Here is a 58,774-nt window from a genome sequence, read left to right on the forward strand (position 1 = left end):
AAACAGTATGGAGGTTCCTCAAAAAACTAAAAATAGAACTACCCTATGACCCAGCAATTGCATTACTAGGCATTTATCCAAGAGATACAGATGTGCTGTTTTGAAGGACACATGCACCCCCATGTTTACAGCAGCACTATCAACAATAGCCAAAGTATGGGGGCGCCTGGCTGGCTCGGTTGGTTAAACGTCTGACTTCGGCTCAGGTCATGATCTCACGGTCCGTGAGTTCCAGCCCCACGTTGTGCTCTGTGCTGAGAGCTCAGAGCCTGGAGCCTGTTTCAGATTCTGTGTCTCCCTCTCTCTCTGCCCCTCCCCTGTTCATGCTCTGTCTCTCTCTGTCTCAAAAATAAATAAACATTTACAAAAAAAACAATAGCCAAAGTATGGAAAGAGCCCAAATGTCCATGGATGGATGAATGGATAAAGAAGATGTGGTATATATATATATATACAATGGAGTATTACTCAGCAATCAAAAAGAATGAAATCTTGCCATTTGCAACTACGTGGATGGAACTGGAGGGTATTATGCTAAGTGCAATTAGTCAGAGAAAGACAAAAATCATATGACTTCACTCATATGAGGACTTTAAGAGACAAAACGGATGAACATAAGGGAAGGGAAACAAAAATAATATAAAAACAGGGAGGGGGACAAAACCAAAGAGACTCATAAATATGGAGAACAAACTGAGGGTTTCTGGAGGGGTTGTGGGAGGGGGAATGGGCTAAGTGGGTAAGGGGCATTAATGAATATACTCCTGAAACCATTGCTTCACTATATACTAACTAATTTGGATGTAGATTTTAAAAAATAAAAAATAAAGTTAAAAAAAAAGAACCCTGGGTATATTAAGAATGGAGGGAATCTACCAAAAATAATTACAACAAACATCATACTCAATCGTGAAGCACTTAATGTTTGCCCCCCAGATTAGGAATAAGGTAAGGATGTTCCCGCTCACCGCTTCTGTTCAACTCTCTACTAGAGGTTCTAGCCAGGGCAAGCAGATGAGCAGGAGAAATAGAAGGCATCCATATTGATAAGGAAGAGATAAAATAGTCTGAATTCTCAGAAGACTATGATCATCTTCCGAGAAAATCTGAAGAAATCTACACAAAAGGTACTAGAACTGGTAAGTTTCAGGATCTAAGGCAAGTACAAAATCACCTGTATTTTCCTACACTAGCTCTGAATGATTGGATATCGAACTTGTTTTTAATGTTTATTTTTATTTTTAATTTTTTGACAGAAAGAGAGACAGAGTGTGAGCAGGGGAGGGACAGAGAGAGAGGGAGACACAGAATCTGAAGCAGGCTCCAGACTCTGAGCTGTCAGCACAGAGCCTGACGCGGGGCTTGAACTCACGAAATATGAGATCATGACCTGGGCTGCAGTCGGACCCTTAACCAACTGAGCCACCCAGGCGCCTCTGGATATTGAAATTTTAAAAAACTACCAGCTATGTTAACAAAAATATGGCTTTGGGATGAATCTAGAAAAAGATGTATAATATCTGTAAAACATTTCTTTTTTTTTTTTAATTTTTTTTAACGTTTATTTATTTTTGAGACAGAGAGAGATAGAGCATGAACGGGGGAGGGTCAGAGAGAGAGGGAGACACAGAATCTGAAACAGGCTCCAGGCTCTGAGCTGTCAGCACAGAGCCCGATGCGGGGCTCGAACCCATGAACTGTGAGATGTGACCTGAGATGAAGTCGGACGCTTAGCCGACAGAGCCACCCAGGCGCCCCTGTAAAACATTTCTAAGAAAATCAAAGGAGACTTTAATTAAATGGAGTTGTAGGCCGTGTATTTATGACTTTATTAAAGTTTGGGTGTAATGAATGGTGCACGGATTTCAGAAACACACACATAGAATATTAGAATATTATAGAATATATATATTATTCTATATATATAGAGAGAATATATATTATGTATATATATATATATATATATATATACACAAAACCTTTCATCAGAAATCAGAATCCTGCTTGATGCTGGTTCCCCCATCTCCTCTTTTGCACCAGCAATGCCATCTTTTCCCCTCCAGACTCCTCCTTCTGCCCCTTCCTCCAATTTTGATTAATTTTTCGTGAGGTTTGTTTGGACAGTTTGTTTCACTATGCTTTCATACTCTACCCTAAAGATGTCATCTTCTCTGAATATCAAAGAGTTTTGCTAAATGCAAACGCTTCTGCCTAAAGGAGCTCACAGGGCCAGCTGTTAAAATATGAATTGTTTCTCTCCACTACAGGCAAAGAAGAATGATAAACAGTACAAGATTTGGAAACTTCTGTACACAGATTATAAGATCTCCTACGCTTTGAAGGGGTTGAATGTTTTTATTTCAAAGAAGTTGCACTGTTAATACACTTGGGAGGCTCATTTAAGTGGTAACTTAATGAGCTAAGGTGCTGATTAAGATAGATGTGTTTGTTGCTGCTTCGCTAATGGGTAGCAAACAGAAAATGGTATATTTATGTGTATGTGTGACATAAGTATGGGCTATATATGTATACACGTGTGTGTGTGTAATGTATTAAGTGCTTTGCCAAGTGATACACATCGAGTACCTCATACATCCTCACAATTAGGAGGTCTCTACTGTTATTTCCTCCATTTTACAGATAAGGAATTGAGGCTTAGAGAGGTGAGACACCTCCCCCAAAGTTGAATAGTGATAGAACCCATCTCCAGCAGCATCCTTGCTCTTAACCTGGTGATCTATCGCCACCGAAGGACACATACTAAAATGCTAGCAGTGGGTATATCTGCGGGTAGGACAACAGTTGATTAAAAGGTCCCTTTCCAGATTTGCTAAATTTCCTACAATGGGCATATATTACGTCTGTAATAGGAAGGCTGCTCCCCCAGCACCAATAAATGCTATAAAGAGACAACCATACCAGTTTCACAGCTGACTGAAAATGCAGTGCTGTTATGAAAAAAGTCAACATTAAACTAGAATAATATAATATTAATGCCTGCTGTTCTGTATAATGCTTTATAAAACACAAATTATGTTCACATGCATTATCTCATTTAATCCTTGCAATAACTCTGTGGGTTGTAGAGGGTAAATATAATGAAATATAATTATATGCTCCCCTCCTCCACCTCCCCCCCACCCCCCACTTTTGTTTATCAAACAAAGGTCAGAGAATAAATTGGCTCTTACTCTCAGACAGTCATGGAATGGCCTAACTGGGCTGGAAGCTCCCTGAGAACCAGGAGCATGTCTGAAATGTCCACATGGCTGTATCTCCAGCCCCTGGAGTATGACACACAGAGCATATCACACAGTAGGTGCTGAACAGATATTTGTTGATGAATGAATGAAATTCAGTGCCTTGCTCTTACATATGTCTTCTACCCATTGAACTCTGTCTCTGGTCAACTGAAGTGTAATCTTTCTATTGCAGTCTTTTTATTGCAGTCAGGCCTTTAGGGCTCCATCATTGTCATCACCACCCTTTAAAGTGGTTGCAAGCAAAAACCAAAGGGCTTCAGAGAACTGTTTTAAGTTGTATGTATGTGTGTGTGGAGGGGGTAAAATATGCATGACATAAAATTCACCATTCTGATCATTGTAAAGTGAACAATCCAGTGGCATTTAGTACATTCACACTGTTATGCAACCAACACCACTATCTAATTCCATGACAGTGCCACGCCCCGAAAAGAAAACCCATGCCCCATTAAGCAGTCACTCCCCATTCCCCCTTTCCTCCAGCCCCTGTCCCTGTGGAGTTGCCAGTTCTGGGTATTTCATATAAACAGACTCATATAGTATGTGACATTTTGTGGCTTCTTCCACTTACCATAATGTTGTCAGGTTTCGTCCATGTGATGGCATGTATCAGTGCTTCATTCCTTTTTATGGCTGAATAATAGTCCGTTGCATGTCTGTGTCATTTAAGCACTTTTTTAAAGAATTCTTTTTTTTTTTTTTGATGTTTATTTTTGAGAGACAGAACCCCATGAACCGTTCAAATCCATGAACCATGAGATCATGACCCGAGCTGAAGTCGGATGCTTAACCAATGACCCAGTCACTCTATTATTTCTTTATTTCTTTTTTAAGATTTATTTATTTGAGAGAGAGAAAGAGAGAAAGAGAGCACAGCAAGGGGGAGGGGCAGAGAGAGGGAGACACAGAATCCGAAGTAGGCTCCAGGCTCTGAGCTGTCAGTGCAGAGCCCAACATGGGGCTCAAATCCATGAACTCTGAGATCATGACCTGAGCCCTTAACCGACTGAGCCACCCAGGCACCCCTAAGCATTTTTTTAAAGGTAAAAAGTGGCTCTGGTAGAACAGAAGCCTGGGCTGGAGGAGAGGGAACTAAAGCGTCTAACTTGGACTTGGTTTACGAAGAATTTCTTTAGGAAGTTGCCAAGAAGGTATTCTCCAGGTTTGTGGAGTACAGAGTCCAAGGAAACCATTGAGGAGGGAGGTAAGAGATTCTGGGCTGAGATCAAGTGAGGATCTTCCTGAAGATCAGAGCAGTTAAAACAAGAAGGCACTATAGAGGGGAGCTGTGTGAGTTGGAATCTCTGACCTTCAGAATGAGAAGGGTCATCTCTTCATCCCAGATGAATATTTGTGGCACATTTACCGCCCAAAAGTACTGGACAAGGCTGGGTGATGTTTCAAAATCATTCTCGCACTGTAATTCTAGGACCATGAGAAGGAAAACTCAAAGAATAGAAAAGAAAATCATGGAGGGTTTATGAAGATACAAAACTGACCATTTAGGTAACTATATAAGCAGCCTAAAATTATGTAAATTTGCTATAAAGTTAGAAAGGGGCAGGTGACATTTTGACAGAAAAACAAATTAATGAATGGAATAAAGCAGCAATTGATGGCCTTGATTATAATTTATAGTGCAAAGAAAAAGGTCAGCTCATCTTCTGGATTTTATTTGGATTAGAGATAATTATGTTTAGGTAGAAAGAAATGAAACTCCTAATTGCAAGCTAATGTCAGTTCTTTAGAGACCATCTTGTGCCTCCCCACAAAAGAGAAAAGAAAGTACAGTTATTATTTCCTTAATTTCAAACTCAAGTTGAATATAAATTACCTGGAAGAGAAAATTACCTATGAAGATTAAAAATATTGTAAATTCTCAAATCATTAGACGTAGATGCTTTAAGAAAAACACCCACCAGTGCTTTCAAACCAGTTTTAAGTCCTAATCCCTGCATGCTTAAATAAACATTACACACACAGATGCAGTGTGTGAAGCAGGCTCAGCTTTAAGAGAGGAAAGATTACGTTTCTGTGTTTACCCAAGAGCCAGCTAAAACACATTCCATTTGGCCCTGACACACAGAAATTAGAGTTTTAGAAACTGGAAAGGGAGCTTTATGTCTTTAAACACAGAGACTGAAGGTGGTGTATATTTCACAGATATCATGAGAAGTTTCTCTCTTCCACCTTTTACTGAGCCATCAAAGAGGCGATTGTGTGAACAAAATAACACAGTAACATGTCACATTCCATATACATCGATTTATCAAGTCCAGGAAGAAACCTTCACACTTTCTGGACTAGTGATCAGCACTGGACCAGCATAAAAATCTGAGAAACACAGAGAGTTCAAGGGAAATATGCATGAAAAATAAGCATCAAAAAGTCATTTGGGGGGCATACTTTTAGTTACCTAGGCTCCAAAAAATTAGTCCAGGGGCCTCATCATGACTGTCAGGGCTCCGAGCCATCTTGGCTTTCATGGGCCCCTTCCTACATTAAAACACAAATTATATTGTATGGCTTTGTTGGTATAGAGATGAATATAATATAGGCCACATTTGTTAGTATGTATTTATTATTCTATGTCAGTTTTCTGTTCTCTGATTTTAAAAGAAATGAGAATTAACCATTTCACAGCTCTCTAGAAGTTTGGGGGGCCATATGTCTATGCCTGCTGCGCCCAGGGGGTCCATCAGCCCTGAGTCATCAGTCAACAGATAGTTAGCCCATCTGATGAGCAGAGTTCTGGAATGGGCCCTGGGGGGACAGGAGGAAGTATGAGATGTACCTTACCATGTAGCTGGATTGAGAAAACTGTCACTCACAGAGGGGGAAGAAAAGAAGCTAAGAATCCATAGGAGATGGTGAGAGGTACGGTGTCTGGAAAGGGCAGGGGAGAAGGTGGAGGGAGGAGTGTAGGGGTAGCAGATCAGGTAGGAGATTATTGTTGCATGCATATTGTTGTCCTAAGGGCCTGAGTGAGCTTGATGACAGTGAAAATGATAAGAAGGAAAGAGATAGAAGAGAAAGAACATCAAAAACAGGAAGGGCAGGAAGTCACCGATGATGCTGTGGTGTAAGATGGCATCTTATACCACAATTCTTAAAGGTTTTATGTCACATTAGTATGATTTCCTTGTATGCTGGCCTCCAATATTTCATTTAAAATGTTCTCTCTTTATTTCCTCTTCCCACAAAAGGACAGAGCCAGACTTAAAGGTATAATTATAACGTGGCTTCCATTGAGCTATGTGGCCATGTTTCCACCTTGTTCTCAGTAGCCAGCTGGTTCGAACCCCCAACCCCCAAATAATTTGCATTTGTTAAAAAAAAAAAAAGAAAGTGTAATTTAAAGGCAGATTGGTTCAAATTCATGTTCTGGGCCTTTTCAATTATAGCAACCTGGTAAGAATGTCCTTGCCACCCACCGCACTCTGGGCAGTTCCCTCGTAACAGACAGCGAATAAATGACCTAGTTGAGGGGAAATTGAAATCAGCATTTGAATACTATTTTAAATGTGGTTTCAAAACCAAGTGCTCCTTCCTCTGAAACTGGCATCAGTCACAGTGGTAGCTTGTAGCACTTTGGAATAACCTTCCAGATATTTTTAGCTTTTTCTCTGTGAAAATACCAATGTTCCAAAAAAGGGAGACAAGAGTGGAAAACCCAGACCCAGGAGATGCTCTGAAATACACCACAATATGATCAATTATCCAGGGACCAATTTCCCAGGCCTTGTGCTAGGAAGTTCATATGCAATGAAGATGGTGCCCATCATCAGAGAACTCACAGTCAGTGGAGGAGAAAAGCAAGCAAACCAGGTGGTGGCAATGTGATGTAATACGCATGACTGCAGAGGTCTGCCCCGGTGCAACAGGACAAGAGGAAGGTTGCCTCATAGCTGGAGGGACAAGAAAGTGACTCAGGAAGTCTTCTAGGAGAAGGTGATATTTAGGCAAAGATTGCTAGTTGCCTACCCAATACCCACTCCCTTCCTTCTTAAACTGATGCCAGTTTTTATTCAGTATGGCAATATGCTGTGCTGAGAGATGACATTTCTCAGTCTCCCTGATGATCATGTGACTAAATTCTGACCAGTGAGACGTAAATGGACATTTTGATAAGTTTATCAGGAAGACTCCTCAAAAGAGAGGACAGCTGGAACTTGCCCTTTTTGCTTTCCCTCTTTTTTTATTCCCATCTGGAATGCAGATGCATTAGCAGGAGCTCTAGCAGCCATCTTGTGCCTTTAGGTGAACTCAAGAATAGGATCCAAGGACTAAAGCTGGCAGAGCAGAAGAATATAAAGACTCTTGGGTCCCTAATGATCATGGTGCCCACCATAGAGTTCTGGACTACCCACTTCAGGATTATATAAAAAGTATAAACCCATATATCTTAGTTATTATCATTTTGAGTTTTCTTAATCCTAACCTATATTGTGCCCACTTAGCTCAGTTTTGAAGGATTCATAGGAGTCAGCAAGGTAGAGAGTTTTCTAGAGAGAGAAAAAACTTTGGCAGCACCAGAGGAGCATGAAGGCACATGGAACACAAAGGGACTTGTAGATAGTTCTGCTTGGCTGAAGTTCTAGGAGATGAAGTGAGGGAGTAGGGTAGCTAGTCTCTTTCAGGTTAGCTGCCTCTACTAATACAGATAGTCTTTTTGTCATAAATGTGCAGCCACACTAGAGGATTACCATTTACTTACTGGCTCCAGAACACAGGTGGGGACCTTGGTTTTAGTGAGGTAGACAGAACACCTGTGCAGTAATAGGAGGAGAAGAAGGGGACAGAGTAGATGCCAGTAAAGGTGTGTGCTCAGGACGTGCTGTCTGGGTGAGTGGATGGTATCTGTTTCTGCTGCGAGGAGGAGAGGGTAAGCCTGGAGGAGAAAGGATCTGAGGAAAGTAGAGGAACTGAAACAGTTGCTGCTCATTATGCCTTTGTGTCTTTGTTTACCTAACTTCCCCTAATTAAAATGATTTCATGGTTAAAACAAATTTTTTTTAATGATTTCCTGTTTCTTTCCACCTGATCTGGAACTTGTTTGATTCCCTCATCTCCAATCCCCACTGCAGAGACTCCCTGAATGCTGGGACAGGCTTCCCCTTCTCTGAACTCTTGCCTTGCAGCCATCATACACAACGTTGCTTGGTGTTGTGCTTAGCACTGTGCCTTGTGACACTTAATATGAGGTAGCTTTTAGCACTATTTCTATAATACATAGTATGCAGCTAATAATCATTCTTTTTTTTTTTTAATTTTAACATTTATCTATTTTTGAGGGACAGAGCACAAGCGGAGGAGGGGCAGAGAGAGAGACACACACACAAGATCTGAAACAGGCTCTAGGCTCTGAGCTGTCAGTACAGAGCATGACTCGGGGCTCAAATCCACCAACTGTGAGATCACGACCTGAGCCAAAGTCAGGCGCCCAGTAATCACTCTTGATTATGGTGGATCCAGTCCCCAGGATCCCTGACCCAAGGTATCCATCAACTGGAAACTTCTTTCTATAGCACCCCCCACCCCCTTGCTTTCTCAATGACCATATCACCTCTGGATCATGGAAGGAATCCTGCTGCTCATTCTGGTTCTGGGCTAAGAGTCCTAAGGTCTGAGGTGCAGAATGGAAGCTCCATTAGAGTAGGGAATGAGTCTGTCTTTAACTTCAGGGCTCATTTGTGTGAGGAACTTATAGGGGGCACTTAATGCGTATTGATTTGTTGAACCAACGGAAGGAGGGAAAGAAGGAAGGGAAGTGGGGAGGGAGGAAGAATGGGTCTGAGGCAGCAGGACTTCTCTTTGGCAGGAGTTTCTTTTCCCTTTATTTCCACTTGGGTCACTGAAATATACCTGTCCCCTCAAAAATTAGTACTTACACATTTTTCTTGAATCTTTACCTGTGCAACTTAACTCCTCATTTCTTTATTTTTGTTAATTTAGTTTTAACAGAACAGTAATAAAAAAAAACAAAGGAAGATCTTTGGGAAAAATAGAACTCTTAAAACCTTTCTGAAAAGAGTGCTGAACAGGCCAAGTGTGCGTTCAGCTCCTACCTGTGCTCCGGCAGGGACTAGCTACACAAAAGCAGGGTCTGTGTTCGTGCTCCACAAAGCACCTGATTCATGAGACAGCTTTGCAGGAATTTAATTAGTGAAGGAATGTGCAAAGCTTAAGCACTTCAGATGTCATTAAGCATTGGGGAGGGAAGAGGGAGGGGAGGAAAGCCCAACAGATGTTTGATTCAGCCTCGTTCCTGCGAAACAGATCGTTGCGCACGTCGTTTTTCTATTTGGGTAGCTCTTGGGTAAATCTTGTTAATGATATTTCATTCTTTCTGGAGTCTGGTTTAACATGTATCCAGTTTAAAGCGAATAAACATGCACCTTCTACCTCACGGAGGGAAAGAGACTGGTTTAAAAAAACAAAAACAAAAAAAAAAAACACCTGGATGTTTCAGGATTGCTTTTGTGAAGCCATTATTTGAACACGTCGTGGAGTGACTGCTGATCCGTGAGTTGAATGAACGTGAATCTTTAGTCTCAGAAAGTCAAGTTACGGTCAATCTGTGAAAGGAACTGCATGTTTTGGTTTCAGTGGTTGTACGTGTTTAACAGCACTTTACTCCTTTTAAATCGGATCACCATGCTGTGGGCAGGAGAGTGTTCTGTGAGGTTGTTAGCTATAAGCGGCCAGCCATCAGGGTGGCTCCATCCCGGGCTGGCCTCTGGGCCGAAGAACTGCCAGAGAGGACCTGTGCTGGACTCCAGTTTGCTGCAATGGACAGCATTTGCTGCTTTTCCACCAAAACCGGAACGCCCATTTTACACAAAGGAGCAGGCCACTAGATTTGATGGTGTCATAGAAACAAGAAACACGAGTCTCGAGGCCATCTGATTTATCTATCTACCAGCTCCTGTTTACAGCCTATTTGTCAGTGTCTATTTCAAGTTCTTTCTGCTGTTAACATCTCAGGATACTCAATTTTGGGTGGTAAAATTAGAAAAGGAAGGAAAAGATGCATACCAACTAGACTTGCTTTGAATTCCATGTGTAGGCTCCACTGACTTCTGAGAAATTCTAAAGAGCTAGTTCCTAAAACTTTTTTCCCCTAGAAATGTTAGCATAATGGTGTTCTGCAACTGATTGCTGCCATGCCGAAATTGCACTCTTTCAAAGCGTAATAGTAACCACTCATGAGATGAAAAAAGAAAATCAGCAGAGCAGACTTCTTGTCCTGGGCTCCTTGATTTCTGGACTTCTGTGCTCCAAACCCATAGACATTAACACTTAACTATCTGCCACTATTTTCGGGGTCACTTTATACTCTTTTCTAGTTTAACCATGTAGTATTTAGCAGTGTATTGTCATGTGGGGTAATTCATACCAAGAATAGAAAGGTTTTCTAATATTTAGATAGGACACAAAATGTTTGTTTTTAATGTTTCTTTATTTTTGAGAGAGAGACAGAGACAGCGTGTGAGTGGGAAAGGGGCAGAGAGAGAGGGAAAAATAGAATCCAAAGCAGGTTCCAGGCTCGCAGCTGTCAGCACAGAGCCTGACATGGGGCTCAGACCCACATGACCTGAGCCAAAGTCGGGTGCTTAACCAACTGAGCCACCCAGGCACCCCTGACACAAAATGTTTTTGACAGCTGGCTCTGTTTCTTCCATAGTCCTTCACTTCCAACTTTTTTTTTTTATTGTATTGATCATTTTTTAATTTACTCATTCAACCAACTATTCAACTATTTTGTTGAGGGCTGGGCTGAGGCTAGGTGCACAGGAGAAATCATAAAGAGATGTCAGGATCAGGGTCACCATGTACTGTCACTGGGTCACTGTCATGTTGGGTTTGCACTGATGGCAAAGCAGCCATTGGGGCTCTGCAGCAGTCTGAAACACCTCCAACTGAACGGAGGGAGCATTTTCCTAAGTCTCTCAAAGGCATTTCATGTGTTAGCAGCAAACCAGTCAGGATACATACAACTGTTACTAAGCATAGTTTTTAGGTGATTCTGTTTCATATTTCTACACAAAGAGTTTTTAGCCTTCTCATTTTTATTTTATGCTTGTTTAGTTCCATATCCCGGAAACAAGAGAATACAACTATTATAGAATTTGTAGACAGTTCTGTTAGGTGATTAAGATAGTGCATCAAGGGAAATTATATTTGTTTCACACTGTTCACACTGCATGAAGATGCAAGAGTAACACCTCTCTCCCCCACCTACAGTAAGGATCAGAAAAAGCCAATTGTTAACATTACATGTGCAGTTTGCAGAGTGTTTCAAAAAAAATAAAGCCAAAGCAGGTTTAAAACACATTATATTTAAAGTCAATAGAGGCAAGTTTAAAACTTTAAAAAGAATATAGACTTCTGGGATGCCTAGGTGGCTCAGTAGGTTAAGTGTCTGACTCTTGGTTTCAGCTCAGGCCATGATTTCACGGTTCATGGGTTTAATCCCTGCATCTGGCTCCACGCTGACAGCGTGGAGCCTGATTAGGATTCTTTCTCTCTCTCTCTCTCTCTCTCTCTCCTCTCTCTCTCTCCCTCTCTCTCCTGTGCTCTCTCTCTCTCAAAATAAATAAATAAACTTAAAAAAAAAAAGGATATGGACTTTCAAGAATAAAACTCTTGGCAAACTCTCTCAATAGATAGGTTTTTACACCAATATTTCCTAAAACGTTGAAGAAAATTTAAGACAAAGACACCTCCTGGAGAAAGTTTTAAGTATCAACAAATCAAGGGTTTTGCTTGTCTTTTTTTCCCCTTCAGTTTAAAAAAGATACTTAGCACCAATTTTTGTTTGCTTTTCCACAAATGTTTTCTAGGAGATACTGCAAAACCTCCAGCTCACCAACCACAGTATGTTTTAGGAATGGAACCTTATGGTTAGTAAGGGATTACTGTATTCAAATAGTAAATTCAGAGGGCCTCCCATACCATACTGGGTTTTAACTGTCATTTAGCGCTTCATCTAAATGATTTCAATTAATTGTTGGAATGTTATCTGGGAGGCAAATCCTGTGTCTGCAAGTATGCAAAGAAACATTTGGAATCACTCCACTGAAATAGGTTGGATCAGTTTGAACAACCTTAACCCAGCAGACTGGGAAAATTCCCACAGGTTCCCACAGGTCTGGTCCACCATTACTGCTTACCCCATGACCAAATGGCAAGCTGCCCTCTCAGGAGGACCAACACCAGATGGAGTCCTCACATCCCCTGCCTGTTGCCTCACTGATTTTTCTGTATAAAACTCTCACATCTCCTTAAGCTCTGTGGAATTCTGTTCTTTTTTTTAAGTTTATTTATTTTGAGAGGGGGAGGGTACGAGTCGGGAAGGGGCAGAGAGAGAGAGAGAAAGAGAGAGAGAGAGAGAGAGAGAGAATCCCAAACAGGCTCCACACTGTCAGTGTCTAATGTGGGGCTTGAACTCATGAACCATGAGATCATGACCCGAGCCAAAGTCAAATGCTTAACTGAATGACCCACCCAGGTGCCCCAGCTCTGTTGAATTCTTTAAAAAAATTGTTTTTTAATTTATTTTGAGACAGAGAGATCACACAAGAGGGGCAGAGAGAGAGAGAGGGACAGAGAGAATCACAAGCAGGTTCCACACTGTCAGATGTGGGGCTCGAACCCACAAACCATTAGATCATGACCTGAGCCTAAATCAAGAGTTGGATGCTTAACCAATAGAGCCACCCAAGAGACCCTTGAATTCCTAATTCATTGCTCACTGACTTTCACTATGACTTGGCAGAGAAACCAGAGTTCAAAACTCCTTGAAGAAAATCATGGTCTCCCTTTCATAATTATAAAAGGCCTTTGTGCTGAGGTGTATTGGGCATCCTTTGGGAGCTTCCATTCAACCTGTTATACTTTAATACTACTGCCTCTGAATAGAGGGTCTAGTTTCTTTTAAACCTATTATTCTCCCTAATGGAAGTTACAAAAGCACTTATCTTGTCCTCCTCTATCTTTTCTAGGTCTGACTCTAGAAATTTATGCACAGAAGCTATAACCACCCTTCCATGAGAGGAGCTGGGGCTTATCCCATTCTCCATTAGGACCGTCAGGGCTGCCCCACCACTGACCAGCATGAACTTTGACCTGGGCAAATGGCCCACTCCACTCAAGCCTCAGAGGACTGTGCACTTCAGCAAACCTTCCTCAGAGAAGGCCAGTCTCTAATTGAAGGGACTAGCTGGAGTGGTCAATGCCATCTGAGCAGAGTACCATGAGGTCATCTCCATTTTTCCACACTAGGGTGCTCTCCAAACTTCTACCCCGATCCAAGGTGTGGGGTCAACCAGATGCCTTAAAATGTTTTGTGTTTTTTGTCTCTGCAATTGTCCCAGTCTGTGGTCAAAAAGGTTCTGGGAGGGCTACCTGGCCAGCAGATCATAGCCACTGAACTGTAAGGTATTCTTTTCACAGGATCACATGAGACTGGGCCACCAGAATGGTACTGGCTTGCTGATTTGGGGTGACTCTCTCTGATGTTGGCCACAGAACAAAATTAGGGCTTTGAACTCTTGATGGTAGACTGCCCACTCTTTAAACCTGTTATTCTCTCTTGAACTACATTTGTGGGCCCCACTTGGCTCTCGCTTATCTATATATGCTGACCATGGTGCCATCTGGTATATAGCACCCACATAGGGGAGAGGTGGTTCTACTGTCTTTTATTCTCTGCAACCCCCTCTGCTGTGGGCACCCAGGACTGTCCCCCTACCTCTTCTGTGGGCTCTGTGTCACTGGTTGGAAAGGTCCCCAGGTGTGTCTGTTCTTTGGTCCAAGAGCTTTTGAAGCTGTTGCTCCATAGCCCAATAAGCCCTTCTGAGTGGTACACTCTTCTGCCTCCAATGTATGTGATGATGCCTTGATCTCGAGGGCAAGTCTTAGTGAGGGACCAATGTTCCTTAAAGGACTTGGACTGCTCTTCTCATTCAGCCATAGGCTTCTTGCCTCTTTTCCTCTTTGGTGATGGTATCCTGGGCTACATCAAAATCAAAAGAGATACATTCTAGAAATTCAGCAATCATAGCCTAAGAGGAATATCATACTATGCTTCCATTATAACATTCTAAAAGGAAAATTTTACCTGACCAGAAAATAAATCATTGCTCACATTTTTGCTGCATACTCTGGGTAAGACTTGCATGTTTGGTCATCATCAATGAAGCACAGAAACGACCTTTGAGAGAGCCAGTGAGGCAAGTATGGGGGCAGGCTATATGACATGACATCGTAAGTGACTCTGTGACTGACATTAAATAGTTGGTGGTAGGGAACTGCAGAGGCCAAAGATCTGTATCGTTTTGATACAAACTGGCTCTAAAGAGCTGTATCATTGTGGGTAATAGTGGTATTTCTACCTCTTACTTGTGGTGAAAGATACAAAAACTCACCAGGACCTGCACATTTGACAGTAAAGAACATAATGAGATGGTTCCTGGACTTGAGCAGGAAAAGATGGCGTGTGGATATTATGAAGACTCTTCAGATATACTGACTGGACTGTAAAGAAATACGTAAGTGCCTTTTCTTTATCCATTATTCAAAATCCTCTTCATTAAATTACTATACCCCATACAGGCCCATGGGTTTTGTGATATATTTTTGTAATCAAATTACTTATATAGACAAAGTTCCCAGAAAAAATATTTTTACCTGGGCCCCACATCATCTCAGGGCAGCCAGGCCTCTGCCTCCTGTGGTGGGGGCGGGGCCACAAGCTTGCTTCTAATCCCCTTTGTCGCTCAGTGTGCTGAGTCTTAGGACATCCTGCAGGGCCCCTGGAGATGAGAACTGAGCCCCGGCCCTGCAGAGGAGCGTGCTGCCCTGTGCTCTCTCGTATCGGTGGAGAGTGGCCTGCCACCGTACTCACAGGGTTGGCTGATGGTCACAACTCATTGTATGGACTTGATCTGGGCTGGGGGGCTTTGAATTATTTGACAACTCATTCCACAAAGACACTTAGTTCTTGCTATGGACCAGGAAATGCGATCAGCACAGGACTTAACAAAGATGAGTAAGGCTTGCTTCACGTCCTCTAGGAGCTCCCAGGATAGTGGGAGACAGATCAATGAGCAGATGGGGCAACAAACCAGAAAGAGCAGTCAATGGACGTGTGGGGAGTACAGATGGAGCGAGGAGGGCTGTGGGTCCTGCACAGAGTGACACCTGAGGAGGCTTCACAGAAGTCTCTTAAACAAGTCTGTTTGGACTAAACTTTGAAAGATGTGTGGGTGGGGGTTGGGGGACCTCCTGGCCAGAGGATGGGATAAGAGGAAGAAAATGGGCCATTAAGCCATCAGGCATAGGCAAGCAGCCAAACAGGGTGGAGGGAAGCTGTAAGTAGGTTCTGTGTGGCTGGCGTGCAGGGAGGGGCTCAGTAAGGACAAAACTGGAGAGGCACAAAAGGCCAAGATTGAGGGCACTTAATATACCACACAGAGGTATCTGGGCTTTACACCATGGACAGTGGAGAATGACTGATTGAACTGAGTTTCAGAGGCACAGATGGTATTTTGTTTTAGAACTCTGTCTGGAAGAGGTACAGATTATGGTTTGGGGAGAAACTGAGGGCAGTGGAGAATTAGGAGGATGCCGCGGTGTGCGGTTCAGGACAGACAGAGAGGCTAAACCTGCAGCTGCTGGGGAGGGCAGGCAGGCCAGTGGCTGGGAACCCCACACCCATTTGGATGACTTGTGTGGTGGCAAGTATTAGGACAGCACATGTTACAAATGATTCTGCTGCAAGAAAACCTGACTGACAGTGGGTTCTTTTTCTCCCCAACAAGTGCAGACCTGGAGGACAGTTGGCATTGGTGGAGAGGCTGAGCACTTTCAGGGCTGGCGTTTTTGCCCTGGGTATCGTGTAAGCATTCAAGCAGCAAGAAAGGGGAAGGGGTCGCATGGGCAGTGACTGCCCCAGTTTCTTCCCATCCCAGCTGCCAGCTGCCTTCCCCCCTTCGCCAAGAGATGCAAGGCAGCAGGAAGCAGCCTCTGTAATATGGGGTGGCACAGGGAAGAGGTAAAGCAGGTCACCCCTGTCCATGCCTCTTGCCCAGGTCAAACTCACCCCAGGCTTTGCTGATATCCTGTTGGCCCCGTGCTCCGATTTGCTCCCCATAGAAGCTGAAATAGGAGGATGGAGGGGCGTGATGAGAGGTCTCATCCCCAGTTCAAGCAACAGAAGCTATAAGCAAGGAAGCTGAGCTGGCTTCCTCGTGGGGCCTGCATGAGGAGACCAAAATGACAGTATATTAATAATATCCACAATTGATCAAGCAATTTTCATTGGCCATGTCAGGCACCACTGAGTGGCTTATCTTTTTCCTCAGCTAATCTCATATTTGATATAGATATTACCATCCCATGTTTAATAAAAAAAAATTGAGGCTCGGGGTGCTTCCCTTGCCCAAGGCAACACCCAAATCTAGGCAACCCACCTGAATTTCCATATGTGGTCAGCCCCTTGGCAACAAGGGTACAACCTTGACCAGGGGAGGATCAGGGCTCAAAATTTATCAGGAACTGTGGCTTCAAAGTTGGGGGAAATGCTACTGACCAGGCCAAGATCCTTCCTGATGAATAACTTTCCTTTTAGCTCACAGCCCAACATCTGTATGTAGGAAGCCCTCTGTGTAGTTTAAGGGCAGAATGTTTTTCCCTTTTCCTTTACCTGCATCATGTGACTGATTACCCAAACTGCGTCCTGACCATTGGCTCCTTGGCCAGACTTGCACTAAGAGCGGTCCAGCCCCTGGAACGAAGTCTTGAACAATTCTTCCTTGGCTCCCACATCCATTGTCAGCTACCAGAGAATTGTTCTTGTTTGTTTTTCTGTTAAAGTCATCGCATTAACATTCACTCCCAACACTACCTCCATAACATTTCAACATGCTTAAAACCAGTAGAAATGTTGTTGATAATAATTATAGGAAGGCTGGAATAATGAGTACTTCTTGAAAGAAAACTATAAAAGGGGAGGCAAGAGATTTTTGCTCTCATTTTGGTAGGTCCTGAGTACTTTGGCAGACTGTTTGGTGGGATTAAATATAGCAAAGGTGGAGTACCGTGGCTTTGGAAGGAAAAGAAGGTGAGTGAGGCAGGGTCTCTTCCCTGGCAAAGCTGAAGAGCTCATTTACACCAGCAGCTGTGTCTCCTGGGTTCTGACTGGAATCATCCCAGGCACCCAGGCATTGCTCAAATTGTACGCTGAATAATTGCCCTTAAAAAATAGCAGCTGAATGTCTTTTCAAAGGAGATTATGGAATCTGTTCTGGCGCTCTTTAAATAAAGGACATTTGCTTATCTCCAGAATTGTTTTATTGGCTCTTCTGGAGGTGGGCATGTGATTTAGTGACCTTGTAAATTCCTCTGCAGCCCCTGGATTCCATAGTTCTGTTTCCTCCATAGCGGGTGAAAAGCAGCTGTAGCAAACCTCTTTGCCTTCTTTCTACTTTTCTATGCTGTCATCCTCCTCAGCTTTAGAGTGTATTGGTTCCCATGGAAACGGCAATGTCCTTGCTGTGGACCGAACTTAATCACAGCCAAAAGGGTGAAATAAAGTACATTTTTATCTTGGATTGAAATTTGTATCATGATTCATGCAATGGAAGACAGAAAGAAGAAGAAGGAAAACAGAAGGAAAGAAGGATAAGGGGAGGGGGGAGGAAAGAAGGAGGAAGAAGGGAGACGGTGGGGGTTGAAAATGATTCTGTGTGCATCTGCCTGAAAAAAAACTGTTGGAGCGGAGGCTGGCTGTTGAAAGGTACTGTGTCGTTTACTACGTGCCAGGCTGGGACTGTCCCAGCTCTTGCAAAGGCTCTGTAGGACCAGAGCTGCAGCTGGCCCTGCAGGCTGCTAGCCTGATGTGATCTGAGAGACACCTGTCCCAGAGTCTCTCCCCAAATGGCTGCTGTACCTGGACTTCCACCATGAGAGGTTAAGCTCCTTAGGAACATTTTTCGGTCATGACACAGGTCCCACTAAATGAGGGAAAAATTTAAGCTAAAAACAACTCATGTTTTTAGATGATATTTTGCTAGATCCCTTTCAAGCCCTAGCTATTATAATAGTTGAGGCACTGACGCTTAGTAAACAATAAAAGTCACAAGTCTCCAGAGAGACGCCCAACCTGTTCTTGCAGGTCCTCCGTCCTGCTGACCTTGTCACCTACTTCCTGCCATCTGAGTACCGACCCTATACATCCACCTGGGAGCAGGCCCAGGTTTGTGGATTTTGAGAGCTTATAGGATTTTGCACCCTCTTTAAGAAAAAGGATGCATCATTACAAATAAAAAGTTAGGCACAAGGTCTTGAAAAGGGCCCATGCAAATGAAGAGCTTAATCTTCATTAGCTTCATGGTAATTCATCTCTGCATCTATTATCCAAATTAATCTTTAAAACAACACCATGAAGTACATAATTATCTCCTTTAACAGGTAAGAAAACTGAGGGTCTATGAGAGTCATCAAACTTTACTAAAAATTTACAAAAAATTTACTAAATTCATGGACACCATTGTGATTCCTTGGGATTGGTAATTGGAATAGATCATCTGGGGGTGTCTCCACTAGTTTTTTGTTTTGTTGCATGAGCATCAGTTGTAACATGTTGAATCAATCTCACTTTTCCAAAATGTGACTTTCATTTCCCCTCTAAATCCAAGCCAGCTGATGGAATTGGATTTCAGCTGTGGTTGGAGGACTAGAGATGGTATCGTGTATCCCACTTGCAAATAATCGATCGGCTTCCTGCAATGCATTGCGTGCTCTTGCCACAGAACAGACACGGAAACTGAGACTGTCAATTGGATGGCTAGTTAATATCCACAGGAAATGTGTGTCTGGTGTTCCGGGACTGGAAATCAGGGCCCACCTGCAAAGCAACTGGATAGAGCAGTTTCTGGACGCCTCCTGTTTGCAATGAGTTACAGGAATCCTCTCAGATTGACAATGGAACCAGCCTTCCTTTTCTTTCTTTTATTAGTATTAGCAGTATTGTCTAATCTTCCATTTAAATCCAATCAACTTAAAATAGGTACATGCACAAATATCCTCACTTGCAGGTGTGAGGTATAGCTCCCTTGGTACTGTCTTCAAAATGGCAGAAACTCAGGTCAGAAGAGCTGAATGCTCTCCCACCTCATCCTCCCCAGAAAACCATAGTGAGCACATCGGAGGAGGGTAATTTAGCAGCATGTCTTCCAGAAGACCAGCTGCCACCCAAGAGAGAGCACGGGTGGTGAGAGGCAGGGCAGGGAGCCATCCAGGACAAAGTCACAGAGAATAGGATGGGAAGAGGAGGTGCCCTCCCCCAACAAGGGAGCCTGGGTGTGAGAGAGAGTTGGGACCTCTGACCTGAATCTGGATTTACATATTGTGGGAAGTATTTGCATCTGAGGCACAAACCTTCAGTCCAAATCTTTCCCAAGGGCTTTTGTATACAAAGTGCCATTCTTGGACCCATAAGATAGCACAAGTTTATTTTGAAATTGCCTAGTGCCGGGTACTAAACTAGATATTTTTATATCCATGATTAAATTTAATTGACCATCTAATTTATTCTCACGACACCATGAAGAAGGAGCAGTGGTAAGTAACCCCTTTTTACAGATAAGAAAACTGAGGTCACCAAGCTAGTCAGTGGTGCAGTCAGAGTTCATATCTAGTTCTATTTGACTCTAGAATAGTGCTCCAGACCTTGATGGCATTTGTGGAGGGCTAACCATGTACCAATCCCCGTGTTTGCAATTTACAGTCTCTCTCTCTCTTTTTAATGTTTACTTATTTTTGAGAGAGAGAGTGTGTGTGTGTGATCAGGGGAGGGACAGAGAGACATGGAGACACAGAATCCGAAGCAGGCTCCAGGCTCTGAGCTGTCAGCACAGAGCCTGATTTGGGGCTCGAACCTATGAACCGTGAGATCATGACTTGAGCCAAAGTCAGATGCTCATCAGACTGAGGCACCCAGGTGCCCCGTTACACAGTCTCTTTTTTGATCTCCACACTGATCTGTAGGGTATTTTATTCCTGTCTTCAATTACTTATAATTTAGTCTAGAGACAGGAGTGAGGTAAGTGGGAAAGAGATATGTATTTTTAAAACTCTAATACAAATCAGTAAAATAATAAGTGCAAAAGAAAGATGAAGAGTTTAACCAAGTCCATGGTTCTGGATTGTATTTATAAGGATAGTTTGCATTTTCAACCCATTAAGTTGAAGAAACAGGGGATTCGTCATGGAAGCATCCATATGAACAAAGGCAGGGGCATATTTAGGAGACGGAATGTGTAGGGACTATGGTTTGACTGAAGCATAGGTTATGTGTAAAGGATATTTGGCTGGGGAGGTGGGTTGGTAATGACCACCAGGTTGAAAATCCTCAATCAGGCAGACAGAGGGAGAAAGATGATCAGGTTGGAGCTAAACTTTAAAAAAAGAAGTTGCCACAGCATTTGTAGACCGGACCAGTGCGGTAGTTTGAACAAGCGGTAGCAAAGGTCTGAACTTGAACTTGGGTGGGAATAGGGAGGAGGTAAGGGAGAGTCATGCAAAAGACATGTCTGAAACATTGGATATTGCATTCTTACCTATGGGGAAAAGACTCACACCAGAACCCTATTCACTCTGCCACGAGTCTTTAATTGTGCCAGGATCCCCATGGAGAGCCAGAAAGTGTCTCTGGGGGAGATTATTTCTTCAAAGACATTGACTCCCTGGAGCGCCTGAAGCCTGCACAATACCACAGGGTGGCCCATCTGCTGTATTCACTATACACTGTTTTTCCCGCATCTGTGAGCCTGGAAGCTCAAGGTAGGGAAGAGAATGGGAGAGCAAAGAGCTTAAGAAATGGTTAGTGGGGCTGGCAGAAATGTTGGCTGTCATAGGACACAAAATCTGTATTTTGTAAGCATGATTGTTTTACAGATTTCTATATTTTCTTTGTTGTTTTCCCTTCATTCTCCTTTTGTGTTTTCTGTGGTGGTGCTTTCTCAAATGAAGTTCCTACTGATAATACCGCCTGTTTCAGCTACACTGGAAGGAAATAAGAAAAAGGGATTCTTTTGCACTTGGATCTGTATGTTAAAGGTGCAAGAGCAGGAAGGCTCAGGACAGGCTATGGGGCAGTCGGCGCCCCTAACTCCCGTGCTGTTCCAGGGTCAACTATAGTTGGTTTACAAGTCTGCTTTCTGAACCAGACCACGGACTCCTTGAATATAAAACTGAGTCTTCTTCACATTGGTATCCCTGTGTCCAGTAGTCATTTGTGAGCGCTCAAGAAATGTTTGAAGAATGAATGAACCCTGAAAACTGTCCCATGTGATGCCGTGTCTGCACGGTCCCAGCTTTTCCCTGCTGCAGAGATGTGTTAATCATCTGCACAGGAGAAATAGCATTGGTGTAGAGGGACATTATACTCACCGGGAAACAAATAAAGATGAAAAATATATTGACTGGTTAAGTGTAGGCTTCATTCAGAATCTCTAGGTTACAAGCTCCGAGCCCATTGATATTTCATGTTTATTTGTACATGGCAAAATCTAGCTTTCTGTTTTGAGACAAAATGTTTCTCACAAAGCTTTATTAAAATGTTCAAATAGTCTCCCAGACATCAAATCGCTCTCACAACACAACTCTTTAGTGTAAACAATCAGAAATGCAAGGATTAAATTCCCCTTCAAGTGTATGAGGGCTTAAAAAGAAAGAGCAACCATGCTTGACCAAATAAGCTCTGAGCTTTATTGAACCTCTTTTTCGATGGAAGCTCAAGACTGTCAGTCAACCAGAGACACATCTGGGGCCCGCCATGCTGACTGCAAGGAACCAGAGAAAGGGATGCGCCAGGACCTTGCAAGCCAAATATTTTCTTCTCCTTTATAATAAGGAAAAAAGCTCGAGTAGATGCCATTAGCATACCAGCTGGGCAGAGGACTCATTTTTCTTTTTCAAACAACTAGAGCTAAAAGGCCAGACCTCCTGGTTATCAGTATATGATTCCCATTGACATGGGAAAGGGTGAGCAGTTATTTTGTGTGTTGTTGTTTTATTTTTAAATACACCATAGTCTGGGAGTCTAAAATGGGGCACAGCAGGGAAGAAACAGCTACACCTGCTTTCTCAGAAATGCAACAGTGCATACACACGAAGGGCATGAGTTGTCACCATTATGTTGTTGTCACTGTTTCCCTTAAAGTGCACAATTGAAAGCAAACAATCGGGAAATCAGAGGACAACTTTTCTTGAGAATCTCCCCTTCTGAGGGTCTAGACTGCTCTTGCCTGTGTGCACAATAGATTCACTAACAAAGAAATTTTTGAAAGCACAGCACATATGCTCATATGTACATTTGGAAAACCACATAGGGTTTTTCTACATTTTAGCTTACACTCAGAGGCTGAAGCTGTCATAAGGAAAGGGAAAAGGCTGCTTTCAAGCATGAATCATTTTTCACAGACTCCATTAAAATAAAATAAACTTCTTTGCTCGTTAGTGAAAGGCAGTGGGGGAGGGTGGGGACAGAAGTTCTGATTCTCCCTCCTGTGCTGAAGATAATGAAACATGGTTCCATTCTTGCCGTTTCCAAGAGGTGGAAGACAACACATCCATTCTAAAGATCGATCAAATGAAGCCTGAGGTAGCCCAGAGACTCGAGTCAACGGCAGAAATGTGGAGAGAATTTAGGTTTTCGGATTCCAAGGCCATACTCCGTCCCCTAGGTTTAGGGGTGCTTCTAGAAAATGTCATCAAACTGGAAGGTTCAATAGTTAGACTTACACATTTTAAGGAAGATTCTCCTCTCAGACATCTGAAATATACCACAGTATCAAGTCTCTAATTATAACTTGTCTTTCTCCCGACAAGTTTAACAATATATTTTAAATGGTTTGGGTGCCCCCTTTTAAATTTTGAAATATTTTTGACCCATCAAGAAATAATATAAAAACATCTGTGTATCTACCATCCAGCTTAAGAAATAAGCTTTTCAAAATATAGTTGCAGCTCCCTTTGATATCGAGACTCACACCAGTGACAATTCTCTGGAATTTGATATTTATCATTTGCATTTATTTAACAGACACAGATACTCTGACAGGCACTGTTCTAAGTACTTTACAAATATTAACTCATTGTTAATCCTTATAACAACCCAATGAGTTGGATACCACAATCATCCTTTCTTAACAAATGACAAAACTGTGATACAGAGGAGCTAAGTAACTTGTCTAAAGTCACACAGCTACCAAATTATGGAGCCAGGATACAAATCTGGGAGATGGGATCTAGAGTCTATGCTGTTATTAACAAACAAAACATACTACTACTATCCCCAAACAAAACATACTACTACGTCAGCAGCATCGTGATGCCATTATTATACAGTATGTATGCTTTTGAGGTTTTTCCTCTTGCTAGAAGATTCATCCACTTGGCTGCAGGTAATTCTAGCTCACCCATTTTCATTGCTGATTATCGCATTATGGTGTGAACACAGGGAATTATGCATTTTAATATCAATGAACATTTAAGTTTTCCAGAATGTTTTTCCATTACAAACACTGCTGTTATGAACATTTCTGGGCATGGTTTCTGTGCACACATGCTTTTTTGTTTTCCCCTTCTACAGGGTATGTGCCTAAGAGGAAAACTACTGGGTCAAAGGGTACATTAAACTTCAGGTATACCATGTACTGCCAGATTATTTTCCAAAGGGGTTGCACTAATTCACACCCTTTCACTAGATGAGTTTCCATTTTCCACATTATTGCCAAAACCAGGTATTTTCTGAAAACTATCTATTTGGGGATTAGGTATTTTAGACTTCTTACATTCTTGTCATCTTGTTTTAATTTGCATTTCCTTGATTACCGCTTAGGTAGTAGGGCCTTGTAAGCAGGCTCTTCTGAGCATTGCCTGTTCTTTTACTTATTTATTTATTTTTTCCAGTAATCTCTATGCCCAAACTCACGACCCTGAGATCAAGAGTCACATGCTCACTGACTGAGCCAGCCAGACCCTCCTGCCTGTTCATGGTTTTTGTTTTTTGTTTTTTTTTAATCACTTTCCTCTTCAGCTGTTTTATTCTTATTAATTCATAGGAGTTCTTTGTGTATTCTGCCTAATAACCAATGTCTATAATATTCATTAGAAAATTTTTTCTCAAAGTGTTTTTTAATGGACATAATGGATATGGGTGCCAAAGAGACTAAAATACCTAGAAAAAGAATTTTTAGGTCATATGGTAGGTTTATGTTTAACTTTATCAGAAACTTCCAGACAGGTTTCCAAATTGGTTGTAATATTTTAAACTCCTGCCAGAAAGGTAGAAGCATTCTAGATGTTTCACATTCTTGTCAACATTTAGCATGGTCAGTCTTTTTTAATATATATTTTTTTAATATTTAAAAAGAGAGAGAGAGAGAGAGGAAGAGAGAGAGAGGGACACAATCCAAAGCAGGCTTCAGGCTCTGAGCTGTCAGCACAAAGCCCAACATGGGGTCCAAACCCACGAACCACAAGATCATGACCTGAGCCAAAGTCAGACACTTAACCGACTGAGCCACCCAGCGCCCCTTATCATGGTCAGTCTTTTTTATGTCAGCCATTCTAGTGGGTGTGCAGTGATATCTCATTGTAGTTTCATTTGAATTGTCCTGGTCATTTATGGTGTTGAGCACTTTTCATTTGTTTCCTGGCCACTGTGCATCTACCTGGTGAAATGCCTGTTCAGATATTAGGTTATGTGTGTTTTTATTATTCACTCGTGGGAATTGTAGTTGTCTTTATATATTCTAGATACAAGTTCTTTGTAAGATATATGTATTGCAAAGATTTTATCCCAATGTGTAGCTTACCTACTTATTTTTTAACAACGTCTTTTGAAAGTTTCCATTACTCCATTTTATCAGTCTTTTTTTTTTTTTTAATTGTCAGGTATTTCCAGAAGTTCTAAATCTTTCCTTATTTCTAAGTGTGTATATATTCTCCTAGAAACTTTGAAGTTTTAGCTTTTATGTTAAAGGTGTTATGGTGCTTTAGCATCTTGGTCAAAAGTCAACAAGTCATATAAACATAAGTCTATTTCTGGTCTCTCTATTTGGCTCCATTAATCTATTTGTCTACCTTTGCAGGAATACCACACTGTCTTAATTTCTTCAACTTATATTAAGTCTTGTAATCAAATAGCTTAAGTCTTCCACTTTTGTTCTTCTTTGTTAAGATTGTTTGGGCTATTCTAGGTCTTTTGCATTTCCACATAAATTTTAGAGTTTTTTTGATTTCTACAAAAATCTTGCTGAAATGTTGACTGTTATCGAATTGAATCTACAGATCAATTTGGTAAAAAGTAACATTTAACAATATTGAGATTTCTGATGCATGAACATGGTATACTTCTCCATCTAGTTAGGTCTGCTTTCATTTATCTCAGTAATGGTTTGTAGTTTTCATTGCAGAAGTCTTAAATATATTTCATAAAATTTGTCCCTAGGTATTTTGTATTTTTAATGATATAGTAAATGGTGTTTTTAAAATGTCATTTTCGAGTTGTTTGTTGCTAGAATATAGAAATACAATTGAATTTTATATAGTGACTTGCATATAGTAGACAGCTTCTTATAACCCCCAGTGATGATCCCCTCTTCCGGTATTCATATGGTTGTATCATCCCCTCACTCTATGTGTGGGCTGGACCTAGTATCTATTTCTAACACATAGAACACAGCAAAAGAGATGGGATTTAGGTTACAAAAAGACTGACTTTTGTGTTGCTAATTCTAGCTTGCTTTAATTTGCTTTCTTGCTCTCATGGAAGTCAGCTGCTCTGCTGGGATATGTTCAATGGAGACGATTGTATGGTAAGGAACGAGGGAGGTCTCTAAACATTACCAGCAGAAAAATGGCAGCCTTCACAGTGCATAAGGAACTAAATCCTGCCAGCAACCATACAAGTGAGATTGCAAGTGTATCTCTTTCACGTAACTTGTGCCTCAACTTTTGACCCCAAGAAATCATGAAATACTAGATGTTTTTTGTTTTATGTTGCTAATTTTGAGGTAATGTTATGCAACAATAGATAATGAATATGCCACAAACTTCCTAAACTCACTTATTAGCTCTAATAATATTTTTTGCAGACTCTAAGATTTTCTACATACAAAATTAAGTTTAATTAAAAGTTTCATTATGTACTTTCCAATCCATATTCTTTTTTTTTTTTTTTTTTTTGGTCTGTTTTGTTTTATTGCATTGACTAGGAACTGAAGTACAATGTTGAATAGAAGTGATGATATTGACTATCCTTGCCTTGTTCCCCATTTTAGGAGAAATGTATTCAACTAAGTGTGATGTTGGCTGTAGGTTCTTTGTAGATGTCTTCCATCAATTGAGGAAGTTCTCTCTGATCCTAGTTTTCTAAGGGTTTCATCAAGAGCAGATAATGAATTGTTTCCAGTGTTTTCTCTGCATTTATTAATATGATCATATTATATTAATTTGATGATTTACATTAATTGATTTTAGAATATTAAACCAACCATGCATTCCTGGCAGAAACCTAATTTCATCATAAAGTATCATCCTCTTTACACATTGCAGGATTAAATTTGCTAATATTTAGCTAGGGATATTTGCATTAATATTCATGAAAGATATTGTTTCTTCTTTTAATGTCTTTTACTGGTTTTGTTATCAGGGTTATACTGACCTCATAAAGTGTTTTGGGAAGTGTTTTCTCCTCTCTATATCATAAAAACATAAATTAAAAAAACCAAACAGTAAAGCAATCTGGATCTAGTGTTCATTTGTTTTCAATTTATTAATTTAAGTTGAAGTTATTAATATGCTTTTCATTACAAATTAAGTCTAATGGGTACATATAGGGCTGCTCAAATTTTCTATTTCTTCTTGTATGCATTTTGGTGACTTTTTTTCTTTCAAGGAATTTTTACATTTTGTATAAGTTGTCAAATGTTTTGGACAAATTTTTTCATAATATCCTCTTGATGTCATTTTAATGTTATATGATCTATAATGTTGTTCTTTTATTCTCAATATTGGTAATTTTTGTTTGGGTTTTTTTTTCCCCAGTCGAGTTATGGGCTTATCAGTTTTATTAATCTTTCAAGGAACTAACTTTCTATTTAATTGATTTTTCTCAATTATCAGCTTTTTATTTTGTTTCTGCCTTTATCTTTAGTAATTCATTCCTCCTGATTATTTCGAGTTTAATTTGCTTTTGTTTTTTAGCTTAGCTTCCTAAGTTGGTACTTTGATCATTATTTTATTTATTTTTTTTTTTAATTTTTTTTCCAACGTTTTTTATTTATTTTTGGGACAGAGAGAGACAGAGCATGAACGGGGGAGGGGCAGAGAGAGAGGGAGACACAGAATCGGAAACAGGCTCCAGGCTCCGAGCCATCAGCCCAGAGCCTGACGCGGGGCTCGAACTCACAGACCGTGAGATCGTGACCTGGCTGAAGTCGGACGCTTAACCAACTGCGCCACCCAGGCGCCCCTGATCATTATTTTTAATAGTTTACCCTTTTCAAATAAAAGTATGAACTACAAATTTCCTTTAAGCATTGCTACAATGCAGACTTTTGTATGCTGAATTTTTATTATCATTCAGTTAAAAATATTTTTCTGATTCTTCTTCACATTTTTTTCTACCCCAATTTATCTCTTTTCTCCTCCTAATGTTGTCCGATATTATAAGCCTTTTTTTTTTTTTTTTCTTTTCTGGGCTTTAGTTTGTATAGATTCTACTGCCTGTCTTCAAATTCACTATTTCAGTAGTGTCTAATCTATTAATAATAATATTAAATCAATAAATGATTTTGGATATTATATTTTTCAGTTCTATAATTCCTATCAACTCCTTTTTTTATAAATTTTCTTTCTCTATTGAAATTCCCTATTTATTCCTTTAATGTGTGTATGTTGTCTTTTAAATCCTTGGACATATTTATAAAGTATTTTTCTATGACTTCCATCATCCCAATAATTTCTGGGTCTGTTTCTATTGCTTGATTTTCTTTCTGGTTAAGGATGCCATTTTCTTTTGCATATCTTCAGTACATTAGATATTAGACATTGTGAATGTTACACTGTTGAATGCAAGAATTTGCCTTGTTTTTAAGGGTGCTCGACTGGGGAGGGCAGGTATTTAGTTACTTATGAATCTGCTTCATATTTTTAAAGCTTATCTTTAAACTGTGTTAGAATGGGTCTGGTGTAGCTAGGGCCACTTGAGCTCCTTTGCAGGATCTCTACCAAATGCCCTGTGGGTTCAGTGAGGTCTCTCTGTTCTGGCTGGTTTGGATATCAAATGCCTCCCAATCTTTGTGAGCGCCACTAATTGTTCAGTTCATTAGTTGGTCCACTCGTATTGCTTTCTTCCCGGGTCATCTTTTTTTGCCTGGCTTGTGGAGTCTTGCTCTATGAACAGCTCAGTATTTGGTCAAAGACCCAGAGAAGCTCCTGTTTAGACTTCTTTTTCTGTTTAGCTCCCTCTTCTTTGTATACTGCTCTGTAAATTCTAGCTCACCTCAAAAGCCCTGAGTTCCAATGTCTATCTCCTGTATTCAGCAAGACTACTGTGCTGTTTGACCTTGCTCTCTATACCACAGTCTGCAAAGTGCCTCCAGGTAAATAGCCAAGTTGATCATGGGGTGATCATCTCATTTCGTTCTCTTCTCTCAGGGACTGTGGTCATATGTTATTTTAAAAAAATTTTTTTTAAACGTTTTTATTTATTTTTGAGACACAGAGAGACAGAGCATGAACGGGGGAGGGTCAGAGAGAGGGAGACACAGAATCTGAAACAGGCTCCAGGCTCTGAGCTGTCAGCACAGAGCCCGACGCGGGGCTCGAACTCACGGACCGTGAGATCATGACCTGAGCCGAAGTCGGACACTCAACCGACCGAGCCACCCAGGCGCCCCCATATGTTATTTTTATTCAACATCTGAAAACAGTTATTAATATATTTAACCTAGTTTTATAGTTGTTTGCAATAAAAAGAGCTAATTACTTCATCATGGCCCAAGAGTTTTTACTTTTTAATCATAAATATGTTTTAAATGTTATTGAATGGAGTTTTTTCACCTATCAAGGTTGTCTTGTGACTTTTCTTCAATTTGTTATGGTGGTGAGTTACTTTAATAACTTTTCTAATGATAAAATGTCCTCATATGCCTAGGATAAACTCAACTTGATAATGATGTTTTATTTTTTTAATACTTGCTTGATTTGTTTTGCCAATGTTTTGTTTAGGATGTTTATTCAAGAATGAGATCAGCCTCTATACTTTCATCCTCATACTGTCTTGGATTTTGGTAATCAAGATTATGCTATTCTTTAAAAGACTCCCGGGGGGGAGGGGGTGTTCATTTCCTTTTAGTGTTGTAATAATTTATTAGAAACTCAGTGACTTAACACAACACAAATTTTTTATCCTACAGTTCTGGAGACCACAAGTCTAAAATGAGTTTCACTGGGCCAACAGTAAGCTGTCAGTATGTCCATGCTCACTCCACAGGCTCGAGGAAAGAATCCGTTTTATTACCTTTTCTATCTTCTAGAGGCTACCTGCATTCCTTGACTCATGGTCTCCTTCCAGCCAGCAATCACATCACTCTGACCTCTGTTGTCAGTCACTTCTTCTTTCACTCTGGTTTTTCTACTTTTATTCACTTATAAGTACTTTAAATTATATTGGATTTACATTGGAACTACATAATCCAGGATAATCTCTCATAATCCTCAATTTAATCACACCTGCAAAGTTCCTTTGCCATGTGAGACAAATATTCGTAGGTTCCAGTAGTTAGGACATGGATATCTTTGGTGGCGGGCATTCTGTCTACCACAAAAACAGAACATTCCCCAGTTTTCTTTTCTTTGAAAAATCTTATGGAAAATTTGGATGATCTATTCCTTGAATATTTGATAACATTTATCTGTCAAATTATATGGGACATGTTTATGGATAACTTTTTAAAAGAAACATAGCCAAAATGTATGTGTGTGTGTATGTATGTTTCAAAATAACCATAAGAAAATTATTACTAAGAATACAATTATTACTTTTAAGTATTTCTAACCATAGGACATATCTTTCCATGGTATACATATATACCATCTTCCACCAAAATACAATGTTTTAAAATCTCTTTAAATAATTTTTTTCTATGTAATTAAACCACCAACTAAAGATATAGTTGGGTTCTTTTGTCTTTTTATATTTCAGAATTCTTATAATTTTGATTTAATTTTGCCTTGTAGGGGCACCTGGGTGGCTCAGTTGGTTAAGCATCTGACTTCAGTTCAGGTCATGACCTCGAGGTTCCTGAGTTCAAGCCCTGCATTGGGCTCTGTGCTGACAGCTCAGAGCCTGGAGCCTGCTTTGGATTCTGTGTCTCCTTCTCTCTCTCTGCCCCTCCCCCATTCACACTCTGTCTCTCTCTCTTTCAAACATAAAAAATAAAAACATTTAAAAAGTTAAAAAAATAATTTTGCCTTATAATATGTAAACATTTGTATTGTTCCAATATCAACCAATATAAAACAGGATTTATTCAGATAAGTCTAGCTTCCTGACCGGTCCCCTAACCTTATTTCCTTCTTCACCATGTAAGTAATCATTTTCATCAGTTTTTTTGGTTTATTATTCCAGGGTTCTATTTTTAATGTTAGCAGTTATGTATATGTATGCATGTATGTATATTAGTTCATAATTATAGAAGTATATGTGATTATATGTATTTTTTTTTTACATAAAAGATTGCATGGTAAACACAGTGCTCTAAATTTTACTTTTCTTACTTTTTTCTTACTAACACTATATTTTGGAGACCACTTCATCACTATAGGCAGAGAACTCCCTTAAGATTTTTTTTATAACCTCATCGGACTCATTGTGTGCATGTACCATGTTTTTTTCTTTTCAAATAATTCCGTATCTTTGGACATTTGAGTTATCATAGTTTTGTTTTGTTTTGTTTTTTAACAACTGACAATCAGTTTATTAAAAAACTTGATTTAAGCATCTTTGCTTTGATGGTGACTTCAGCCTCAACTCCTGGCTCAATACTGATGGAAGTAATCTGTTTAACAATATCAGAAAGACCGTGCAGATCAATGAGTCACTTGTGAATCCTTGTCTAAAAATGATTCCAGGTCTTAAAACCTTTATCACAAGGAGTTTTTCTTGTACTGATTCTTGGAGTCTTTAGGCATCCAAACTGGTCCTTTCACTTTGAGATTCTTTTCCTTTGCACCTCTGATCAAGTCAGCACATACCTTCTCTAAAGATTTTACACTGTGTCTTGTTAGAGTAATTCTAATTTGATGAATCGCCACCTCTGGTGCCATGGGTGTCTTTCCAGGGTCTTTAAAAGTCATGGCTGCAGTGCAAGGTCCTGGCTGACTTGTTCCTGGGGGAGAGTGAACAGCGGGGAGTCAGGAGCAGGAGCAGGTCTTCAAAGCTCTGTTGTAGCTGTGGCCCCCGTCCGTCCTCAAAGTGGTGAGTTACTTTAGTTTTTGTCTAATAGTTACTCAACAAAAAACTTTAGGCATATGTTATTTTATATTTTTCTAGTGTATTTTTGTTTCTTAATTTTTTTTTGAGGTTTATTTATTTTGACAGAGAGAGAGAGAGAGAGAGAGAATCCGAAGTAGGCCCCATGCTGTCAGATCTCACCAACTGCAAGATTATGACCTGAGCCAAAATCAAGAGTTGGATGCTTGACTGACTGAGCCACCCAGGCCCCCTGCTAGTGAATTTTTAGTATAGCTTCCTAGAAGTGGGACCACTGGTTCAAAGAGTTAGTACTTTCCTGTACATCCACAGAATCATCACAGAATATCTTGTCAAGTTTTTTGGATCATTGTCAGTATGATAGGTAAGAAATGGCTTTGCAGTATACTTGTTGAGCATCTTTCCCTAGGTTTTTTACAGTTCCTTTTTGTGTTTTATTTAAGATGGATAAAAGTATAGGGGTGCCTGGGTGGCTCAGTTGGTTGGGTGTCTGACTTCGGCTCAGGTCATGATCTCACGTTTTGTGAGTTTGAGCCCCACATAAGGCTCTGTGCTGACAGCCTGAAGCCTGCTTTGGATTCTGTGTCTCCCTGTCTCTCTGCTCCTCCCCTGTTCATGCTCTCTCTCTCTCTCTCTCTCAAAAAAAAAAAAAAAAAGATGGATAGAAGTATTATCTATACTTTTCTATAGGGCTAATGGCATTTTCCTTTAGTTTTTAGATATTAGATATCAACAACTTTTTGTGATATAGATTGCTAATATTTTTTTAATTTGTCTTTTCCCCTCAAAATATCAAGTCTCATTCTTCTACCTAACTTCTTTTAATTTTTTAGTTGGACTTACTTTCTTTTGCCACCTACCAGTAATCATCAAGGCAACACTTCCATTAACTTTTAGTTCCCCTACTTAAACAGAGGCTCTTGAAAATTACTGTTTTATTATAAAATAATGTATACCTAGAGTAAAAAATACAGAGAGACATTCTTCTGCAATTCTGTTATCCAAACATAAATATTAATACTTTAAAGTATGTGTTCCTATTTTCAAAATATAGTTTTACAATGGTAGATACATGTCATTATATATTTGTCAAGACCCATAGAATGTACCATAATGTACCGTAGAATGTACCAAGAGTAAACCATAATGTACATTATGGACTTTGGCTGATAATGATGTATCAGTGTAGGCTCATAGATTATAACAAATATACCACTGTGGTTCAAGATGTTGAGTGGAGGAGGCTTTGTGTATGTGAGGGCAGGGGGTATATGTGAACACTGTACTGTCAGCTCAGTTTTGCTGTGAAAATTGCTCTAAAAAATAGCATATTAAATTTCAAAAATATACGTATGTTGTTTTATGTAATATTCATATACTGTTATGGGCAATCTGCCATTTTCATTTAATAATGCTTTGTGTTGTATAGGATTCTATTTTATTGTTTTTTCCACTTAGTTTTTATCTTTTACATTGCAATTGAACGTCCTTATAACCAAGTCCATGATATTTCCTAGTAAAAGTTCATAGAAATGAAATAATTGCTCAAAAGAAATGCACATTTTAAATGCTTGTGATATTTATCATCATCTCTCATAAGGGCATAATAGATATTTGTTAACTGAATGAATGAAAACTGGTAGCTTTTTGTGAGGAGGGAGGAAGTGAAGAGTCAGGACAGCTGGCTTTCACTTATGAGGGCACCTGGTACTGAAGAGACAGTGGAAGAGTGAAATTGCAAACATTTTTCAAACCACACCCTACCATCCCATCTCCCAAAGACACCTGGCTTTTCTCCAAGGGGGAGAATCTCAAATGTTAGGCAGCTGTGGAAATGCTTGTGTTATACCCTTCCCCCACTGAGCCTCACTGCCTTATGGGACTTGTGATTCTGTGACAGAGAATATAATGAAGAAGCAAGGCAAGTATATTTGACTTTCTGAGGCAGGAGATTCAACTAGAGAATTTCAGATTTTCAAAATGAGGGTCAAATTAGAAGGGGCTTGGTTATCTCTGAGCCTGCATGGGGCAGAAGGAGCTGAGGTTTCGGGCAGAGCTATGTCTGGGCTCACTTCTTGGTTCTGCTACTAACTGTCTTTGTGGACGTGGCCACTGGACTCTTTCTGGGTCTCAGTGATGTCAGCTGTTCCAATCAGCTTGTGAGGACAGAGGGAGTATAGAAGTACCCCTTATCCACGGTTTCACTCTCTGCGGTTTCAGTTACCTTCAGTCAACTGTGGTCTGCAAATATTAAATGGAAAACTCCAGAAATAAACAATTCATATGTTTTAAATTTCATGCCATTCTAAGTAGCATGATGAAATCTCATACCATCCCACCAGGGATGTGAGTCGTACCTTTGTCCCACGTATCCACACCATACACACTACCTGCTCATTAGTCGCTTAGTGGTCATCTTGGTTATCAGACCACCCACCTGGGTATTGCAGTACTTGTGTTCAAATACCCCTTATTTTACTTAATAATAACCCCAAAGCACAAGAGTAGTAATGTTGGCAATTCATGGCCAAGGAGAAGCCATGAAGAGCTTTCTTTGAGTGAAAAGATGGCAGTTCTCAACTTTAGGAAGAAAAAGCAATCGTATGCTTAGGTAGCTAAGATCTACAGTAAGAATGAATTGTGTGTGCTAGTTTTATTGTTGTTGATCTCTTATTATGCCTAGTTTATAAATTAAACTTTACCATAGGTATGTACGTATAGGAAAAAACATACTACGTATAGGGTTTGGTGTTATCAGAGGTTTCAAGCATCCACTGGGGGTCCAGGAACATATCCCCCACAGATAGGTATGTGTGTCCAGGGCTTAGCACATCTGTTGCATAGTGAACGTTCACTAAATATGTGATCCCTCCTCCTTTCTGTAACCAGAGTGCCTGATGATATGGACGAGCTGAGGTGTGATGTTCTTTTTCACGGTATACCCCATTTGCAGTTCCCTACATATAAAAACCCTGGTTAGGAGCAACCTGTCCACAGAATGACAGTATCAGCCATCCTCTTTCATCTCTGCCACCAAACCCTCGATACTACTTTTGTGGGACTCTCTTCCCTGGCCTAATCCAAGCTCTCCCATTCGGGGCACCAAAGATGTGCTGCCCCTTCATGGATATCAGCTGCCATCACTGCTCTCTGCACCTCCTACCTGCCAGTATCGCCAGACTCCCACACCCCCTCTGCCCAGGAGAGTACCAACCCCACACCCTCTAAAAACTGAACCCAAATCCCTTTTCCTTTGTCCCTGGATCAGCTGGGCATTCAGATGGTATTCCCAGTTTGAGCTCCAAGAGTGTTCTCGAGATCATGTGTCTACAAGTAGTGGGGAAGTTGATCCCACTGGCCCCTGCCTTATTTTGTGACACGCAAGTTGACACAATAAGAAGCCGCTTTAACCATGAAATACGTGGTTCCTAGTTCCTGTTCTGCCACAGTCTAGCTGGGGCCCTTAAGCCTAGTCATTTCACCTCCCTATGCCCCAGTTTCTGTAGATGTAAAAAAGAAGAGGTCAGATTAATTAATAATTCCTCTAGTTGGGCATTCATCATTTCCCTATGCTATTCTTTTATATGATGGGGAGAAAATAGTGGCATATGTGTGATCACAGTCTCAACTCTTGGGCTTCTAGTGTTGTAGAAACACAAGTGCATCAAATCCCTTAGCCCTTGGGGTGACCCAGCAAAGCCTCAATTACTTGTCAATGACAGACCCGAGGTTTCTTTCACATAACACGATGTGGTGATGGGAATAACAAGCAACTCAGCTTTCACACATTGCCCAGGATCGTCTCATTTCATCCTCATGACAAGCCTGTGAGGCTGGTTTTGTTCCATGTAATACATAAGGAGAATGAGGCCTAGTGGGATTACATACCCCATAAGGTTACCTACTTAGTAAATGTGGTCTGACTTCAGAGCCCATGCTTTCTGCCTTGGTGTGTGCTACTCAGTGATTTCCAAGCTCTCTTTCATCTTTATGATCCTAAACAGACTTTTTGGGCACTAGCCTGGGAACCCTTTCTGGTGGTGTTTTGATGGGTGAGCATGTTTAGATGGCCTAACAATTGACTTTCACATAAAAGGTTTAAAAAAAAATACAATCCAACTAAAATATAACCTGTGGGTATGGGTGTAAAAAACCAACAAATCAAGCTTTGTTATGTTTAGCTACACTCACAGCTACCATTTCTGCTCTCCCGCCTGCTTACTTTCTCAGCTCTCAACCATATCATCTCCATCACTCAGCCACTCTTGACTCCTATAGCCATGGGGAAACACCCTCCCTGCATCCCCACCCACTCTGCACACACTGTCAGGCATCACAACTGAGCTGTTCTTCTTTAAAATTGCCTCCAAGGGGTGCCTGGGTGGCTCAGTTGGTGAAGCATCAGGCTCTAGATTTTGGCTCAGGTCATGATCTCACAGTGGTGAGATCGAGTCCCAAGTGGGGCTCCGTGCTGGGCGTGGAGCCTGATTAAGATTCTCTTTCTCCTTCTCCCCTCCCCCGCTCTCACTCTTACTTTCTCTCTCTCTCTCTGAAAAAAAAATTACCTCCAAAACCTGTCCTGTCTTCCCAGGCTTCACTGCTGCCCCTCACACCTCCCCCATGGCAGCAGCTTTCCAGGTCCTGTGCTGTCCTTCCAGCTGGCCAGGGAGTGTGATTAGGGCATATCAAATGGACAGCAAGAACCAGGTCAAGAGTAAGGGATAGGTTTCCTGAGACCTGAAGCCCTAGCAACCTCCAAGACTGTGCAGAGAGAGGTCAGTGCAAAAGTGATGCCAAATCCAGGGTGTCAGCAATGCAAGCAACTATCTCACCTTGAACAAAGACAAGGGGAACTTTCCAGAACTGCCTCAGAACAGAGGAAATGATGTTCTGACCATCCTGGAGAGAAGAAATGTGTTGGGAGGATTTGAGTAGCTCTCTGCCTCTGACATTGGTGCAAGCCAACCCCATCTCAGGAAAGATGCCCTTCTGGGCCCTTCTGGGCATGCTCATCCAACATAGATTTGGGGCAAGGAAAAAGGGCTGGGAACAATCAGAAAGGGGGATCTGAGGACTTTGCTATCCTTCAAATCTAGAATCCCAGAAGCCTTACTCCCTTTCAGTTTCTGCCTTGAGCCCTGCAAGATTGCTTATTGCATGTCTTTTAATCCCTGCCCCCTTCCGAGAATGACTTTGAGAGCCTCTCTCTATTCCTTGCTATCAAACATAAGGAGCCCTTCACCTCCCAGCACTCGAACCAGTATTACAGCTCTTTGGGGCTGTGGGGTTTGTGGAGAATGGATTCCCAAACAGCTGCAGGGCAACTACAGCCTCTTAGCAGACTGCCTAGCACATAGAAAATTTGTTGAACTAAATTACTGAAACAAGGCAGGCAGAAGGATTGCATTTAAAACACCCTGGAGCATATGTTCCCATGAGGTACTGGGACTGCAGGCTTCACGGAAACAGCAGCAGCCAACATCTCAACCTGGCAATCAGAAAAGAAGATGTTGAGGGGACCCAGAGGTCACAAAACAGAGATACATAGAAGTCCTATAGACTGAGGACTTGTGAGTCAGAATTAAGCCTTCTCAGGCACGCCCCCAAATCCTAGCGATTCAGAACTGACAAATTCAAGGCTCCCACGTGACCATTCCCCACCCACCGCTTGCCCCAAACGTTAATTGTGCACAAGTCTCTGTCACGGAGCCTGTAAACGGCCTTAGGATCCTTCTCAACACAGTACTTCAGGAAGCCATTAAAATCAAAAGGTCGGCAGTTGGGATAAAACTTATCTGCCACCCTTATGTATCATGTCTCTCTCTTCAAAGGGGAGGAAACTGAGCTAATGACGTTTACTGAATTCTCCATTCCCCTTGATTATTTAGTAAAAGAATTCAAAGTAGCACATAGCACTTTTTACTCCTTTCCCAGTGCTCTTCCTAGTAACTATCTCTGAACCTGGAAATGCCCATTTGCAATAATATTGTCTTGGAAACTTAAGAGATTTCCCAACACTTATGACTCACATGGTGTCTTATGAACGGCTACCTAGCCTTCACCTCAAAATAGTGGAAATGTAAGTCAGTGGTGACCATGGCAGGTTAGATGTGAACTTGGGCATAATTCTTTTTGTCTCCATTTCCCATGTTTTGCCTCTCTCATCATTTCTCTAGGGGAGTCTAGCAGCTGAACTCAAATGACCATATAAATGGCAAATGCCTATAAGAGGTAAATGCTGAAGCAAAACAGTCATGTTTGGGGGGCATTTTAGGATCGATTTCTGTTTTCTGAAGCTTTTTTGCTTTGTAGCAAGAGCATCTTTTGAGCGTATTTTGCTCTCTTTGATTGTTCACCTTCTCATAAGGGAAAAAAATCTTCATAAATCTTTTGTCTGTTTTGAATTCTATAGATTAAATTTTTACCATGCTAATATACTATAATGCTGAAAGAAGATAATTATGCGGTAAAATTAAGACATTCTGCAATTATATCTTGTAATATCATTAATTTCCAGATGCACACAAATTAGATCTACCTCAAGAAGAATGGTAATTTCCTTTGTTTCGCTCACAAAAGCAGGTAATAGCAATCTTTCTCCTGCAATTATTTTAGACAAATTTTCCAATTTGTTATCTTAGACCTCTCAGAGCAGTAATGATACATTATCTCAAGTTTCCAGTTTTACTTTTATCATTGTATCACTAATGATCTTTTAGATTGAAAATGTTGTTTTCTTTTTGAAAAAGCATTGACACTTATTGTCATATCTTTCCAGCCTCTTCATAATCTTAGGAGAGAAATCATTAATGGTAATGAATGAACGGGCTTATTGAAAAAATTATGCCATAGATAACATGTCCCCATCTATGCTAACACGAGATCTATTTCATGCAAGACATATAGAGAAAAAATTAATGGCACAGAACAAAAGAGCTTAAAGAAGCATCCCATGAGTAGCTTATAAAGTTATTCCAATCTTTATTAGAATTTTGTATTCACACCAAATCAACAAATATTATTAAGCACTAATTCTATGCAAAACACTGTACCAGGGAGTAAAAATGTCAATGGGCCCTCTAAGAGTGCATAGACTGGCTGGGGAGACGAGAATGAAAGAAATCAGTATGGAAGAATGAGTAGCAATAGAAAGCAAGAGGTCCAGTAGTAATACAAGACTATGACCAGGTGAATCTTAGAGAAAGGAATTCTGTGGGCTCAGAGGAAAGAAAGCACATGGGGTTTGGGGTTCCTAGAGCAGGAAAGAGATACATGGAACTAAATATAAGAGAAAAGACCCCATGGCCAAAGTAGAATTTGATCAAGTAAGCCTTCTCCATGAACTCATCTTTCATTGTCATCATCTTTCCACACCTCACCAAGACTCGCCTCATCTGGCCTTGCTTTATTTCTCATTTCTGTTTTCTCTTTGCAATATCACTAACTCTCATGGATTCAATAACGTTATGTCTTAAATCTCAGTCTCCAGCAAATCTGTGTCTCTCCACTTGGACTTTGAATCCCACTACGCTTCCTGCTTGCACTGATACCTTTCTTTCCACTCCAGTATGAACAAATCTTGTCTATCGAGCCAGTCCAGTTAAGTGCAACCTCCAGGAAGCTTTCTCTTGACCCTCTCAGTTGGAAATTATATGTCCCTTCAAGTCCTACAGCACTTTTTTTTTTACCTCTACCATGAACTACCCTTATTGTTTGCTAAAAAACTGAACTATGGTTATTTGCCATCATGATTTCCTCTTTAAGCGTATGTGTATCTATGTTTCCACCACCAAAAGAAGTAGACCCAGAAGCCTAATTTGTACTATATGATCTTACCCTCCTGGCCATAACTGATTCTGCCATAGGTGGATACCTGTCTCTGGTTGGGCAAAGTCAATTTTCTTTCCCAGCAGTTGCAACCTAGAGAAGCAAATGAGTTTCTACTGGTTCTTGAATTTAAAATACATTTGGAATCAAACAACACTTTCAATAGCATGTAAAGACAATGCACAGAATGGAAGAAGACAGTTGCATAAGGGTCTATTGTGCATAATATATAAAGAACTCTTACCACTCAACAACAGAAAGACAAACAATTCAATTGAAAACTGGGCAAAGGATTTGAATAGACTCTTTTCAAAGATATACCAATGGCCAACCAGTATGTGAAAAGATGCTTAACATAATTAGTCATGAGGAAAATGTAAATCAAAATCATAATGACATAGTACTCACACACACTAGGTTGGCCATAATAAAAAAAAAAAGGAAAAAAACAAGTGCTTGCAAGGATGTGGAGAAATTGGAGCCCCCACACATTGCTGGTGACAACGTAAAATGGTGCAGCTGCTGTGGAAAAAATGTTGGCAGTTTCTCAAAAAGCCAAACATAGAATTATAATATGAACCAGCAACCCCAGTCCTATGTACATCTTCAAAAGAATTGACAATGGGTGTCACACAAAAACTTGTACATGACTGTTCATAACAACATAATTAATAATAACCAAAAAGTGGAAAAAACCCAAGTGTCTATCAGTGGATGGATAAACAAAATGTGGTATATCCATACAATGAAATGTAATTCAGCCATAAAAAAGAATCAAATATTGACACATGCTACGACATGGATGAATGCTGACAACATAATGCTAAGTGAAAGAAGTCAGACACAAGAGACATTGCATGATTCCACTTATATAAAATATGCAGAAGAGATAAATCCAGAGAGACAGAAAGGAGATTGTGGTTGCAGGAGACTTGGAGATGAGGGGAATAGGGAGTGACTACTTAAGAGGTATGGGGTTTCTATTTGGGAGAATAACAGAGTTTTAGATCTTAACAATGATGATGGTTGCATAACATTGTGAATGTAATTAATGCCTCCAAAGTGTATGCTTTAACATGATTTAAATGATAAATTTCATGGTGTGTGTATTCCTAAAGTTATTCCAATCTTTACTCAAATGTATTCATACCAAATCAACAAATGCTATTCCATGCATATTCCATGTGTATTTTACCATAACAATAACAAAAGACATTTAGAACGGTTGGTTGACTTTGTCCATTATATTCATGGAGAATCAGAAAAATCCAACCCACAAAGAGTGAATGATGAAGCAACTGAGCAGAGAGAAATGTGAAGCCTGAGAACAGGAAAGAGAAGTTGCTCCTGTCCTTCCAGAGCTGGCCTCAGCCTTCAAGAGGCTCACATGGATTTGCAGCCTTGGACTTCTACAAGCATCTGAAATTCCCTCTTCACAATTCAGTAATTTGAGGGGGTTAGTGCCACAAAGAGCTAGTAGGACACACACCCTCCCTCCTCCCCAGCTCCTTAAGGGCATGGTCTGTAGGATAACTCATCTCCACTGTTTTGCCCACGGGGCTCACATAGCCTAATACCCATTGTTTAACTGGCACACAGTATGTGTGCATTAAAAAGAAAGAAGGAAAAATAGATTCAAAACCAACACAGGCCAAAAAAAAGTAAAAAAGCCCCAAAACTTTTTGACCTAAGTAAAAACAGACCTAATGGAAGAATTTCCTCCCATTTCTCATAATAATTTAAATCAGGTTGCTTAGTAACCATCTTCCTTAAAATGGTACATTTATAAAAAATAGTGTTTTTATAAGAAGCTGTGGATTTCCAAGCCAGATTTTATAACCTCATGCAGGCCCATATGTCTTTTTTCCAGGCCAAATTCCAACTGGCTTGCAGAGGGATATGCATGCTGAAAAGCAATGCTGAGAATGTGGAGGGTCAGGTCGATAGGGGAGGAAGAATTTCAGTGTAACAGTAATATCAAAGGGTGCCTTGAAATGAAAAAAGATCTTGATTTTTATGCTGTATATTTATTTTCTTGGAAAGAAAATCATTGGATAGTATTGGCCAGGAGTGTCATGCCCATGACTTTCTGGTGTTCCTATCAAGTCACATGAAGACATGTCTAAAGATGGCCGAAAGGAACTCTTAATCATTTGGATTTTATATGAAAACTCCCAAGCCCTGAACAAAAACATGACCTAGGAGATACAACCATCTTGTTATTTTTTTCATGTAATGCAATTTTGGTATTCATTCTCAATTGTGTATCATAATAAGAATTACCATTTAACATTATATTATTGCTACATTTGTATAGTTCTTACCAGTTTTCATTGATCATCTCCTAAAACAGGATATCTTGAATCAGAGAATGAAATAGGATGATGGTATTTGTTTAAAAAAAAAAAAAAACTTATCCTAACCAATTTTTTGGTATCCTCAGGGCAAAAAGTGTATCTCATTGCATCCTTTCTGGGTTATGGCTCCTTTCTGTGCTTGATTCGGAACAGAGGCAGACACTGGAAGAGAAAACACTCAATCTGAAAACATCCTAAATCAAGGAACTCAAAAAGTCAAGTAGGCAGTCCTCAATTGGAGTAATTAGCAGAATAGCCCATCTAATGTCGAAGTGCCAGCAGGTACCAGAACCACATCTTGATTATTACACTGTTTAAATGCACTCATAGCATAATAGTGTACTACAACTAAAGAGCCCCTGGCATTTTCTAGGTCTGCTTCCCCCCTAAGATTCCTGTTCAGTCATTTTCCCTGGGGTTAAGATGGCTGGACAGTATCTCTTTGGGAACAATATGAATTTCAATAAAATCATAAAAGGACACGTTTGAGGAGCTCAGCTGTGCTTGCATTTATTAGTTAAATAATTTAGAAAAACTTCTTTCTGCTTGACATCTCCTTAAATTGTATGACAGGATGAATTTGTCATAGAAACTGACAGGTAGCATTCTAAGTTGTCTGTCCCTGGTCCCAACATCCAGCTGAGGTGATGTGTGTGTGTATGTGTGTGTGTGTGTGTGTGTGTGTGTGTGTGTAGTGAACAATGGGGTTACCTACAAGATACAGTTATACCAGGAAGACTCAGCTCAGGGGCCACTTTAGCCAGAGGAGCTCACGATGGCCCCTCCCCAGTGCCACTGTACCTTGCTCTGGCCACCAGCAGTGGCAGCGGTGGACTCTAGAGATGGATAGGTAACTGATGGCCCAGTGACCCAGGAGCCACTTCTAGTAGTTATTGCAGCCTGGCCCAGAGCTCCCAGCCCAACTCTACAGACAAATCGTTTCAGAACAACCGCTACCTGTTCAGCATGGAATCAGGTACTGTCGGGGGTTCAGAACCTTGTAATTAATGGCTCCTACTCATACTGCTTACCAGTAGTAGTCACACCAGATATAAAAAGTTAGGCCTATCTCGCTGAATTCCTTTGTATGTACACTACGTTATTCCAGATGAAACACACTTTTTTCTCCCTCACTTGATAACAAACCACTTCTGAGATGAAAGGCACATACTTAGAATCCAGGAATGGCAATCCCAGCTCTATCTAGTTGTGTGGCCATGTGCATGTCGACTTCTCTGCGTCTGTACTTCCCTATTTGCAAAATGACACATGTATGCCACATGATCTCTAAGTTCCCTTCCAGCTCAAAATTCAGTATGAATGGAGTTTCAGTCACTAATATTTTAGTGGGATCGTAGAATGATAAAGAGGTACATTTTGTTTTTTAGGGTTTGAGTTCCTCAATTCATTAATTTATAGTACATTTTCAATTCGGTTGAAACTCAACTTCAGTTCCACTAAGAATTTAAACACTTGAATTTTTTATGTGTTATTCAATTTGTGATATTCAACAAATATTTATTCAGTGTCCACTGTGAGCTAGGTCATTGTGTGAGCTATGAGTTAGAGATAAATGAGGAGTGAGGCATGGCCCCTGCCCTCAGAAAGCTCACAGCCTAATATAGGAGAATTAAGCCAGCATTGTGTTGTGTGCCAATTAGTAGGTGCTTTGGGGGTGCAGAGGAAGGGCTTAAAGAGTTGGGCAGGCACACGATATCCAAGAGAACACCTGAGGGAGACAACCATGAGCAGGACATGAGAGAGACAGAGATGCGGAGTAGTTTGTGCAAAGGCCCAAGGGTGAAAGAGAGCATGACAGCTTGGGAACTGTAAGTAGGGGCTGGAGCCTAGGGACTGAGGACTGGAGATAAATAAGGCCGAGGAGGTTTGGAATTATCACTATTTAATAAAGCAAATTACAAATCAGAAAAAGACAATCAGAACCTCGATGATGTACTATTATACTCTCAACACATGGGCAACAATTTTAAAGGTGGACAATACCAGGTGTTGTAAAGTAGAGCAATTGAATCTCCTACATGTTGTATGTGGTGAGAATACACACTGGTACAACCACTTTGTAAACCAGTTTTGAGATCATCTATTACCAGCAATTCTAATCCACTCATCACAACATTGTTTGTAATACCCAGAAACAAAAGCAACCCAAATGTCCTTTAATGAGTGGAATAGATATGTTAGTTGTGGTAGGGTCATATAATGGAATACTATACAAGAACAAAGTAAACTATTTATAAAGATGTGCAATAATATGATTGCAGGGGGCACCTGAGTGGCTCAGTTGGTTGAGTGTCCTACTTCGGCTCAGGTCATGATCTTATGGTTCGTGAGTTCAAGCCTAACATCAGGCTGGTGGCTGGCAGTGCAGAGCCTGCTTTGGATCTTCTGTCCTCCTTTCTCTCTGCCCCTCTCCCACTCGGGGGTCTCTCTCTCTCTCTCTCAAAAATAAATAAACATTAAATGATAGTAATAAAAATATGATTTCAAATCACAAACTTAAGGCTGAAGGGGGAAAAAGACACAAAAATGTATATAGTATTATTCTGTTTATATAAAGTTGAAAAACAGGGGAAACTAAACTTTCCTCTTTAGGAACTCATAATATAAAGCTATTTTCTATTTTATATAAATCTAGTTTTAAAAGGAAAAATTAGGGGTGCCTGGGTAGCTCAGTCGGTTAAGCATCCAACTCTTGATTTTGGCTCAGGTCATGATCTCACAGTTTCATGAGTTTGAGTCCCACATCAGGCTCTGCACTGATACTGTGGAGCCTGCTTGGGATTCTCTCTCTCTCTCTCTCTCTCTCTCTCTCTCTCTCTTTCGCTCTGTCCCTCACCTGCTCGCGTGCTCTCTGTCTCTCTCAAGAATAAACAAACATAAAAAAATAATAAAAAAAAGAAAAGAAATTATCATAGGTCAAGGTAATGTTACCTCTGGGAGAAAGGGGTCTGTGATTTGGGAAGGGCTGACATGGAGTATTTTCTATAAAATTGTGTGTTAAACTGGATGTATATGTTATGTACTCTTCTCGTTGCCTATTACATTGCACAATGAAAATCTTAAACAAAAAAGGAAACACTAGAATCAAACATGACCCCCCCCCCAAGAAAATAGAGGCAGAGCAGGAGGGAAAGGAAAAAAGGAAAGAAGGTTAACATATACACTTAGTAGCCCTGATTATATTTGGGGCATGACAAGAGGGTCTTGGTGCAAAGATATTCGGGAGGAGTGTTTGTCTCCATCTTAAGAACAACCCATTGTCTCCTCCCTCAGCCTGAGTGTGAAGTGGGAGACCACAGCCAAGGACAGAGCAGGAAGAATGACAAATAGAGTCAATCCCTTTCCTACTACATGTGCTTTGTGGGTTTCTTCCACTTCTCCTGGAAAATCTGTTGCTGATCTCCTGTGTCCCTTCACCCTGCCTTGTAAGTGTAGACAGGGGAGACTGTTGCCGGGAGAACGTTCTCAGGCCTTTTTCTATTCAGTTCTCTGGCGTCTGAGGCCAACCAACCATGGGGCTCCAGGCCACTTACTCACATTTTCCCACTTTCTCTGCTGTACTGTTGAAAACCCTTTCATATTTTTCTCATTTGATGCTTCAAACAGTCTCCAGATGTGGGTAGAGCAGGTATTGTTATATTCATGGAAGAACAGCCTCTAAGCAAAATCCAAGGTCACACAGCTTAGACTAGGATTTGGGCCCCCCATTCTGAATCCACTTCAGTGTGCTATCTTACTGGCTCCACATGTCACCAGAATGTAGGGTCCAAGTCCCACACCCCAAGGTCAAGTGGCTCTGCCCATTTGTGGGAACTGCTAAAAGCCCAGAGATGCTATGGGGGGAAATTGCATTAACCCACATATTAAAGCACTAAATGACAAAAACTCTAATCCCCCCCAAACTTTTGAGTTCAGTCTAAATATGTCAGTAGAGCTTGCTTTCTCTGATGTGAACTTCACACGCTTTCTTCATTTCACAAAGCACTAAGGAAACAAAGGATTCTAAGGCTTGCCAAAGGTTTTAGCCCCTTCATTGTTTTATCTCAGAGAACGAGGGAGAAAGTGAGAGATTCTCCTGTGTTTCAAAGATCTAATTTTGGTGTGAAAGAGTAAATGGCTCAAAGCCAACACCTTTGAAGCATGTGGTAAAGAATGAAAAAGGAATGGACAAGTAGAAATCAATACTTCTTTGCTATTATCTATCAATGCAGGGAAACCAATCCCAAATGTGCATTTCTTTCACTATTTCAGTTGCTTGTAAATATCGTACACTAATATCAAGTTTGGGGACAAATTTTTCAGTTTTATAACATCATCTAGGAAAATTTTCAATATTTAAAATTTCTTTGTAGCTGTGCTTGACTTTTAAGAAACATACTGCACTAAAATTGTAACTGGCGAAATAGATGTGTTGGTAGATGCTCATTTGTGTTTCAAAATGATTCTTTGCTTTACAAAAAGATTCATTGATCACATACAATCTTTCTCATAGCTCTCACATTGCATTTTGAAATTGGATTCAGTGTTATCCTAAAAAAAATGTTATTACAGTCTCTTAGGAGCCATCTATTACATAAAGTGAGAACCATTTATATATTCATTTGATTACAAATTCAACAAAGTCCTTTTTAAAAATACTTCAGAAATTACTCCATCACTTTATTCTCCTTGAAGTCTAAAACCAGCTTGTGCTGTCACCAAAGAAAAAGAAATAAGAATGTGGTGAACCCAATAGTCAAGCAAATGTCTTAAGTCTTTTCAAGAGATAAAAATCAAACTAGAATTCTTAATTGCAATAAAAATCAGAACAGTGGCTATAATAATTGATTAAAATGATCATCTTTCTAATTTATAATAACTTCATCCATTTAAGTTCATAATTTATTCAAAATATCAGGCAGAATTAGGGGTAGCCCTCTTATAACTCTTATAGTCAATTTGAACAAAGATAGCAACATTACTGAAATTTTCAATTTGAGCAAATATTCCATCAAATTTTCCATATGAGCTACTTTGCTGGCCTCTTTAAAAAAATTTTTTTTAACATTTATTTATTATTTAGAGACAGAGAGACACAGAGTGTGAGCAGGGGAGGGGTAGAGAGAGGGGGAGACACAGAATCTGAAGTAGGCTCCAGGCTCTGAGCTGTCAGCACAGAGCCTGATGTGGGGCTCAAACTCACGAACTGTGAGCTGAAGTCGGTTGCCTAGCCAACTGAGCCACCCAGGTGCCCCTAATCTGGCCTCTTTAAAACCATCCTTCAGACACCAGTACCAAATCCATGGGCACCTTCTTCTGAACACCTCGTTTAGAAAACATGGAGCAGAAGGGACAGAAATGAAGAGCTTTGCCAATAGATTTCGCCACTGAGTGATGAATCGCCTTCTCTCTCTAAATTTTAGTTTCTCTGTCCATAAAATGGAGACAATAACCAGGCTCCCAAAGTTGTGAGGATTAAATACAATAATAAGCAGAAAGCTTTCAGCACACCACCTGGCACAAAGTGAATGACAGCTGTTGTTCTTTGAGCTGGGGGTTAGGGAACATGGGTTCTACCGGTAGCTTTGTTGCAGCTAGCTACATGGCCTTGGTAAGGTTGGCCCCCACCTTTTGCAGGCCTTAATTTCCTCATTGTGGCATGGAGCTGTTTTGGGATCACTAACTCAAATGCCTTCAGAGATCAGGCAATGAATATACATGCAGTAGACCAGGTGTAAGACAATTGAACGGGTTGGAAACTGTCTGAACTTTGGAGTTCTTCCCAGCCTAGTGGCATTTAAATTCTGAATTTGTTAAATACACCAACTTGCAACATCTGGGGGTCACTCTGTAATACCCTTTTCAGCTCTTGCGTTCTTTTCGTCTTCTTTTCCATGTTCTTCCTCTTCCCAAAACCTACTCCAGGTGGATTTACATAGTGAATCAACTAGTGGGTCAACCCAAGAGGTTGGTGATTTTTGAAAGTAACCCTGGTGTCTGCATTCCCTCCACAACTGTTCTCCTATTTTCTACCTCCAAAAACTCATTCATAACCTTCCCCACACATATACCGTTTCCTGAAACTATGACTTCGAGGGTAGAGTTCACATGAGCTATGTACACATACAACTCTCTGCTAAACCACCTCTCTGTGTGCTTGAAGAGGAAGACATGTTTTATACGTTTTGTTTGGGCTCCACACTCCATGGACATTTAAGCCATCATAATGAAAAAGAGTGCCACACACGTTTCCATTTAAAGGTATCCCATTTCAGGCTCCTAGATTTTTCTTGGTTCCCTAAGCAGACAGCATAATCATATGCTTCATAAGTCTATAACAAATAAGGCATGTTCCAAAGTGCTGAATTCTTTCCCCTCTTTTTGCTTCCCATTCAAGGCTTAATTGATGCAGAACAATGACTTAAAACTATCTTTTTTTTTTTCTTCATGGGTTATCCACAGAATGAGTACAAACAATATATAGTAGCAACATTCTGGGTGCAGAATATACCAAGAACATCCTATGCCTACAGAAAGGAGTAAGACACAAAGATGAAAGGAGCTACCTACTTCTTTGAGGCTTTGTTCCTTGAGAAAAATCCTTTTCCTATCCCTTTCATTACCTCAGAGATGGAAGCAAATGCTTTAAGAGGGGTCATATAATACTTTGAAAGGCCTTTTGCCACAGTGTGGTTATTAAACCCTTGGGAAACAATGGGCTTCTCTCAAAGTATATGGAACAGTTGTACCCCCTGAGAGTCATCTTGGATTGGAATGAAATAAACTGGTTACTCTAGAGAGCAAAATATGATTGATTAAGGCTTAGAACCAGTGGTGTTTGGGTCTCTCACCTCTGGCTCTTTCTGACCTATTCTGTAGTACAACAGAATTCAGGTTGAGTCTTTGAAAAGCTCTCTGGCTTCTAGCTATAATGTAACATATGGTAAAATGAGCTCAACACGGAGTTATGTTTTTCTTTTCTTAATCCTCCCAGTAAGACCAAATTCCAAGAATGGGATTGAAAAAAGGAGGCGGACAGCAGAGAAATACAAGCAGGCTGTGGACGTAAAAGCTACATTAAGGCTTTGAGACTGAAAAATCACAGAAAATGCGTATTCATGATGAAGAAACAGAAAACCCTGGATGGTCCCCTCCCTAGATATTTGTGTTCCTTTGCCCAGTCCTGGGAAGTTAGGGCAATCTAAATATTTGTTTAAATACATATAAGTAAACGCGGCTTATTGGTCCAGGGGGAGAATACTAATGTGGCTCTCCTAATACTATAGAGGAGAATATCTAAAACTTGAATCATCTTTTTTTTTTTTTTTAACTTACTCCTTAAGTCATTTTCTATTCTGCAAGATATTTCTACAAGTCACGCCAAGTCTGTAATAGGGAAAGGCCTTGAAATAATTCTTTCTCCCTTTTTCCCTGTGGTGCTGAAAGTTCCCAGTCAGCTCTACAGGCTACTTAGTTAGCAGGGTTCTCAACAGGCTCCGGCCACAACATCAAGGTTTTCCCTCTCTCACTGCATGAGAGGGAAGAGTAAACAATATACAATATATGGGGCTACCGGTAGTTTGGGTACAGAGGACAGTAGAGTGGAGGAAGCAGAAAATGAAAGATTTCGAGCCACGAAGGGGAGGAGCACCTGTCCAACCACATGGCTCCTGGTCACATGAAGCTGCATGGCTTCCTAAAGCCCCTGCATTATGCACATTTACTGAGAGCTTCAGCTTAAACATGGCTCTCCATTGCACTCAATTTAGAGTTTAGGAAGTAAAGCTAGTATCCAATATATCAAGATTGATCACTTTTTGAAGTCTACGGAAGAAAGGCACTTGAACCTACACATTTATTGTATTTTTGACTCTGAATACACATTTATTGATGTCTGGCAATTGCAGTTAGTTATAATATTTTAATAAAGAACTCTGTTTTGACTTTTAAAAATCAATATTAAAGGAATCATGTCTTCAGGATAAATTCTCTGGGATGAGATAATTGGACTAAAAGATATGAGTGAGTGCCTTTCTGTCTCTTTGGGTTCTTTTTGCTAAACGAGGTTTCATGAAGACGAGAGCAATGTAGCATGGCCGCGGCTGGGCGTGAGGGCACCAACTTCACCAGGACGTTGTCCGCACTGGATTTTCATTTCACTTTTAAGTAAGTATAAAAAGGCATTTCAAAGTTACTCTACTTTCACTGCATCTTAAAGTAGTTTTAAAGTAGTTTTATCTCATTAATTTATACCAATAGGAGGAAATTGGACTCCTTCATAATGGCGTAAGTCTCCTTTCAAGATCTAATTTTCTCTACTTGTGTAGTCAGTACTAAATTGGGCTATGGATTTAAAAATGAAGTATGGGGGGCGCCTGGGTGGCGCAGTCGGTTAAGCGTCCGACTTCAGCCAGGTCACGATCTCGCGGTCTGTGAGTTCGAGCCCCGCGTCGGGCTCTGGGCTGATGGCTCGGAGCCTGGAGCCTGTTTCCGATTCTGTGTCTCCCTCTCTCTCTGACCCTCCCCCGTTCATGCTCTGTCTCTCTCTGTCCCAAAAATAAATAAACATTGAAAAAAAATTATAAAAAAAAAAAATAAATAAAAAAATAAAAATGAAGTATGGTATTGAGGCAATTATCCTTCTACCCTCTGCTCTATTTTAGGAAGGAAAACAAAAAAATTTTGTTGCCAGGAGCAGTGGTAACACTACTGCCATCAGGAAAACTGGCTATGAATTCTAGATATTTCACTCATCAGCTCAATGAGCATGGTTAAGTTCTTAACCTCTACCCTCAGTTTCATCTGTTGCAAAATAGGCCTACTATTTGCTCAGTTATTCACAGGATTGGTTTTGTTTTTTTTTTTTTTTGTCTTTTTTTTTTAATGTTTATTTATTTTTGAAGGAGAGAGACAGAGTGTGAGTGGGGGAGGGGTAGAGAGAGAGAGAGAGACGCAGAATCCGAAGCAGGCTCCAGGCTCTGAGCTGTCAGCACAGAGCCCCATGTGGGGCTTGAACTCACAAACTGCGAGATCATGACCTGAGCCGAAGTCAGACGAGGCTCAACTGACCGAGGCTCAACCAACTGAGCCACCCAGGCACCCCTCACAGGATTAAGTATTGCATGGAATGATAACTGTAATGGTGCTTTGAGAAGTAACAGTTTTTTAAAACATTATAAGAAGTAACAAATGAATAACAATAAATAACAATAACCCAGAAGTTTGTCAGTAGGAAAGTTGCTATGTGAGAGAGGAAAGAAGGTCAGAATCCAAGAGGGAGAGCTTAAAAGTCCTAGCAGGAAAAAAAATTATTAAGATAACAATCCCATTATTTCCTAAACCTTTTGGGTTTTTCTAAAAAGACATGCAGTTTTCAACTAGATTTATATGTAGTGTTAAAGCTGCCGAAGAAGGTCAGTAAATATGAATCAAATTTAATGTTTATCAGTCAAAAAAATTTTTAAATGAACATATTTATACATGATCCATTGACAGATGAGATCCACAAATCCTCCCCCAAACAGAGGTGTATTGGGAGAGCAGTATCTGTTGAGGTGGCTTACATTATAAATGATAGGTATTAGATTTTCTGATGCTATTGCATTTTTTATTTCATTTTCCAATTGGTGCTTAAAACTAGAAAACATTGAAAAGAGAAATTAGCAGGCAAATTAAGACAAATAAAAGGAGAAATATCCCAAGTTTCTGGCTTGGACAACTCATGATTAAGATGTCACTTCTCCCCCAAAGTGATCAATGCAACTGTGATTCAAGAGATCCTATTACTTTTTTAAAGTGTTTATTTAAATTCCAGTTATGGAACATGCAGTGTAATATTAGTTTCAGGTGTACAATATAGAGATTCAACACTTCCATACATTACCCAGTGCTCATCACAACAAGTAGGCTCCTTAATCATCTATTTCACCCATCCTCCCACTTACCTCCTTTCTGGTAACCATTAGTTTGTTCTCGAGAGTTGAGTCTGTTTTTTGGTTTGCCTCTTACTCTCTCTTTTTCCCTTTGCTTTTTTGTTTTGTGTCTTAAATTCCATATATGAGTGAAATCATATGGTATTTGACTTTATCTGACTGGCTTATTTAGCTTAACGGTAATACTCTCTAGCTCCGTTCACGTCATTGCAAATGGCAAGATCTCATCCTTTTCTATGGCTGAGTAATATCCCATCATTCATCTTCTTTATCTACTCATCAATTGATGGGTACTGGGGATGTTTCCATAATTTGGCTGTGATAGATAATGCTATGGTAAGGGTGCATGTATCCCTTTGAATTTAGTATTTTTGTATTCTTTGGGTAAATACCTAGTAGTACAATTGCTGGATCATGGGGTAGTTCTATTTTTAACTTTTTGAGGAACCTCCATACTGTTTTCCAGAATGGCTGCACCAGTTTGCATTCCCACCAATAGTGCAAGAGGGTTCCCTTTTCTCCATACCCTTGCCAACACTTGTTGTTTCTTATGTTGTTGATTTTAGCCATTCTGACAGGTGTCAGGTGATACCTCATTATAGTTTTGATTTGTATTTCCCTGATGATAAGTGATCATCTTATCATGTGTCTTTGGCAGTCTGTATGTCTTCTTTTGGAAAAATGTCTGTTCGTGTCTTCTGCCCATTTTTATTTATTTTTAATTTTTTTAATGTTTATTTATTTTTGAGAGAGTGAGACAGAGAGACAGAGAGACAGAGCATGAGTGGGGGAGGGGCAGAGAGAGAGGGAGACACAGAATCTGAAGCAGGCTCCAGGCTCTGAGCTATCAGCACAGAGCCCGACGCAGGGCTTCAACTCACGAACCATGAGATCATGACCTGAGCTGAAGTCAGATGCTTAACTGACTGAGCCACCCAGGTTCCCCTCTTCTGCTCATTTTTAAATTGGATTATTCATTTTTGAGGTGTTGATCTTTATAAGTTCTTTATATGTTTGGATGCTAACCCTTTATCTGATGTGTCATTAGCAAATATCTTTTCCCATTCCATAGGTTGCTTTTAGTTTTGTTGATTATTTCCTTCACTGTGCAGAAGCCTTTTATTTTGATATTGACCTAGTAGTTTATTTTTTAAATTTTGTCTCCCTTGTTTCAGGAGACATATCTAGAAAGAGTTTGCTATGGGAAATGTCAAAGAAGTTACTGCCTGTATTCTCCTCTAGGATGTTTATGGTTTCAGGAGAGACCTTATCTCTTTGTGTGTGTCCACGTACATGTGTGTGCAAATTGACAAGTTGATTCTAAAATGTATATGGAAATGCAAAAAGCCTAGAAAAGACAAGACAATTTGAGTAAGAAAAAGTTGGAAGACTTACACTACCAGATTTCAAGACTTATTCTAAAGCTAAATAATTAAGACATGATGATACTGGTACAAGGATAGACAAATGGACCACTGGAACAGAATGGAAAGTTCATAAATAAACCCACACATGTACAGTCATTTAATGACAAAGGCAACATTGCAATTCAGTGAAGAAAGAATGATCATTTGAACAAATGTTTGCTGGAGGGGCACCTGGATGGCACAGCCCACTTCAGATCATCGGTCCCCTCTCTCTCTGCCCCTCCCCTGCTTGCATTAGTCCCCCCTCTCTCTCTGCCCCTCCCCTGCTTGCATTAGTCCCCCCCTCTCTCTGCCCCTCCCCTGCTTGCACTCTCTCTCTCTCTCTCAAAAATAAATAAATATTAAAAACATTTTTTGAACAAGTGGTGCTAAAGAAACTGGATATCCATATTTTAAAAAAGTGAACTTGGACCTCTTTCTCATACCATATTGTTAAAATTAATTCAAGATAGATCATAAAGCTAAATGTGAAAACTAAAATAATCAAACTTTTAAAAAATTAATCACGTTTTTAGAAAAAACATAGAATATCTTTACGAACTTGAAATAGGTAAAGATTTCTCAAACAGGACACAAAAAAACAGAAGTGATTACATCAGAAGTGATAATTTGGACTTAGTAAAATTAATAACTACTATTCCTTATATTTATAATATAAATATATATACAACATTTTATGTTGTACTGATGTACATGTATAATTATATACATATATAATTACATAATACATATATACAATTATATATAATTAATACAAATGAATATTTATATTACTGACAAAGACACATCCAGAATATATGAAGATCTTTCACAGATCCATAATTTCAAAAACTAAAACACCCAATTTTTCTTGTCACCCATCACAAAAGAATGTCTGAATCATGAGAAAAGATCATTATAATTTGTATGAGGGAACTACAAACCAAAACCACAATGGGAGACCACCACACATGGTCCAAAATGGCTAAAACTGAAAAGACTGACAATAACAATTTTTGAAAAGTATGTGGATCAATTGGAACTCCCACACATTCCTTGTAGGAACGTAAACTGGCAGAGCCACTTTGGAAAATATTTGGCAGTACATGTGTCCAAAGCTAAACATATGTTTACCCTATGAATCAACAATTCCACTCCTGGGTGCAAGCCCAAGGGGGAAACTGTGCAGATATGTCCACCGAGAGACATGCACAAGAATGTCAATGGGCAGCTTTACTCCTAATAGCCAAAAACTCTGAATGATCCAAATGTTCTTCAATGTGAGAATGGATAAACGAATTGTGATAAATTCATATAATGGAATACCACTCAGCAATAAAACAAAGACTACTGATCTATTCAACAACATGGATGAATCTCATAGATATTATGTTGAACAAAAAAGTAGAATCTAGACATCGTACATACTATGTGGGTCCATTTAAATGAAATTCAAAACCAGACAAAACCTGTTTATAAAAGTCAGAATAGTGGTTTACTTCTGGGGAGCTGTTGATCGGGAAGAGGCATGAGGGGACTTTCTAGGGTGGAGTACATGTCCTATATTTTGATTTGATTTGTTATTAAGGGTACATACATATGTAAAAATGCATTGACTTGTACACTTAAGATTTGTGATCATGACTCTTGTAAGTTATATTTCATCTAAGAAATAAAGAAGAAAAGGGAAATAAATGATCCTTCACTATAAAGATATTAAAAGTTAATCTCCTTTCTGAAATGGAATTCTAGACTCCTGATGTTAGAGGATGCCTTAAAGATCAGTCACCTTGTTTTATAGATGGACCTAATGACTGGAGGGTATGCTGTCTTGCCCAAGGCCAATAACAAATTAGTGACAAAGTTAGGATCAGACTCCAAGATTCCTGATAACCCTGTCCAGTGGTCCTTCTTCTCCCTCACTTCACTTTCCAAAAGCACCCCTGAGAATGATACTGGCACTTAAGTGGGCTCTTCAATCAATCCCTATGTCCTAATAAAATGTCTGCGGAACTTAAACTTAGTCCATGCATCCCCCCTGCTGGAATTCTCATTCTTAGCTTGTTTTTTCTGCAGCATCCCTATCACCAACTTATCTCTCAAGACTTTGTTCAAGGTTTCCCATTTTTTAGAGGTCTTTCTTTATTCTTTTCCCCAGTAGAACTGATCCCCCTTTTACCTATGATAATAATATCTATTCTTTTTACCAGTACTTATTAATCATCTACTATGTACTAGGTGCTGTTGTAGATGCTTGGAATTTTGGAATCTACATTTTGGTGAGAGAGAAATAAGGTCAGGAGATGAAAAGACAGCATTAAGTAATAGTGTCAGGAGGCAGTAACAGGAAGTACTCTTTAGATCAGCTGGGCAGTAAAGGTATCTTTGAGGAAAAGACATTTGAGCAAAGATCTGAATGAAGCAGATGAAGAATCTATCTGAAAATAAGACTCTCCAGTGTATCTGTTTACATGTCTGTTTTCTCCATGCAAGAATCTGATTCTGATTGAGGGCAGAAATGGTATCTTAACTCATCTTTGTGTTTTGGATCCATATAGGGACTCAAAAATGTTGGTAAAAAATAAATTATGACATAAGCAACAGAAGAAACTATAAAGTGGACTTAAAATTTTGAACTTTTGTATTTAAAAGGAAAATTAAGAAAGTGAAAATAAAATCCACAGAACAGGAAAAAATAGTTGCAAATCACATCTCCAGTAATATGTCTAGAACATATCTATATATCTAGGATATTTAAAGAATTCCTACAACTTGACAATAAAAAGACAAATAACCCAATTTAAAATGGACAAAGAATATGAATAGATATTTCCTTTAAGAAGATATATAAATAGCCAATAAGCACATGAAAAGATGCTTAAGACCATCAGTCATTAAGGAAATGTAAATCAAAATCATAATGAAACACCACTTCCCACTTGTTAGAATGGCTACAATCAAAAAGACAGACAATAACAAGTGTTGACAAGGATGTGGAGAAACTGGAATGGTCATGCATTGATGGTAGGGATGTAAAATGGTGCAGCCATTCTGGAAAATAGTTTGGTAGTCTCTCAAAAAGTTAAATACAAAGCTACCATTTGACCAAAGAATTCCACTCCAGATGTTTACTCAAGAGAATTGAAAACGTAAGTCTGCCTACAACTTATATGTGAATGTTCATGTTCACAACAGCCAAAAAGTGGTAACAACCTAAATGTCCATTAATTGATGAATGGATAAAGAAAAAGTGGCATATACATACAATCAAATATTATTCACCTATAAAAACAACTGAAGTACTGATATATGCTATAACACAGATGAGCCTGGAAAGAATTCAAATTCAAAAGGAATATTGCATGATTCCCTTTATAAGAAATGTCCCAAATATACAAATCCACAGAGATAGAAAGGAAACAAATGATTGCTAGGAATTTGGAGGTGGGGAAACAGAGATTGACCGCCTGGGGGTGTGGGTTTCTTTTTGGGGTGCTGAAAATATTCCGAAATTAGATAGTGGTGGTGGTTGCACAACTTGGTGAATAAACTAAAAACCACTGAATCGTCTACTTTCAAAGGGCAATTTTTTAGCATGCAGATTATATCTTAATTTTTTAAAAGAACAAACAAATGAATATCCAGGAGACAACTCAGGCTTTGTAAAATTGTAACAAATATGAGCTCCCAAAATGCTACATCCACCATGAAATGGCAAAATACCACCAGTTCGTTCCCACAGTTTTTCCTGCACTTGGTCAAGAGGCTGCCAGCTGCACCATCACTGAAGACAGTGTCTGGCCCATCAATAATTGAAGCAGTGAGCCTAAACCAGGGCTCTGGCCACAAAGTCAGCATCCAGTGCCAAAGGTTCAGGAGAACATCTGGACTATGTCACAGCCAATTCAGACTTCACCCACACATCATCTGATCATCTGATTACAGCTCCTTAGAGCACTAAAAATCTACAGGGGAAAAATTCACTCAGAACAAAAGATGTCTGGGTGAGTTCATTCTCTAACAAGCCAATCAAAGGGGTAAAGCAAAGGAGAGCATAATAACAAAAGAAAGAAAGAGAGAGGGACCTTGAACAAAAACAGCAAGCTTTTTTGATCCACTTGTTTGTCAGAAATCAATAGAAATGTTTTCTTTCACTTTGGAGAGTGAGAATTGGAATTTGTTGAAATTGGATCTTGAAGCACTTAGAATGTTGTTTTTTTTCTTGGTACTGAAACAATGGCACACATTCTGTTTACCAGGAAGCTCTAACCACTGGGGCAAAAATTGTAGCAATTGTAGTAATTCTATACGCAGATTTCTGTTTTCAGGGTTGAATAGAATGGGCTCAGAGATATTAATGGGCAGTACACGAAAAAAGCCCTTAAGAGATTTTTGAAAATATGTAAAATATTTCCCTTCCTATAAAGGCTTGTTTCTGGAAATGTTATCAGACTGTGATGTTGACTGGTAGGTATAACAGAGAGAACACCATTATAAACTCTGAGTGAAATTTTCACCTCAGAAATAGGAAATGATTATGGTAAATGAATGATCTCAAGATAAAACAGTTTTATGCAATAAACTAAAATGAGTGTGGCAGTGCATGTTGGCTATCTTTGTATGGCTTTGTTTTAATTAAGGACTGATACCACAGCTGCTCCTCGTTTACTTAATAATGGAGTTTTGGTGTATCAGAAGCAGAGGACCTCAGGGCTGGAAATGGTGCCTGAGTGTGAGAGGGAGCATGTCATGGTAACCTTCAGTGCACAAGCTATGAATTGCTGGAAGATTTTGCCTAAAGCCCCATGAAATTCATGGCAAAGAGAGCATTGTGTTGAGCTATGGAATAAAAAGCAGCTGTCCAATAATGCCTCCAAATAGGCCAGTGTGGGCCTTCTGCATGCCCCTGCTGTGACTCAGAAAATTCTTCACCAAAATCCCCCCTAGCTTATTAGATCTCGAAAAGATTCCCTGTCTTCCCTACAGCAAACACTGTGATCCAACTGAAATGAGGACATTCAGAATTACCTTTCTTCCTGTACAGTGAGTTTATTTCCATGTCCTTTCATGTGAGTGGACATAAGATCTGTATAGGTTTTTCTGGGTTGATAGGCCCTTTAGGCTGATCTGCAAGGCAGTGCTAGATTGGGCCAGTGCTACAAGTACAGAAAAAAATTATTTGTTGGCTGCAGCATGTGAAAAGTTCTGTCTAATGGGACTGTTCATCCCAGCCACTCTCCAGCATGCCTACATTTTCTCTCCCCAAATCCCATCCTATCCACCCCTTGAGCTGGGCCATCCTGAGCTCTGATGCCTAAATCTTTTTTTTTTTTTTTTCTGTATTCCTGTACTTTGTTTTGCTTTTATTTTTTTTTATTTATATATGAAATTTATTGTCAAATTGGTTTCCATA

At 40.0% G+C, this 58,774-nt stretch overlaps 1 long non-coding RNA gene across 1 annotated transcript; it reads right to left on the minus strand.

The window, feature by feature from the left end:
* Positions 1–13,979: 13,979 nt before the first annotated feature.
* LOC121030892 (uncharacterized) lies at positions 13,980–36,117 on the minus strand. The gene is made up of 4 exons (XR_005790455.1): positions 35,261–36,117; positions 31,602–31,735; positions 16,372–16,526; positions 13,980–14,283 (listed from the first exon to the last, which is right to left on the minus strand). It is a non-coding gene; the product is annotated as an uncharacterized LOC121030892 (long non-coding RNA).
* Between the last annotated feature and the right edge of the window lie 22,657 nt (positions 36,118–58,774).

Source organism: Herpailurus yagouaroundi, unplaced genomic scaffold (genome assembly GCF_014898765.1).
Source record: "Herpailurus yagouaroundi ecotype Mexico unplaced genomic scaffold, PumYag 140, whole genome shotgun sequence".
In the NCBI taxonomy this organism is placed as follows: Eukaryota; Metazoa; Chordata; class Mammalia; order Carnivora; family Felidae; genus Herpailurus; species Herpailurus yagouaroundi.